General features: G+C 55.4%; 1 protein-coding gene across 1 annotated transcript; it reads right to left on the minus strand.

Annotated features, from left to right (window-relative positions):
• Positions 1 to 3396: 3396 nt before the first annotated feature.
• On the minus strand, positions 3397 to 31678 carry FAM20C (FAM20C golgi associated secretory pathway kinase). The gene is made up of 10 exons (XM_087816132.1): positions 31119 to 31678; positions 29308 to 29486; positions 21996 to 22074; positions 10227 to 10319; positions 9207 to 9322; positions 7002 to 7182; positions 6022 to 6131; positions 5737 to 5818; positions 4910 to 4969; positions 3397 to 4271 (listed from the first exon to the last, which is right to left on the minus strand). Exons 1-10 carry the CDS (start codon positions 31670 to 31672, stop codon positions 4022 to 4024), a joined length of 1704 nt encoding a protein of 567 aa, XP_087672258.1. The 5' UTR covers positions 31673 to 31678; the 3' UTR covers positions 3397 to 4021.
• Between the last annotated feature and the right edge of the window lie 38808 nt (positions 31679 to 70486).

The following is a 70486-nucleotide window of genomic DNA, read 5'->3' on the forward strand; positions in this document are numbered from 1 at the left end:
TTAATGGATATCAGAAATGAAACGGTGACTTGTGTTGTGTACGACCCATATATATGTAGCAAAAATACAAAATTGGTCTTGATAAATGCCAAATTTGTACTTGCATTTGGTGCAGAGGAGGGATGAAGGGTGGGCGAGGAGACCACAGGCGACTTCAGATGACCTCCATAAGGTCCTGATACAGCTTAGCATACACTTTTGTATTTTTAAATTAGAAGTTGTGTTTGTTACAGAGTGTATAAACTAGAGAAAGGTATAAAAATAAAAATCACCTACAGCTACAATTGTATCACTCATAACCAGCCACACTCGCGCTGGTATGTATCCTTCCAGTCTTGGAGTGCAAGCTCCGTTTGCAAAATGACTAACACATAATATTCTTTAAAAACTAGATTCTTTTGCAGTATTATTACAATAGCCAAGATTTAGAAATAGTTCAAGTGCCCATCAGTAGATTAGTGGGTAAAAAAGCTGTGGTACATTGACACAATGGAATACTACTTGGCCATAAAAAAGGGAAATCTTACCCTTTTCAACAGCATGGATGGACCTAGAAAGCACTATGCTAAATGAAATAAGCCAGTCAGAGAAAGACAAATATAATATAACTCCACTCATATGTAGAATCTAATGAACAAAATGAACTAACAAGCAAAACAGAGACAGACTCATAGATACAGCGAGATCCCTGAGGGCCACCTGACACTGGAAAGACAGGCTGGCCCAGCTGGAGCTCGAACGGCGGGCAGGGGCCCGCTGAAGGCCTGCCTGGCTGGGGCCCGTCTTCCCCTCAGCGAAGGGTCTTTGCGTCCCCTGGGCTCTGACACCCTGGCTTCTGACCCTCAGGAGCAAGGGGACCTGAGGCCGGCGGCGGTTATCTCTGCCCTGCGTTTCCCAAGCTGCCCTCTAGGTGGAGCAGTGGGACTGGACATGGCAGTGTCCCCGGCGCAGCGCTCCCCAGGGCAAGGTGACTGCAGGACACCTCTCGCTGGTGCCCAGGGAAGACTATGTTTTCCAGTCAAGGGACCCACCAGGCCTTGACTGAGGCTGACTGGAGCCCCCACAGCAACCTACCTGGGCTGGGCCCTGGTGTCCATGCTGCCAGATCCCACAGCAAACAGGGGATTTGATTCTGGGCAGCTGGCCCCCAGCCGCTTTAGTGGCCTCTCTACTTATCCCATTAAAGCCACGAGGCCAGAAGCTATTCCTCCCACCCCCAGAGGCTGGACACCGTGCCCAGTTCCCAGAAGGCCTGGGCCCCAGGCCAGCAGCCCCGCCATCCGCGAGGTGGCCACTCTCTTCCGGCCACGGTGGGCAACCTTGTTCTTGTCTGGAACTCGGAGGATGAGGGGCTGGGAATAGAGGTGCGTTCCCACAGCCCCCCACACACCCTGTCCCCTCGGCCCACAGGGAGGGGCCCCCATGGCTCCCCATGTACACGGCAGGTTACCGGTTCATTTTCGGACTTAACTCTGGAGGGGCCTCTGCCCCCAGAGCCACCCCCTCTGCTGGCCTCTTGATTCTCCAGAGTGAGATCCCAGGCAGCCCCAGGAACGGGATTGGTTCTTATTTTTTCCATTTTTTTCTTTTTCTTTTAATAGCGTTTGAATTCTTACCCATATGTTTTTCTGGCCCCTCTGGCAAAATGCTGCCCTAGTTGTGGACAAAGCAGGCTGCTCAGCTCCCCTGGGAATCGGACACTCACCGAGAGGGATTCGATTGAAAGGCCTTTTTCTTGGTCTGGTTCGACTCCCTGAGCCCCAGTCCCCCCCGCCCTCCCCCGCCCTCCCCTCTGCCTCCTCTCCACTCGGTTCCACTGGAGCCCCAGGAGGGAGGCTGGGCACTGGGTGGGGCTCTTGGGGCTTCCGCGTGGAGTGGTTGTTGAATTTGAAGATGGAAAGAGGAGGTCAGGTGTGACAGGACTCATGCCATCCAGCTGCCAGGCAGATGTGGGCCCCAAATGTTACTCTGTGAACTCAGGAAAGTCCTTTCACTGGTCAGAGCCTTGGTTTAGACAGCTGTAAAATGGGTACAGTAGGATAGCAATTCTTCCAGCAGAGCAATTCCAGGAGCTCAGAGAACATGGCTGGAGGGTGCCTTGGAAGCCCTGGGCCCCGAGCGTGTTGTGGTCGTGCAGCGTGGCCGTGTGGCTGATCCCGCCTGGAGCCTCACAGCTCACTCTGACCCCCTCTCTCCTCCCAACCAGCAGCTTTAACTTTTGAATTTGACTCAAATGAACACAGTTTAAAAAGTCTTAAATAACATTACAGATCAGATCATGAAAGACAGCAGACTGCTTCTCCTCCCTGTTCCTGTAGCGAAGACGGGCGGGGTGGGGCACGGTGACCCCGCCGACTCTGGGTGCTGCGGAACTGGAGGCAACACGCTCGCAGCTGGTGGCTGGTGAGGAGGAAGCCGAGGCTCGGCGGGGCAGGAAGCGTGTGCGGAGGCAGGAAGACGGGCGGGGACAGGCTTTGGGGGCCACTTTATCCATCACCCTGCCCACTTCCTTTGGACACTCTTTGCAGCCTGGTCAGCACCAGGTTGTGCAAGTGAGGCTGTGGTTACCTGAGCTCAGCCCTGGTGAGTCTCAGATCTGGAGCCTTGCCTCTGCCATTCCAGGAACCTAACCTGACCTTATGCTCCTGAGCCCCGGTTTCCCCATCTACAAAATGAGGAAAATAATATGACCTTCAGCTCCAGAGACCAGAAACAAGACGCAGACCAGGTCACAGTGGGGGTGAGGAAACACCCAATAAAAGGCAAGTGGGGCTGTGATGTCTCTGGGGACCCTTGTGCTTTGAGGACACTGAGGCTCACCTGACCCTTCTTGGACTTGGGTGTCATGGTGCCCTGTGCCTGCACCCAGGAGATGCTCTTGGCGACTGTTGGAAGGAGCCCAGAGCTTCCTAGGCAGGCTCTCCGCAGCTGGTTTTCAGACCCAGGGCCAGCAGGTGAGGGAAGCATTTGGTCGAGGGGCTGGATCTCTTGGGCCACACTGCCTGCAGCCACCACTGTCCCTGCTCCCACTAGGCAGACACTTGGGCCCACCTGAAGCCACCCTCTGGGGCCCACCTGTGCTTGGGAGAATCTCCACCCACCTCTCAGAGCCAGCCCCATCAGGAGTTGGAGAGGTGGCAGCTCCCTCCCCACACCCACCCCTCATTCTTGGAGAGAGCTCAGGTGTTGTTCCAGGCCCCTCCTTTCAGCCCCAGGTGCTTGGCCACTCTGGACACCTTGAAAGCTGGGGTCTCAGCCATGCCCAGCACTAGGACTTTCTTTTCTGAAGGGTAGTCGGGCAGGCATCTGAGTACCAGGGTGTGAGGGACCTGGACCCCATGGAGGCCCCAACACACATTTGCTGTATCTTTATTGCACTTTTATCACATTGCAAACTATTCCACAAAAATGCACCAGAGGTTTGCAGAGGACCCCGTGTGACGCATTTACATCGAATCCCCATCAATGATGAGCTGCACCCTCAGCCACCACCCAGGAAGGTCCTGGGTGCTGGTGGGCGGTGCCGAGAAACAGAATAACTGGTCATTTTCATCACTTTGAAAACACACGTGAATGTTCATCTATCCACGTAAGTCCACGTCGGCATCAGGAGCCCGGAGTCTCGGAGGGGATCCCCCGAATGCAGCAGGGAAGGGAGGGGAAAGTTTTATTTTAAGTTCGGTCCACAGCACGAGAGTCCTCCAGGGGGGCTCTGTGCACCTGGGGTCCGTGTAGGCAGCGCTCTGCACACATACAGTCTGTGTGTAAACACAAAGCAGTACGTAAAGGCTTCCCTTCCACACAAAGGGGGCCGCCCGCCGCCGGACCGCCTCTGTCCGTCAGCAGGGGAGCTCTCTCCCCACCCTCTTCTGTCTTGAAAACAGCGGAAGGTGTCCTGTCCGACCCACTGCTGGAGGACCTCACGCCCCCGAGGTCCCCGGGTCCTGGAGCGGCCCTGTGGCGCCTGAGTCTGGGCTCGGCACACGTGTCTGTTCTGGGCGCCGGCCGGCGGCTGTGGTCACTACCTGTCGGTGGAGACTCTGTGCCCAGGGTCCAGGTCGTCGTCCACCACGCGGCGCAGCCCATCCTTCCCCACGCAGTCCCCCACAGCCTGCAGCACGAGGCGCAGCCGCCGGTCCAGGGCCTCCAGGTGAGGCTGGAACAGCACAGGGGCCACCCGGTCCTGGCGCAGGGACTCAGCCATCAGCAGGCTCAGCTTGTACTCCTCCTTGGCCAGGAGCTGCAGCCGCAGGTAGGTGGACTTCCTGATCCTGCAGGAGAGAGGTGCTGGGCTGATGGACCTCTGTGCGCGGACAAGCTGAGGTCAAGTGCCTCATGGGCCCTCGGGGGTGGCCCTGCCAGGCCCCCACTTCTCAGAGGCACAGTGACGAGGGCCCTGCCTTGCAGGACGGGTGGCCCCTGGGAGGCCCAGTAGGCAGATCCTGGGGAGGGAGGGATGGCCTGCTCACCCAAGACACAGTCCCCCTCTTGGCTCAGCATGTCCATCTGAGCAGGGTGGACACAGAGATACCCCCTTAGCTAAGGGCAGGTGGTTTGCCCACAGCTTGTTCCCCCAACTTATAGGCTGGGGAGCCCTGCAGAGGGTGGCGGAGAGGCAGAGTCTAGGCCTCCGCATCTTCATCTGTAAGATGGGCCCTTAGGGTGACAAGGAGCCGGGTCCTGGAGCCTGAGCTGGACAGGCCTTGGGTGTGGTTGGGGCACAGGTGCTCATGCCGTCATCCGGCGGGAGGGGCTGGGGTCACACTGGGGCTTGGACCTATTTCTCCTTGAGCTGTGGCTGGAGTGGGACCGGGGAGGGGATGGCGACTCCGCCTGATCTTGGCTGGGGCAGCACCTGGCCTCCTGAGGTGACAGGGTGGGGCTCCCTGCAGGGCAGAGGGCAGGGTACCTGCAGCACTGTTGTAAAGGCACCAGAATGGAAAGTTCGTCATGGGAATATTTTCCAAACCTGTGGAAGAAAAGCAGAATCGTTGAGCGGTAGTCAAAGGAGGTCCCCTGTGTGCAGAGGCTGCCACCCCGGCACCTGTGGGGACAGGAGCACCGGGGTGAGCAGCGTCTCCTGTGTGCCTGGGGCAGGGCCTGGGGCGAGGCAGGAGCCAGGTGTTCTGGCCACCGGACTGAGCCGAGGCTCATCACTGCAGGGTCCCGATCGGGCTGAGCAGATGGTGGTGGTGGGGGGTGAGCCAGGTGAGCACAGCAGCACCTTTCACAGCTGGGAACACATGACCCCCACACATGGACCGTCCAGGTGCCCACGGCTGACTTCTCTGAGGTATCAAGCGCTTGCAGCTTTAACCATTTGGAATGGGGGCCCCCTACATGCATACTCCCTTCCCCATGCACCAAGGACCACTCTCCCTCATGGTCCAGGCCAGGAGGGCTGTTTGTTCCCACCTGCTGGTTCCAGATGCCTACTTGTGGGTGGACGCCCTGCGTGCTCCTCACAGACCTGCTCTTCTTGGCCAGCAACCTCTTGGGGGCCTCAGTTTCCCCAGGGCAACAAGGGGATATAACAGGACCCATCTCACAGGGTTACTGAGAGAATCAGGTTAAATAACATCATCAACCCTCTTGCCTATGGGGCCCTGCATCACGGAGTGGACCTTGGGGGCAGCGCTGTCCCTCCCACAGACAGCCACTGCCTCCCATCTGGGCTGGGTTCCAGGAAGGCGGACGGGGCCAGCCCTTCCCTGAGTCTGCAGGAGCAGGGCTCACCCTCTTCCATTGTCCAAGTGGATAATAAAGGTCTTGTTCCCAAACTTCTCAAAAGTCTCATAGTGATGGCGGTCCATGTTCCCTGCGGAGAAAAGCAAACCCGCCCACAGCTGAGCATCTGCGTGCAGCTCCGAGGCAGCTTTCCTCCCTCCCAACGTCCAACCCAGAGCCTTAATCACAAAGTAAAAGCAGGAACTAGGGTCCCTCTTCAAACCCAGTCCCCATGGATGGGCACTGGAGCTCTGGGCTGAGTTGCATCAGGACTGGATAGCCTCCCTGCCGTACCCATGAGGAAGTCGAATATGGTCATGTCCATGATGTCCAGGATGCGGTGGCTGCTGTCATAGGGGGGTGTCTGCTTCACCTCATTGCAGTAGTTGGGGTCCACTTCCCACCTGCAGAGAGTCAGTGTGAGAGGTTGGCCCAGCTCTGGGTTTACACAAAGTACTGGGCTTAGAGAAAAGGTGTCACTATAAAATGAAGTGTCTGAAGATTCACATGCCCACAGCAGGCTGAGGATACATTAACAAGAGTATGGGGCTGGGAGGTGATGAAGCAATCCCACTCTGCCCTAGATTGGCCACACCCAGAGGTGTTTTTGGAGGGTCCCTGTTAAGAAACAGAGCCTGGTGCTGGCCAGTGTGGTTCAGCGATTAGGGCGTCGGCCAGAGCACCCAAGGGTTGTGGGTCTGATTCTGGGTCAAGGGTAAATATCTGGGCTGCTGGTTAGATGCCCAGCCCCTGTGAGAGCACATGCGGATGGCAACCAATCGATGTGTCTCTCTCATATCAATGTGCCCCCCCAGTCTCTCTAAGGATCAATGGAAAAAATATCCTTGAGGGAAGATTAAAAAAAAAAGAAACAGAGTCTGGACACCTCGCTCACAGGCCCTCTTGGTGGCTAAAAGGACGGGACATTTTCCCTGAGTGGGGGACAAGAGGGCAGAAGGGGGCAAAAGCCATATTTGAACACCAAGGGGTTGTGTTTCCAGAGACCCAGTGGTCTGGGCAACAGCCCTTCGGGGGCCACATCTAATTCTTAGAGTGAGGACACCCCTCCGACCACCTGATCAGGCGGTGGCCTCACACACGGCACAGGCCTCTCCTCACACCCATGTGGCGCGAACAAGGCCGAGACCCCTCTGAGCTTGTCTTCTTGCTGCAAATGGATAGGAGTAAGCCCTCCCGACACCCCAGAAAGGTCAGAATAGGAAAGTTGGGGCCTGGCCTGGGGCTGCCCACAGCCACGCTTGGCTCATACTCACTCTGCCTTCTTGCGCTTGTGGTACGAGCGTCGCCAGGGGTTCCGCCAGGTCTTCCTCTTGGCCAGGGACAGGTCTGGCAGGAAGGCCGCCAGTGAGCCCTCGATTTGGTCCGGCTTCCCGCACAGGGCGTGCTCCGTGGAGCAGTAGTAGGAACACTCCCCATAGAAGCAGACGTTGTTGGCTGACAGTAGAGGATGCAGTTGGTCAGTGGGTCTCTCAGAGCCACAACCTCCCAGGCTGGCCCCTCCTTGGAGTGTCTGTCTTGGGCCAGGCCGCTGTCCTCCCAGGGGAGGCAGGCTCATCTGCATTCTCACATTCCATCTCAGCAAACCTCTCAATCCCATTTTACAGAAAAGGGGGGCCCATAGAGGGCAGCTGACCTTCCCGAGGCCACACAGCTGTGGGTGTTAGAGTTAGGATCTGAACCCAGGTTCTTTCTGCTCATCCTCAAAATTAAGGGCCTGGAGTCTATGGAAATCCTAGAGTCAGTGTTCATAGCTTAAAAAAGGCATTTATACTTGTAAGAACGTGAAGAGATGATCCACAGAGTGGGAAAATGATTGCAAATCATATATCTGATAAGGATCTAGCATTTATCAATACAATCAACTTACGATTCAACATTAAAAAGACATAACCCAATTAACCAATGGACAAAGGAGTGCAATGGATATTTCTCCAAAGAAGACACACAAATGGAACACTACGTAACCTTAAATCCACACCACGGAACACCAGGTAACATTAAATCTACACCACGGAACACCAGGTAACATTAAATCTACACCATGGAACACCGTGTAACCTTAAATCCACACAACGGAACACTGTGTAACCTTAAATCCACACAACGGAACACTGTGTAACCTTAAATCCACACAACTGAACACTGTGTAACCTTAAATCCACACAAAAGAGCACCACATAACCTTAAAAAGAGTGACATGACCACACTCACTACACATGAACAAACCATGAAAACGTGGTGCTTGGTAAACAAAGTCAGGTCCTAAAAGGCCATACATTGTGTGATTCTATTCATATGAAATGCCTACAACAGGCAAATCCACACAGAAATATTGATGGATGCCAGGGGACAATTGGGGTGGCTGTTAACAGGGTCAGGGCTTCTTTCTAGGTGAGGGAAATGTTCTAGAATTAGATAGTGGTGATGTTGTACAACACTGTGTAAGTTTTTAAAAACCTCTGAACTGTGTACTTCAAAATGGTGAAGTTTACAATATGTGAATTATGTTTCAATAAAAATGAGTAATTTAGAAAGTGCACGTGGTCTGCTGCCCAGATCAGCTCATTGCCACAGTTCACTGCTTTACTGCAAGTTCCCGGCTGGTTATCACCTGCTGATCAGGCCCATCCGGCACCTACTGGCGTGTGTATTTACTGACGGGGTCCATGTGCTCATGAGTCGTCATTTTATTTGTTTGCTGGAGAAACCCTCAGGAGCTTGGGGTGTGTAGAAACGTGAGAGCTAGAGCCGCCAGCACCCTGAACCCTGACACTGTCTAGCCCGCATGGCCACACCCATGGCACATTGTCAGCAGTAGCAGAGGCCTCTGGCCCCTCTCTGCTGACCCTGAGACTGTCTTTCAGGTGGTTCTGAGGTGAGAGCCCTGGAAAAGAGGCCTATACAGAATGGAAAGATGCTGCCAGTGGCTAAACTGGGTGGTGGGCACATGGGAACCATTGTTATTATCTTAATTTTTGCAACTTTGAAAGATGTCACTAGAAATGTTGCAATAAAAATTGCACAAAGTAGTGGCTAGGAGCAGCCACACAGCCTGGGCAGCCCTGTGCAGGTGGTTCTGGGGTGTGGCCCGGCCTGGACCCTGAGGTGGTCAGCACAATGGACAGCAGAGTCTCCCTGGGGGAGAATTCAGAGAACAGAGGTCTCCCTGGCTGCATCACCTGGAGAACATTCCTGGGAGCCTGGGAGCTTTCCAAAATGAATTCCTTTTGCCTTTGGAAAAAACAGATGGTAGAAATAACCTCTATGTCCATCCGGGGGCAGACTGAACAGGGAAGTGCAACCATTTGGGGCAGCCCCTCGACGTGGGGGGGCACATGATATGTGGTTAGAGAAAACAGCAGACTGGAGACCAGTATTCTACACAATTTCTTAAAGGTAACTGAGCTCCCGGTTACTGTGTGCAGCAAGCCAGGCGGGCTTGTCCAGGTGTAGCTTACCTGGGGAGATGAAGAAGGTTCTCCACAACTTCTTGTCTCGCGTGACGTCCCGGATTTCCTTGGTCATGTTGATCATCCTGCCGGCCACAGGAGGGACCCGGCGGAAGTCCAGGATCCTGGCAGGAAAGAAGTATTGGAGGGAGGCTTTATCTTGCTCCTCTCTGGCTGGCTTCAGGTGGAGCTTAGTGAAATCACCTCTCTCTGCCTCCTGGGGCCTGTGGCTCTGCCTGGTCTGTAGACCAGGGTCAACCCAGGACTCAGCATTCTAACCAGCCTGGGTAACATTGACCCTGTGGGCCCCGGCCACACCCTGAGCATGAGGCTCCAGAGGGCCAAGGAAGGGTTGGCCCAATCCTCTGGGCCCTGGGGCTGACCCAAGCCAGAACCATGAACTGTCCGTGGAGGGTGCAGAGCTCTGAGTGAGCCCAGGGGCTGCTGACCATCAATCCCACATGGTCCTACGTTGGCTGCCTGTCCACTTCTCTAGCAGCAAGGGGCCTTGTAGAGCCCAAAGAGGAATCCATTCTCCTGGGTAGAGCTGCCCGCAAGACAGGTGAGTACAGTGGGGGGACAGTTTGTGCAACTCTTATCCCTCGGTCCCATTGTCACCTCCCAGAAAAATTTAAACCTGCAATTCCCTGTGCAAAATTCACAACCCTTGATGCACCTCCCCTCTTCCCTTTTCCCTCTATTCCCAGTGGTCCACCATCTACCCTGGGTCCTAGCCATTTCTGGGCATGTCCTGTGGGTGCTGTTCTGGGTGTGGGCACAGCAGGGCACGTCATCTGGGTTGTAACACCTGAGAGCAGGTAACTGCTCTCTCATAGGAAAGGAATGGTTATGAGCATGGGCTGTGGGCAAATCAAATGCTCACAGTGCCCCAGTTTTCATCTCTGTCCATGGGGGATCCACGGGCCCCATCAGCAGGGAGTGGTGAGAGCTGAAGAGACCAGTTCGAGCTCAGCGCTCAGACCCCAGCAAACCGGCCTCCATGGGGAGCTGAAGGTGAGTAGAGCTCACCTGTCTAGGTGGAAGGCAGCGATCTCTGCATTGTGCCTCTCGTAGTCAGAGAAATAAAAAAAGTCAGGGGGTGTCTCCTGCTCTCTCGTTTGCCTAGAGAAAACCAGACAAATCAGAAAGGGCTTATTACTGAGAAAACCTTCTGGCCAGGCCTCCCCACACTTATTCCTTCTCACCCCATCTCCCTGGTCCCTCCCCCACTCCAGGACTGTTAGTCAGAAACCTCCTGGCGACCTCTCCAGTCCTGCCCTCCTCTCCTACCCTGCTGCTCTGGCATCACTAAACCTCTTAGCAGCCTTGCCCATCTCTGCATCTTGCCTATGCTGTGCCCTGCACTCCTCCTCAGACCCGCCTCGGCCCCCAGAGGCCTTCTTGGCAGCCTGAGATGGAGGCTTCTCCCCTGAGGAGCTTGGCATCACAACACTAGATCACTGTTTGCAGGGCTTGGGCAGGAGTGCCTAGCCAAGCACCTGCTTTAAAACAGGTGTTTAATAAACAGATGAACAGAGGAGGAATTGATGGAAGAAGCACAGGGAAGGAGCAAAAATCTATCTGCAGCATCAAACTCTTTCCATTGTTATTTCTTCAATTTTCATTGTCACCACCACAACCATCACCACCACCACCATCATCACCACCATTGCTATCGCCATCACTGTCATCACTATCATCATCACCACCATCACCATCATCACCACCATCACCATCATCATCATCACTACCATCACCATCACCACCATCATCATCACCATCACCACCACTGCTATCTCCATCACTGTCATCACTATCCTCACTATCATCATCACCATCATCATTACTACCATCACCATCACCACCATCACCATCATCGTTACCATCATCACCATCACCACCATCACCATCATCACCACCATCACCATCATCACCACCATCATCACCATCACCATCATCACCATCACCATCACCACCACTGCCATCACTATCATCACCATCGTCATCACCACCACCACCACCACCATCACCATCACCATCACCATCATTATTACCACCATCATCATCACCACCATCATGGTCACCACCACCATTACCTCCATGGCCACTGTCCCTAACATCTATTGACCTCTTATTGCCTCATGTGCAGGGGCAATATATGTGATGCTAAAAAGTGAGTGTTCTCTATCTGGCAATGCTTTGGCTTTTGTTCCACTCTCCCTCACCTCTGAGCAGGTCACACACCTGGAATGCAGGTGGCTCTGAGCCCTGTTGCTCTGGGAAGAGTACAATCACTTCTGCAGTCTCTGACCAGGTTTCAGAAAAGTTCCTGGTTCCCTCCCACCTCTCGCCTTTCCTCCATCCCCAGGGTTTTCACAGAAAAAAAACAGCTCTGTCCCCAGCCCGTAGGCCACACAGGCCAGGCTGTTTTGGCTTCTAGATGCTCCTTCCCCAGAATGGCCCTGGAAGTGCAAAGAAATGGTTATGAAATGCTTTTTTGTCTGTGTACACAGAGAGGGGCTGAGATGCTCTTGGGGCTTCCGTGCTCTTTTGGCACAACTCCACCTGAGTGGATGGCATGTGAGTGGTTTTAAGGCTCCTAAAGACTGGGAGCTCCTTGGGGCAGGGACCCAATTTAACCTGATAAGGCCCACGGGGCAGAGCTGGGCACTTGGGAAATCCCCCCAAGGGGAGGAGGGCACATGGGTTGGATGGTGGACCCCTGCATGGGCCTCCACAGTCCTTTGTTTTGGCAGATGCCCATGGGTAGGAGCAGAGGGCCTGGGCCGATGGTGGGCAGACCCAGTTCCAGCAAGGAGGGCTGGGTAAGTACCCTAAACTTCTTCATCCTTGGTCTCCCCAACTGTAAAACAGGGATTTCTGCACACCTCCGTCTTCACGGATGTGGCTGCTGATACGACCCTTCCTGTCCTCCGAGCGAGTCCACCCCCCCCCCCCCACACACACACACAGGGACGAATGACCAGGAAAGACCTGGGACTAATCTGTAAGGCCCCAATGAAGGGGGAGGCTGAAGAGGGTTGTGCAACCTGCGAGCTGTGTACTGCCAGCGAAGGAAGGAGTGGAGCAGGGCCACCCAGCCCATGACCCCCCAGGACAGTCTGGTGAGATGACAGCCTCCATGAACCATCTGCTCAAATCCTGGTTGCTGCCCCTACCAGTCAATCCACACTCGAGGAAAACTCAGGGGTCTCAGCTGCGTGTATGTATGTGCTGCAGGGAGCATGCCGGCTCTTCTCAGGGCCAGGCTGCAGAGCAGGGGACTTGTGTGTGTGGAGGTCTGCCACCTTCCTGCACTTCCTGGACTGCACTGTGGAACAGAAGGTGCTGTCGCTGACTCAGCTGTTTGGGGAAAACACTTTGGAAAAGTACTGAACCCACTGCCCCAGGCAGGAGACTGTGCTCGGCTAAACCCCGGTCACCAGGCAACCTCTCCTTCCGCCAGGTGTTCTGGCTGAAGGTGTGCCCAGGTTTGGGAGGGCAGGTGAAGGGCGTGGCCCACCGGGGTCTGGGCTTCTTTCTGGGGTAGGGGGATGGACACAGGGAAAGGAAATGCTGCAGGGGACACCATGGGTTGGCTAAGCTCTAAGAATTTGTACCTGCTCAAGGAAGTGGGGGAGACTGGAAGGCTGTGGACAAGCACTTCTTGGAACAGAACCCAGGAGCACAGTGCCCAGGAGTCAGGGTCCTCTTTGGATGATAGGGAGGGAGCAGGCCACAGTGCCTTCTCTGGACACACTAAGACCCCCAGGAGACCAGCGACAGGAGGAGCCTCTTGGTCCAGCAACACAACCTTCTTGGCTGCTGCTCCTGTACACAGAGTGGTCAGTGCCTGGAGTGGCCCCTCTGAGGTCAGAGCCAGCTGTACCTGGCCTTGAGCCTGCACCGCAGGAAACTGAGAAGGTTTAGAGGCTAACTTTCCTGTAAATCAGCAGCTGAGGAATCAGGCACCAGCCACAGCTCAGTGACCAGTTCAGGGAAAGGTGGCCTTGGCAGCGGGACAAGGGGGTTGAAGAGGGAAGAAAAGGCAGAACCCAGTGAAATTCAGAAAAGCCAGGGTCCCAAGGAAGGCTCTCTTCCACTCCTGCCCTTTCAGGAAGGCCCCAAAACTTCACGCCTCTGCCTGGGCCAGGTGGTCATGCTGAGCCCCACAGGCCAATGGAAAGCAGCACTGGAGGGTGGCCCCCAGGAGGATGCCAAGCACCCCTAACACCCTCAAGTCTCAGGCCTGCTAAGCCCTGGCGAGAGGCCACTCAGGACCAGTTCTTGGGGAGTCCTGCACTTTCACACCCAGACGCTTTAGAGGGACTTCCCTTAGCTCCAAAGGAAGCACAATAAGAGCTGGCTTTGGTTATTCATACTAAAGTGAAAATGAATACTGTGTTGACCTATCCCAGGAAATCTGTGATCTGGATCCCCAGAACCTGTGAATATGCTGCCTTAAATGACAAAAGAAACTTTGCAGAAGTGATTAAGTGAAGGATCCTGAGATGGGGAGGTGATCCTGCATTATCTGGGTGGGCCCAATATCATCACAGGGGTCCTTAGAAGGGGAAGCAGAGAGATCTGACTGCAGAGAAGGCTGCACGGATGACCTTGAAGGTGGAGGCTCTGAGAGAGTCTTTCCTTGCTTTCTCCAGTTTCGAAAGGCCTCCTGCTATCCCCGCCCAGGAAACAGTCTCTCGAGTCTGCAGGAGGAGCACAGCCTGCAGGCTTCTGGAGATTTCAGACCTCAGAACTGTGCTGCTTTAAGCACTAGTCTTGTGGAAATCCGTCATAGCCCAGGAAACTAGCAGCGAGTCTGAGCACGAACGCCGTGATTAGCAACCTTGGAGAGGGTGTGCAGTTGGTCTGTTCCTCCAGATCTAGTCATGCCACCACTAAGATCTATTCCACTTCTAAGAAATGACAGAATGTTTTGAGAGAAGGTACCTCTGTTTCCACAGAAGCCAGAGAGGCTGATCCAGTAAACGGCATGGCCATCCCCACTGCACCGTTAGTTCTGGGGGTTCCCATGGCTCTGATCCTTGCCTCTATCTTAGTGACAGGAAGTCTGAGGCCGAGAAAGAGGGAGAAGCATTTGTGGAATCCCACAACTAGAAATGGCAGGTCCTGGGTGGGAACCAGGAGTCTCTGACCCAAAAGTCTGTGCTTCTTCCTTAGGGCCCCCCAAAAATCAGACACGGCACAGCTGTTGGTCCTTAAGTCTCCACAGCAGAACCTCTCTGGACAATGGACTCCCATGGCCTGGAGCTGGGCGTGGCAAGGCCTGAAGACGTCCAGGCTCACAGGGGGATGCAGGAAGAGCCAGAGGTCTGGCTGCAGGAACATCCCTGCCTGTCCCTGAGAAAGGCCCTGGCTCCTGCTGAAGGACCCTTTCAATGACTGTGACTCAGTGGGAGGGACATCACCACCAGAGCCCCACATGTCCAAGCTCCACACGACCTCCCTCAACCTTTAACAGTCACCATTCAGCTCCTTCCTTTAGGACAGTCCCCTCGACAGTCCCCACTGTGACTATTAGCATCTCAATGTTCTTTAATCTGGAAAAATAGAGAACTTGTGTTTGGTTAAAAACAGGAAACTGGCAGCCTGTTACCAAGGCTTGTGGAGGAACAAAAGCCAACATTATTCACTCTTCCTACAAGCTGAGTGCCCACTAAGCAGTCACGTGACTTCGCTCCTGAGTCCTCCTGACCCTGTGAAGTGTCTCCATCCCACAGACCAGGGGACAGCCAGTCTTGGAGAAGGTCCGGGCCCTACCTCTGCATTGGACACCTGGCACAATTGGTGGAAAAGGCCCACTCACAAAGGCTGCCTTGACCCCCACCCTCTCCAGGCTGATGTGGCAGGTGTGGCAGGTGTGGCTGTTCAGGGGAGACACCTCCAGGAGGAGCAAAGACCCTCTGATAGTCCCCCACTGATGCTGCCCACCAGGCCTGTGTGGAGAGGGAAGGGGCGTGCAGTCCCACGGGGTGAGCCAAATGCCTGTGGGACAGCCGAGTTGAGGCCAGTTGAATGGGGATGTGAGAGTCACGGCAGAAACAAACAGCAGTCAGGCCTAAGTCTGAGGACGGTGCAGCTGAGCAATTTCTCGGGGTACAGAAAATGTCACATGGCTCTTTTGGGTCCTAGTCAGAGCTCAGGGTCTCCTGAGATCCCTGGGTGCAGATGGGAAACTGAGGCAGAGAGAGGAGGGCCTCAAGTATACCCCCGTGTGTTGTGGGAAAGACCACCATCCCAAGCCCTGCACTACAGAGGCCACGAGGACAGGCTGGGAAAGCGTCTGCAGATGACAGTGTACATGCCCACACAGCCAGACACACGCACACGCTTGAGATGTTCACTCCAGACTGCCAGGGCTCCTGTGTGCTGGGGTCACCCTGCTTACTCTCAACAGGCAGGTGAGCTAACCAACCCAGGGCTCTCCATGCTGCCTGCACCAGCCCGAGGACATGCGATGTGGCTGCTGGATGACCTCCTCTGGGACCTTTGCCTGTGGGGACCCCATCCAGGGCCTGTCCATAAGCACCGTCCATCCGTGTCTCCAGCCCCAATCACCCCACTCTCCACAGACCACAGAATTCCTGCTCCTCTGCCAGTGACTCTCAATGCACTCCTGTGGATCCTGGGGTCCCTGCCATCTCCCACCATCTGCCTGCTGCTGTCACAGGCCTTTGCATGTGTTATCCTTCCAACCCAGAAAGCTCTGGGCCTTGTATCTCAGTACCAACTTCTGGCCTTGAGCCGCTGCTTGGGCTGGTCTGTGGGGCGAGGCTGCAGGGGGCAGTCACTCAGTCCATGGCCGATTTTGGGGCCTGCCTGGGATGAGCACAGACCTGCACATTCCCCAACCGGCCAGAGCTTCAGAATCAACTGTGATTTGCCATCATTCAGGCGACCATGATGAGCTTCAAATCTACCCATGTTTCCACAGGGTCTCCAGGAGACACTGAGACCCTCTTCAGAGTAGGATGCAGAAGGAGAAAAGCCACGCCTTTCTTTGGTCAGGTGGAAAAATTAACCCAGAAGAGACTCTCAAAGCTCTTGCAGTCAATTTAAGGAAAACCAATCCAAAAATGACTCAAAGAAGATTTGTAACTGTAAGGAAAGTCTGAAGTCATTTCCATGTAAAAATAATTGCAATGATTTAGACTTGATTTCAAAGGCAAAGGGGAAAGAAGATTTGCTTCGAGGGTTCAGATCTGCCTCGTTTCAAACACCCTCCTTCGGCTCATCCAGTTTTCATGGAAATGATTCAAGAATGAAGTTAAAGTGGAAATGAGTGCCCTTTCCCCAGAGGCCCCAGGGACACAGGTGCGCAGCTATCTTGCTCTGCCAAAGCCCACGTTTCATCATTTTATTTGAATGTAATAAAAGACAAGGATGTTATGATGCTCTGAACCTTCGCTCCGAGGATGGGACAGTCAGCAGCAGGATCACTCCCGTGACACTTTCCTCCAGAAGGAAAACACACTAATTCTGCAACTGGAGGGCTTGCACGCTGGCTCCTTCTCTGGGCTGTGTGAGGAGCTCATACGTCTGCAAAATTTCCTTCTGGGGCATAAAACACTGCCAGGCCCGATCACGCTGCTCCCGAAAGAAATGCCCCGACTTTCACTTTCTTCCCCGGTGCAAAGAAAACGAAGTCCATATTTTCTTTTCCTGCCTTTAATCTTCTGTCCCTTTCATGACAATTAGAAAGATGGCCCACACACGGGCAGGCGCCCCTGACGGTAATAACCGGAGAGAATACAGAAAGACGATCTCCATACCACTGTTCAGGAGAATGGTTTTGGAAAAAATGACTTGCTTTGATTTTTAAACAAAGGGGATATTCTTTCCCAGAAGCCCCAAGGAATTATTTGCCACAATCAGCAAGGCGGACGAGGGTGGGAACAGGGGGAGGCCCTCCCTACTTCAGGAAGGCTCCACCCATATTGTTCCCCTGGCAACAGCCCCACAGATCAGGTGAGCCCCACTCAGCTCTCAGGATGCTGCACCTGCTCTCGCCTTATCGAGCTCATTCAAATCCAGCTTGTCCTCTCGATGGTGGGACTTGCAGGGTGGATAGCTGTTCTCTGAGGGTCCTGCCAGGCAAGGAGCAGGGATGCGTGGGCCACAGGACAGGCTGAGCTGTGGTCCTGACACTCAGCCTTGGAGCCTCCTATGGGCCCAGAACCATTTTGCTGCTGAAATGCCGTGGGAAGCTCAAGAGAGTCTCTTAAAAGCCGTTATGGGTCGTTTGTTAGTTTTCCAATTAATTAATAAAGTCCATTTTTTTCCTAACTAAAAATAATTCATGAAAGTGGAGATGACCTGTGTCCTGCGACTGGAGCCTTTAAGGATGTGAGCCAGTGGAATGTGCTCTGTTCCGACCCGGGGCTGCCTGCCTGCCTGTCACAGGGGCTGGGCAGTGGCTCCACGCTGGCCACTCAGGCCTTCATTCGCCTCAGGACCGTTGGGCCCCAGGCTGGGCGAAGTCACAGAGGCCTTGCCTGGCCCCAGGGTATCTCAGCTTGAATCCTCTCCATGGATTAACCCTCTGAAATGTTTGTGTTTATCTGTTTACGTGGCTCTCGCCTCCCCGTAGAATTCAAGCTCTGTGCCAGGTGGGACCTTATGGGTCCTGGTCCCTGCTGAATACCAGATGCCAGGACAGGTGAGCACTGATGACTGTGAGGGGTGGGGTACGGGTGAGGGGTGAACCTGAGCGCCAGGATCTATAAGGGGATGGCTTTTCAGATGGGGCCAGGGAGGCCCCGCCTCGGCCTGGGGCCTAGCAGCTCTGACCCAAGCACTGCAGCCGCAGAGGTGGGACGGGGCTCGGGCAGCTTCTCGTGGAGCGAACTGAGACCTGACCAAGGATCCTGGCTGCTGGCCGCACGGGAAGGATGCTGAGCTCCTGAAAGTCAGGAGGAGGGCAGGGGCCGGGTTTGGAGACTGGCCCAAGCTGAGCGTAGACACAAAGGGGTCCTTGTCCACCTCAGGCGAGGCCCAGGCCTCTGCTGGCTCCGCACCCAGGGACTGGCTGTTGGGCAACGTGTTTGCCTCCGGGCGAGCAAAGGCGGCAGTGCAGAGAAAAGGCGAATACTCGTCAGAGGCTCAGAGGCCCAGGCTCCCAGCTGCTCGGTCGCTGGCCCTCAAAGCCCTTTACTTCTCCAGGCTTCGTGTAAGGGGCGTGAGCCTAGAAATCTCCCGCCCCAGGGGAGAACTATTCATTCTGCAGCCCCCAGCTCACAGGTCATCTCCCAAGGTCACTGAGTGGCCCAAGCTCCCTCCTCCCACCCTGCCCCTGGACAGCTGATGGGCTCGTGGCATGGTCAGTCCACCGCTCGCCTGAGGTCCGAGCACCCAGCAGGGTAAAGAAGGGACCGGACTCGATGTCCAGCTTTGCCCGCCGCCCTACGGCCCTGCCCGCACCTCCCCTTCTCCGCGTGCGCTGCTGCCTGGAGGCTAGGCCTGGTGGCCACGCTCATCAGAGCAGGAGCGGCTCGGCCTTCTGCGTTTAGAAGCCCATACACGGTTTCTGCAGCTGCCTCTGTCCACGCATCTTGGCTGTGAGGGTTCCTGGGCCTCGAAACAGCTGTTCACAGATGGTTTCTCTGGGAGACGTGTACACACACAGACACACACACGAAGACACACCCACAGACGCAGACACGCAGACACACACACTTCTATTCTTTGCAAAAGGAAAGAAAGCAGACGGCCCGTGGGGAGGCTCTGGGCACAGGACGCACGGCTGAGTCTCAGCCTCTGCCACTAGGCCAAGGCCTGGGCTGGCAGAGAACAGGTAAATCAAGGCAGATCAGACATGCTGGGCCATAAACACAGCAAACAGGAGACATATCAGAACGTTTAAGTCCTCTGCACTACGTGCAGTGCCCTAGAGCCTGCTGGAAGAGCAGGAGCGACTGCCTTCTCTCGAAGACGCCCCAGCCGGCCTGCCGGAGCCTGATGTCCGAGCCTGGACTCAAGCCCTGGTCTGCGGCCCACTCCTTGTTTACATTTAAACCTTCTGATCTTCCGTGTCTCCTCCTTGAGGGAGTGTTGGTAATAAAACCTACCCCCGATCGGAAAGGTCAAGTGACTTGATGTGTGAAAGAACCGTTACCCCCAGACCCGTTCCTTCCGGAACAGAGGCTGCCAGGTCCTAACAGCATGAAGACGAGGAAATAGCTTTTGGGGACGGGGTGAGGGTGAGGGGGGGCAGTGTCACAGCCCAGCAGAGAGGCCTCAGAGACAGAAAGAAAAGGAAGGAAAGGTGAGTGGGTGTTGGGGAAGCCGCACCCCTCCGCGCCCACAGCCGCCAGCGCGAGTCAGCACTCGGGGAAGGGACAGACTGGAGACTACTGCAACTTCAGCCACACACATCGCCTGCACCGCTACCTACATAGTTTTCAATATAAAAATTTAAATATGACACCAAAATCACAAGCTGCAAAAACAAAATAGATGAACTAGATGTCCTCAAAGTTAAAAAGGGTACCACACATGAAAAGGTTCTGGTGTCTGAAATACATAAAGAACTGTTACAACTTCTTAACAAAAGCAACCCAACTATAGAAATGGCAAAAGACCTCAATAGACATTTCTGCAAAGACAAATGGCCAAAAAGGGCATGAAAAGATGTTCCATGTCATTAGTTAGAGAAACGCAAGTCAGTCCACAAGGAGACACCGCCTTCCGCCCACTGGGACGTCTGTAATCCAGAGGATGGGTAATTACAATGTCAGCGAGGTTGTGAGGTTGGAGTGGGATTACGGAGTCGGGGAACTGCTGCGGGAAGCAGTCTGGTCAGGTAAATCTACTTATTATACGACCCAGCATTTGCATTCCTGGGCATTTACCCAAAAGAAATGAAAACATATGTCCACTCAAAAACCAGTGCATGAATGCTCACAACAGCATTATCTGTACAGCCAAAAAGTGGGAACAGCTCACAGCCAATAACTGAAGGACATATAAATCGTGACCCATCCCCATGATGGAATATTATTCCACCTTAGAAAGCAGTCAGGCACTGGCACCTACCACAGCCAAGAGAAGCTGGTTGCTGAGAGCACGCACTTCAGGATTCATATGAACATCCAAAACACGTAAACCCATGGAGACAGAAGGGGATCGTGGACGTCCCAGCCCAGAGGAAGGGCAAGGAGGACTCGGGAAGGGACAGTGACCTCTACAGAGGTCTCCAAACAATGCTCTGCTCAGTTGTTCCGTCAACATTTGGATGAGATGTCCTAGGAGGAAACTCTCATCTATACCACGGAGCCTGTGGTAAAACGTTTCCTTACACATCATTTCACTCAAAGCTGCAGAACCCACTGAGGCCGTTAAGCGAGGATTTACTGTACGCGGCTTCTCTCTGCAGTAATGAGAGTTCCTAGAGTCGGTCGTGGGGATGGACACACAGTCTGCGCACACACTAGAAACTATGGAGTTGTAGGCTTCCTGAGAGAGCCAAGCCCACCGCAGCACCCTTTCCTGTAAGACTCTCTTAAAGAGAGCCTTCCGTCCATGCACAGGCATGGCAGCTCTCCTGGGACCCCGACCTCAGGCTGGCCTGGCATCCTCAGGCCTTTGCCATCCCCTGGTCTCCTTCACATCTCTGTGGGTAGCGTTCGCACCCCCACCTGCACCAGGCAGCCTCGGCCCACAGGCAGGGAGGCCCGGGCAGGCACCTTCCCTCCGTCCCAAGGAAGGGCAGCAAGAGGCCCAGAGACAGCGGAACACGAAGACAGGCCTCGACCACAGACACAAACTGGTACCTGCACTTGTTCAACCTGTAGCGTATCTGAAATGCTTCTGGATTAGTTGTCACCTTTTTAAAATCTGAAGATTAAGCAGGGAAAAAACCATATTTGTAGCTTATTTTGAAAAAGTCAGGACAGATGGCCAAGAAGCCACAGACAGCTGCCCTTCTGGTGGGAACCACGCCCTGCAGCTACCACAGTCCCCACCAAGCCCCTCAGCCTCCCACGACTCCCATGGCCCTGGGGGCACTTGGGGTGCGACCCTTGCTCTCTCCTGCCAGAGCAAGAACGCCTTGTTTGGGACTCACAGGAGGTGGTGGGACAACCTTGGTCCCGTGGGACACCCAAGCCCCGGGGTCACACACCTTCAAAAGAAACGTCACCAACCACAGATGCTCCTCCTGAGTTTCCTTGGGGTGGTCTGCTATTCAAATGTCCCCTCTCCACCATTTCCACACATTTTCACGTGCATTCAGTGCTTCAGTGTTTGTTTTGGCAGCAGTTTTTATGTTATCTACAGCAGGACAAGTTACAGCCCACCCCGGGTTTATAAGCGAAGCTTCCCCGGTACACGGCCATGCCCATCCACTTCCATGTCACCTGGCTTTGGGGCGAGGGGGGCAGCCAGAGTAGCTGCGACACAGATCACATGCCTGCAGTCCCGAAACACCTATCAGCTGGCCCCTTACAGGAAAACTCTGTGGACCCCTGAGGCTTGTAGAGGGAGCGTCACCTCCGTCAGGGGCGTGTCCACGTTTAGTACCTGCTTTAAAACACTCTCTCGGTGGAGCAGAAATGATCTGTAGTGGGTTTCCAACCATGTAACGGGGATGGGGAGCAGTGGGCAGCGGGGGGCTTCCCTGTGTTGCTTTGTCAGGAGCAGTCACCCAGAGTTCACCTCAGAACACTACGGGGGGATGCACTGCATCTTCCACCAAAACCTAGTGCCTGCAGGCAACCCCAGCTCTGGCGAAGACCCCTCTCCGCACCCCAACCCCCGCCAGCATCCTGCACTTACTTCATGGGCTTGAACAGAGCCTGACCGTAATTCTGGAACGTCATGATAAGCTTGAGCTGAGTGCCCCCCGACTTCATGGCTGCAGGGGAGGAAAAGAGACACAGGGTCACCTGCTGCCCCGGACCCCTCTGTGGACAGCGAGGCCAGCTCACCACTCTGATCCCACGGCCTGGGCCCCCATCCTGCCTGGAGGTTTGGGGTTTCCCACAATGATGCCGACACTCCCTCCTCCCCTTCAGGTGTCAGGCAGAATCTCTATATATTCCAACCCGCAGACAAAGGGACTGGCTTCAGGAATGCTGGGTGCATGTACCTGCCAGCAGTGCCTCCCTCCCCCCAGACACACCTGCTCACACCTAGACACCTGCACAAACGAGCTACACACACACAGAGCTACACACACACACTACTGTGGCCCAGTGTGAGCTTCTGAGCTCTAGAGGAAGCCTGAGCAGGTTAGTCTGAGGGCACCCTGAAGACCCCTTGGCTGGCAGCACCCCACTCATCAGAGGGGCTCCCAGGGCCTCCGTGTGGACACCATGGGGGTGGAGGCCCTGTGCTGGAGCATCAGTGCCTTGAAGGGCTTTGCTGTGGAGCAGCCTTAAGGCTGGAGTCGCTGCTCAGCTTACTTGGGCTGGGTACCCTAGGAGTTCACCTTTCCTGACCTTAGTTTCCCCTTTCGTTAAGTGGGGCTCAGGATTCCACCCAGCCTCCTCCATGGGGTTGTGGGAGGATCAGAACTAGGGACATGTATTATTTGCCTTGTCAGCACCCCAGGGTGCTATTCACATGTGACAGGGGGATGACAGTCACACCCTCCTAGGACACTAGCACCCCAAAGGGGGTGACACTGTGATGCATCTGGAGAAGCACCCGGCTCGGCACATTCAGAATGTCAGACTGTCACAGGGAACGAAGGATGACTGAGAGTTATCTCCCTGTAGGTGGCCAGTGGCTCCCCTGGCCTCCGAGTGTCAAGCTCAGACCCTTCTTCGAGGTTCCGAGCCTGGCCACTGGCCCGATTCTTCCCTATGCAGTGTCAGCTCCGGCCATGGCCTGGCTGTGTCTGAAGGGGCCCTGGTCTGGGCATCCAGAACAGAGAGCTGTTGCGGCTCCACAGATCAGTATGGGACATGGGCCTGTCAGTGGCTCTCCCAGCCTGCGCCCTCCTCAGGGAAACAAAGCCAGCGACAAACACCAATTCCCTCCAAAGCACTGGAAATAACCTTAGGCTGCCCTGCCCTGGGCACGTACGAGAGGCGTCGTAATCCCACGTGTGGGAACGCTACGTGGCCCTCATGGCGGTGCCAGGAAGTGTAATGACGCAGCAGCTGCCTGTGGCGCGATTATTAGCACAGATACTGCAGGGACGGACAGACCGCTTTCTTCTGAAAGGTGTGTGTAAGTGGGGGGAAAACATGGACATACAGGTGGGCAGCTGAAGCCCGATGGTTTCCTCTCAAGAGAACTGCAGGTGAATGTCATTTCCTTTCCCCTCATCTGCACTTTCTAAATTTCTACACCAACTATGACATCTTTAATAAGATGAAAATAGCAGTAGTTATTACAAAAACGAGTAGCCTGATGGAGCCCCACTTGATGTCCGCATTTCCATTTAATAACTGAGGTCACTGGATTTAATTATTCCTTCCTGGGCCAATCAGAGACAGTCCACCTGCTCTTTCCAGGACCTATAACTCTGGTTTCTCTTAATAACAAAATATTATGCAAATCTGGCCAGTTTAATTGATCTCCACTGTGTTCCCAGCTCCTCCCCACAGAGCAATTAGAAATAAAGGGCACTAGGCTCCACCAGTGACTAAGGGCTCCAGAAGCGCCAGCTCTCGCTACCTGTCCTGGGCACCGTCTTCCTCTCCTCTGGGGACTTGTGCCTTCCCACGCTGCCACCACTCACGCGACCACGCTGCAGGCCACGAGGAAAGACACTGAGGATTCTGCTCTGAGATCAGATGCCGTCTCTCTACAAAACCCACACCTCACTGTTCAGTGTCCTGCAAAGGCCAGGGTGGGGAGAGGCAGGCGTGCCCAGGGGCCCGTGCTTCTACCCCGCAGGACGGGCCCGGGGAGGTGGTCAGCTCGAGGGCCACAGCAGCGGAGCCAGGACATAGAGGAGGCCTTGAGGAGGAGGGTGTGAATCTGGGGTTTCTTCTTGCACGCAGACTGAGGGTGGCAACTTAAGGCAATCTTGTCCCAGGGCTGGGAGAGGTGTTGTGGGAGCAGAGGCAAGCTCACAGGAGGAGCCCAGGTGTGCGGGCAAAGGCCCTGCACCAAGAGCTGCTGGGTGGGCCCTCACCTGGTCTGGTCTTCAGGTGTCCCAGTGGACAGAGGTCCATCAAAATCCAGCCAACCTCAGCCCTGGGGAGGGACCCGAGGGGTGAGCCCACCATGGGCAGGAGGCCAGGCACATACCAGTGGCCATGTCCTCAGAAGTCACTCTCACCCTGACTGCATCCCTGTGCCATCTGCCACCTTCTCTCCATCCCTGCAGCCACCACCAAGTCACCAGTGCGCAGTGCACTCCAAGCATGCAGGCTGGCTCCCTCTGCACCCACCCACAGCCACATATCCTTGCGGTGCTGCTGTATGTGCCCCGCCCTCCAGCCCACCTGCCCAATGCACCTCCCACCCGCAGATCCCTCCCATCAGCTCAGTTGTTCCTGGCATCCCTGAAGTCACGTCCCCTTGGGGAACTGTGTGTTAGATATGTTAGTAATTAACACTGATTGGTAGTCATTGACAACATGCATCATTAATCATACATGTTAACATACATGCACACGTCACCGTAATGCTTTACATATACAACTCATAGCTCATCGGCACTGTGACGCCCATGGCCACTAACACACTCGGACCCGGTCAGTGCTGCCCAGACTCAGGCCACCATGTCACCCCTGTGACCTGTGAGCCATAACCGCTGCCAGCCTAGACCACACTTCTCTGTAAGACAGCCGCTGCCCTGGGTAGAAATGCAGTGTCCCTCCCTAGGGTCCCAAGGAGCAACTGGATCACACACCTGTCAGATTCCGGGGCCACAGCTGCCATCTGCTCAAAGTGGAGAGAGCAGATGTGGGGGCGGGGGGACAGGACCCTGGGTAAGGACCAGCACAGGCTTTTGTTCTTGACCTTGGACCAGACGGTGGCAGAGGGAGGAGAGTTGAGGAGGGCTCGGCTATTTGCCGCCTTCTCCACATGTGGCTTAGTCATCCTGGGGGTTGTTTTCATCTTCCCTTCCTCGGGGATGACCTAGGGCCCCTCTAGCACTGGGCCTGGGGTGTCTGGCTCATTGGGCATTTTCAGGCTTCTTTCTTCAGGCCCCAGACACTGGGACCGGCAGCTGCTGCCTGCCACCTGGGATGGGAGGGGCGCCTGTGGCCTTTCGGGTGATGGGACACCCAGGCAGCCATTCAGCCCCAAAGCACCCTGGGCAGCGGCCCAAGGGCTGCCCCACACAATCTTTGTTCCTCAAGCTAATTAGTCCCGGACTCCAGCTGGTTCTTGAGTGCCCAAGACGAGTCCTATGGGACTGTTCTTTCTTGTTCAGGAACCCACTACAGGTTTGTCCAGATCTGTCTGCATTTTAGGCAAGAGGCTGCTCGAATCCTCTCAGGCCAGTGTGGTTTCTCCTTTTTAAGTCAGTCCAAGTAAAGAGCAGGTAATTGCATCATTTATTCTTTGCATCCATGACTGTGCACGGCAGCCACGTGGCCCAGCTGCCAGGAGCCTGGCTACAGACACAGCTCTGCTGGCCAAGTGCTTTGTGAAGTGGACTGGTGGCTCTGAGCTGGAGGACTTCATGGAATCACCCTGAGAGGAAGTTTCTAGAACCTTGCAGAGTTGCGTTCCCAGCTCTGGTGGACAACATGAGCAGCTCAAAGACTGAAGTGATCACCGGGCCGGACAGCTGAGGACAGAATCCTGAGCCGAGCAGGGCCTGCTGACCACAGGTGAGCCTCCCCTCAGAGGCCTCAGGTTGTCTATTTGTAGGGGCGGCTGGAGGGCAGCTGGTTTTCTGGCTCTTTACAGTTGGAGTCATTTTTACACCCACACTGCAGGTCACTGGGGCGTCCATGTCTTGTCTCTTCCATTTCATGCCCAGAAGGGTGGCGATACCAAACCTCGAGTCCTGAGACAGGCCCTGGGCTCTCATAAAGGGGCTGCCATCCAGGGTCCCCCATGGGGCCTCTGAAGGCTGCAGCCCACTCTGGGTCACAGCAATGCCAGGGTCAGAGCCACCAACAGCAGGCAGCTCTCATCTAGGGACCCGTCTCTGCACCTGCCCAGCAGCAACTGCTAAGCTGAGGGCCCAGCCAGGGGTTGTCTCAAGCAGCTGGGTTTCCAACCAAATGTCCAGATGGATGTGGGGGAAGACACCTCTTGGGAAGTGTGCGTTCACCGTACACACCTGCAGCCTGGCCTTAGGTGGGCTCTTCTCCTGCTCTCCGAAGACAGGCGACCTGGATCTGGACACCTGGTCTACTGGACACCTGAGTGCTGCTCCACTCTGCTCACATGTGAGGATTTCCTGCCTCCTCAGAGGAGCCTTTTCACAAATGTGAACTCACCTGGGAGCGTCTCCAGACCCCAGCCAGCGGGAGAGTGAAGCCAAGTTTCTGGCAGAGGCCTTTCTCCACTGGCTGCCTCAGGGGAGGTGCTCTGGCCACCCCACAGAGACCTAGCTAGCTGGACACTGCCCATCCTGTTCTCAGCTTTCTCATTTACTCAGGAGCCTCTTGATAACCCTGTGAAGTACATTTATTGGGTTCATGTCCTTTCTCTGGGGGCAGAAGTGTTCGGGGATTATGACCAAAGTCCAGGTGGTGTCTGTGTAACCACGTTGCGTAACCAACGCCTGAGTGGGCTGGGGTGAGGCCCTGTGATCAAACACACTCTAATTTCACTGCAAGTAAAAACAATAAGGACTCATAAATAGTCCATCTATTTGGCTTTCCCCATGAGTTCGGGGTGAGTCAGGCTTCTGCTGTTGAATGAGTTGTTTGGATCTCAGATTTGCAAGCTGGAGATTACAGGGTCCAGGTTATAACCATCAGATGTTCCCCATAAGCACTAGAGGTTGGTCCATGTGCCCAAAGTCACTTTGGCTCGTGACTGGTAGAACCAGGACCGACCTCAGGCCCCTGTTCCGTCTGGGGGATGGCTCCTGGTCCCATCAGTGAAACTTGCCAGCAACTATAGTGACTGCAAATGACCAGCCTTTGTGCTGACGGGCTCAGCCCCCGAGGAACAGACGGGGTTTGGACCAGCTGAGTCAGTGTGACAGGGTTCAGATCAGGTCCATCAGTGTAGTCGGGGGATGAGTAAGATCAGTTCAGACAGCCTGAAGGACACTGATGGGCAGAGACTCACCCCTGAGGTGGGGGTGCCCCAAGGCCAGGCCCCTGCAGGAATGGGAGGAGGAGGGGGCCCAGGGTGGGCAAAGCTGCCTGTGGGCCCTGGAGGCCTGCTCCCTCCCCCCCCCTCCCGCTGCAGCTGCCCCCTGGACTCCAGAGCCCTGCTGTCTGCACAGAGCAGTGTCAAGTGAGAGCTGAGAGGCTTCTGCTCCCTGAAGGGTGAGCCTGCCCAGACTCTGCACCCTAGCACCCTGACCCTGCATTTGCTCCCCCGGGGCGGGGCTTAGAAGCCCAGGCTGCAGAGCACTAGTCAGTACTTTACAAGCTTGCTCACACTCACTGTCTTATTAGAACAAGGTGTAATCTCCCTGAGAGACACAAGCCCACTTGGCAGATGGGGAAACCGAGGCAGAGAGAAGAGCACACCAGCAGCAGCAGAGCAGGCCCTTTTAACGTGAACATTGCACTTCCCTAAAACCCTCTAAAATGTCCTTCTCATTTCCTGGAAGGCCCCGCCCTCCCTGCCCCTTCCGCCAGGAAAGCCTACACTCAGGTAAAGGCCCAGGTGAGGTCTCTATAGAAGGTCCTCCTCACCCGCCTTCCAGATGAGGGTCTTCTCCTTTCTAAATGCTCCTAGACTGTCTGTACGGCATTTAAAGCACTTATTCCTGGTCACTGAGAGTGCCCCCCTGGAACTCCCAGGTCAGCTGGATTCATCTTCAACTCTCCACCACCCAGACAGGGGCCCGGAACACAGGAGGTACCCACAGAAGTCTGCTGAATGGATGAGTTCGTCAAGGCCCTGGATGCTTCTGTAACAGGCACAGCTGCTATCAGTGAAAGGGACACCCAGCTGTGGTCCTCCGAGACAATCCCCGCCTTTCACAGGGACTGCTTCCCAGCACAGCCCGGAGCCCTGGATCCAGGGAGGGTCAGCAGGGGGGGCTGGGGTAGGGCTGGGCTCGGAAGGGGTTCTTAGATTCCTCCTGGGCAGCAAGCAAGGAGAGAGGACCAGAGCCTGCTCTGGCCAGCTCTTTCTCCAGGGTGAACATCGCATGCTGGGAGAGGCCATACGTTCTGTCTTCCACAGCAAGGTGACCCCCAGCAAGCAGCTCAGGGTTAGCAGAGCCAGCCCAAAACCACCTCTAAAGTACTTTAGAAAACTCACCTGCCAGTCTCATAGGTAACACCTGACTGCCCTTTGTCAGAACCAAACAGAACCCCAGCTGGTGGGAACCCTTCCAGCACCAGGATTGCTTACCAGACACCAAGAGCTAGTGCCCAGAACTGCCTGCTCCCCGCAGAGCACAGTGTGGAGACCTGCACTCACTTGTCTCACCAGGCTGGGTGCACCCGCCTGGGAACTGTGCTCCCCACCCCAGGGCCCAGCCTGTCCCCCATGCTTCTCCACCAAGCCACTGTGGACTGCCAGGGACCTTCACAGAGAATCACCTGCAGGCCAAGAACAATGGCTTACACTCCATGCTCAGAAACTGCTGCTGACGCCTTTTCCTGGAATTAGTAACTAGAGCCCTTTTTTGTCTCATTCAGCAGGTCCCAAAGCCCTCAGAGATGTTGCCTCCCAACTAAACGCATGGGCCTCCACCCTGGACAGTGGAGTCCCGGTCACTTCCGGTCCACATGGAATGGCTTGAGCACCTGGCTGAGCTCGGATGCTGGCCCAGCCACAGGAAGCCTCCGGCTGCTCCACTGTGCCTCCCTCACCGCTGAGGGAGGGGCCGCAGCCCCAGCGGTGCCTCTTCTTTGCTGGTGGGGGGACCTGAGGTCTAGAAGTGCTGTGCCCTCAGCTAGGGAAGGACTGAGTGCAGCATCCCCTCAAGTGCTGATGGCAGTGAAGTCACCTGTCCCCTCCCTCGAGGCCTGCTCCAGCAGGGGCAACGGCTCCCAGGCCCCATCGCAGGCGTAGTGAGGGAACCTACCCACACTGGTTATCTTCTGCGTGCTGAGGTCCCGCAGCAGGGCATCGACCGCTGGGTTGTCCCTTGAGTACAGCTCATACCGGTTAATGCCGATGTGGAATTTGAGCCAGTTGGGGTAGCTGTCCACTGCTGCCTCCCCCGTGGGTGAGAATTCTTTGTCTTCAGGACCTTCGTGTGGCCTACAGAAATGACCGGAATCAGCAGGGAAAGGACAGGGACAAGGGGGGGTCAGGCTCAGCTGCCAAGGCTTTAACTTTGGACCCAAACAAATGTACTTTATTCAAAGGTGCCTCTGCACAGTCAGGACCCTGCCGTGTCCGCATTTTTCCTGTGGCTGTTGTTCTACCAGCTAATGATATATCTAAAGGCCTGTAATTCTTACCTAGCCTCGGAGCCGCCACAGACAGCTATAACTAAAGCAGGAGCAAACCCAGGACGTAGGCGCTGGGTCCCACCGCGTCCGTCCCAGGGTCACCCAAATAGCCTGACAAGCGTGATGTCAGCTTGGGGTAGGAGGGGCCTTAGCTCTTCCCTGGGGCAGGAGACCGAACTCATCTTTGACCACAGACCGTGTGCAAGTCTCAGACACGCCCAGTCTGTCAGAAACTTTCCCTGGGAACTCTGCTCTGGTTCCAACAACCTGGGGTAGGAATGATGCAACAGACTAAATTTAATTTTAACAAGAGCAGTCTTGGGTGGGGAGAAAGGAAGGAGGCAGGACCTGCCACCCACGAGGCCGTCCTTACACGCGTCTGGATCAAGGCCAGTCTTGGGGGAGCAGACCCTGCTTCCTGCTGGGCTGGAGGGAGAGGTGGGCTAGTCTCAGCTCTAATTCACCTGCACATGAGGCCCTTTGAGCCCCAAGTCCCCTCCCACAGTGGACACGATGGGGGGCTACCTCATTGACCGTTGGCCCTGGGCTCTGTCTCCTCCGAAGGACCACAGGCCAGGCCACTGCTCTGATTCCCAAGTTTCTGAGCATTTCCTTGAACCTGGCTGGCAGACAAAGCCCAGAGGCCCTCAAATACACACCTTGGAGTGTTTAGATACAAAACACTGGGCCCGGTCAAATTTCAGGGAAAAAGGATCTTTCTAAGAGATTTTGGACACCTGCCTGCTCCCCTCCATGGCCTGGGCGACCTGCAGATAGTTATTTACCCGCTGCTGGTTAATATTTCACTACTCTGGGTTCCAGCATCTGCTCATCTTGATCTTTGCCTGAGGAGGGCCTGGGGGAGGGTTTAAATCAGGACAGTTTGCAGAGGAGCTTCTGGCGGAGGCTCCTCGCCTTTATGAAGCTGTCACCAGTCTCACTGGCTGGGAGAGCACCTTCCTTATGCCTTTTGGAGCCTTCACACCCCTCTGCTAGCTGTTCTCAGTGACTGGCTTACACAGACCGTGCCAAGTACTGACAGCCTGGCAGCCGCAGCTTCCCGGGGCCGGGGCCGGGGCCGGGGCCGAGGCAGGGGCAGGGGCAGGGGCAGGTAGGCTGGCTGCACTTGCTCACCAGCTCACTCGTTCAGAGCCTGCCTCCACTGCCCAAGCCCGGGACCAGGGCCTGGCGGGCGCAGACCCTCCGGCGGCCCTGCCCGCGGGCCTCCCACGGGAGCAGCTGCCCGGCTCCTGAGACAAAGGCAGCGCCCTGGGCAGAGGCAGCGGGCGGCCCGCAGAGCCCCCCCCCCCCCCCCCCCCGGGACCGTGCCCGAGGCGAAGGGCCGGCCCGGAAGGCGCAGGGGCGTCCTCATCCTCCCAGGGCGCCGGGCGCCTCAGGCGGGGCCCGCGGGCCCACCCCGCGCCCTGGCCCCACTCACCAGTCGGGGTCCGCCGCCGCCGCCTTGGGGCTGAGCCTGATGTCCCCGTTCACAGCGAAGAGGGCGTCGTCCTCCGTTAGCGGCGGGACCGCGACCCGGTACAGCGGGTGCTCGAACAGCCTGGCCAGGAGGGAGCCGCCCCCGCCGGGGCCAGGCGGCGGCCGGCGGGCGCCCGGGTCGCGGAGCAGCGGCCGGTGCGCGGGGCCGCGGGGCCGCGGGGCGCCCTCGGCCGGCTCGGCGGCGGGCGGCAGCCTCTCCAGCGAGTGGGACGAGAGGTTGGAGGCGGGGTCGGAGCTGAAGTCCTGCAGGATGCGCAGCGTGTGCTTGTTGGGCCAGCCGGCGTCCGCCTCCCCCGCGCGGCCCCGCGCCTGGGCCCAGCCCGGCGCCCCCGCCGCGGCCGCGGGCTGCGCGCACGAGCAGCCGGACCCCGCCGAGGGCCGCGCGCGGCGCCGCTCCAGCCGCGGCAGCAGGTCCAGCGCGACGTGCAGCGCGCAGGCCACCAGGAAGACCACCAGGACGAGCACGCGGAACCTGCGCACCAGGACCATCTTCATGGCCGCGCGGCGGGCGCCGCCGGGGCCCGGGCGCCCTCCCGGAGCGCCCGCCGCCCGCGCCCTCTAGTCTCGCCGGGGCACGAGCGAGGCGCCGCGGCGCGGGCCGAGGTCCATCGGCGTCCGACAGCTACCAGCGCCGGCGCTGCCCCCGGGCGCGCACCACGTGTGAGGCTCCCGCGGCCGAGCCGCCCGCTCGCCGGGCCATCTCGCGCCGGTGCCTGTCCCCCCGAGCGGCCGGCCCGGCCCGGCGGTGCCCGTTCGCGGAGCTGCGGGCGCAGGCGGGCGAGGCCCCCGCGCTCAGTGGCCGGCTCCGGGCTCGGGCGGCGCTCACCCGGCGCGGGGGGCCCCGGAGCGGCGCCCCATTCCGGCCAGGGCGCGGCGGCCTGGGGACGGTGGCGGCGACCGCGCGGCGCAACCCGATCCGGGCTCTGGGCCGCGCGGGCGGCGGGCCGAGCGCGGCGGCTCTTTCGGGCAGGGCTCGGCGCCCTCGCAGGGCGGCGCGGGCGCGGGGCGCGGGGCTGGGGCACCGAGAGGCGGGCGAGTCCCGGCAGGTGCAGCGGCGCCCCCGGAGCGCGAAGCCCGCACGGCCGAGCTCTCGGCGCCCCGCGCCCGGGCGGGCAGATATCCGAGCGCCGCGGAGCCGCCCCCCGCGTCAGCGCCCGCAGATTGGCGGAGCCGAAGCCCCGCGAGTCCCGCCGGCCGCCGACTCCGTCCCTTCCCTTCTCCCCTCCCCTCGGCCGCGCCCCGCGCCGCCCCTGCAGCTGCGGCGGGGAGAGGCCCTGCGCGCGCGGAGGCGGAGGCGGAGGCGCCGGGGGCGCGGCCCCGAGAGCTCTCCGGCCGGTCCGCCTCCCCGGGCCGGCGCCCACCCGCCGCGGCCGCCGAGCTGCAGCCTCGGCCCCTCCCCGGCCCAGCCGCGGCCCGAGCCGGCCAAGTCCCTCCCCGCAGCCTCCGGCGTCTGCGCCGCCAGACGGCGACCTCGCGCCCCGCGGCGGGCGGGCGGGCGGGCGGGCGGGGCGAGGGGCCGCGCGGGACCCGGGGGCGGGCGGCGCGGGTGGGACTCGCGGCCCCGGCGCTTCTGGACCCGCCGCGAGGCCCGGCCCGCCCCGCCCTGCCCTGCCCTGCCCTGCCCTGCCCGCGGGGACCGCGCCCGGCGCCCGGACCCTGGGCTCCCAGAGGGGCTGGTGCGCGGCTCAGGAGGCAGCGCGCCCGTTCGCCTCCGCACCCGGCGCTGCGTCCACGGCCAGGCCTTCTGGGCCCCAGCCCGAGCGGGGAGCAGGGACGCGAATGTCACCCCGAAGTCGCGGAAGGTAAGTGAGCCTGGGGCACGGTGGTTCCTGCCCTGCCCTGCCCTGCCCCAGGCACTGAAGTTTCTAAAGCAGGTAGGTGGCGAGCGCCCCAGCCACAGCCTCCCGGCGGGCACGGGGCGGCCTCCGTGGGCGGCCCTTCCCCAGCTCGCTCTGCTGTCCTGGGCATCCCGCCGCCCTCCGAAGGCCTCAGCTTCCTCTTAGGCGGGTTCAGGGGACCGTATCCCTGTGACTCACCCTTGAATCTCAGTGCTGGCCCAGTGCCTGCCGGTCAGCAGGGTCCCGCTAGGTACTTGCTGAGTGAAGGAGGGAGGCCCTCCCTGCTCGCCTGGTTTGAGATGAGTGAAAAAGCCGGACTGGCGCCGATGGATTTGATGGGGAGATGGACACTTGGGACAGTTTCATCCTTGGAGCTGGAGCTCCCTCCCTCCCGTTCACACTGACAGCACTGTTTGTGTGCAGAAGAGGTAACTTTGGACTGGGTTGCCCAGACAGCCAAGGAAATGATGTAGAACTGAGATGCAGGTGGACAAGCAAGGCCCCCCACTCCTCTGGGGGAAGGGACCAAGGACAAGCCTCATGGCACATAGCAGCTTAGACCTGTGGTCACCCTGCCCAGCAAGTGTCTCCTTGGCCTTGGGGTCCTGTACCCTCCACACCTCCACCAGCCCTCTCATGGTCAGCGTCCTCAGGGTGGGCTGATCCCATAAATCACAGACAGGTGGTTTCCCACTGAGGCTCCCTGAGAAAGTGACATTGGAACAGAAGCACGAACGTGAGGGAGTAGGAACTTGGAGGTCTGTGGGATGGTGTTCTGAGCGCAGGAACCAAAAATGTGAGGCCCTGGGATGGGCCCAGAGGAACATCAGGGCCTTGAGGTTGGAGTTGAGGGGGAGGAAAGGGGACTGGGACATTTCAGAGGGATGGGGGAAGGGGAGCTGCACAGCCCACGTGCTGGCATGCCTCCTTCCTCTGGAACACCCAGCCTGCCTCTCCCCACTGCACCCGCCCCTCCCCGGCCCAGCCCAGCGTAGAGGAGGGAGACCCAAGGGACCTGCCCACCAGCTCAGGTCCTGGTGCCTACACCTCTCGGGTTCTGCAGTGTTTTCCTAAGGATTACTCATATGAGACTCTTGAGGCTGTTGACCACAGGCCCCATGGCCACAGGCTATTCTGGGAGCCAAGAGTGTGTTGTTGGGCTGCCAGGAGGGCTTGTGCTCTGGGCAGCAGGGAGGAGGGGGTCGTGGCCTTCCCTGGGGTGTGTGGTTTAACCCTTGTCTGGTGGCACAGAGAACACGGCAAGATTGATGCCCTTCCACACTCTCCTGGGACTTGGCCAACATGGGGCTGATGGTAATGGGCCTGGGTGGGCGGATTTACATGAGATGGGGACATAAAAACCAGTGTCCTCTGTGCTGGGTTCGAGGAACTGTGGGGACTGTGGGGAGAGGGGAACTGTTCTGTGCACAAAGGTGACCTCATCCCTAAGCTGCCAGCACTGACTCTCTAGCATGTCCATCTCCTTGCTGGTCCCCTGGCCCTTTCATTCCACAGCCACAGCCACAGCCACAGCCACAGCCACAGCCACAGCCTGGGGGTGGGGGTGGGGCCTCTGGAAAATAGAGCCTCTTTGTTCTAATTTTTTATTTTTTATTACTTCTAAATATATCTTTATTGATTTCAGAGAGAGGAAAGGAGAGGGAGAGAGAGAGAAACATCAGTGCTTAGAGTCATTGATCGGCTGCCTCCTGCACGCCCCCCACGGGGGACCAGCCTGCAACCTGGGCATGTGCCCTGACTGGGAATTGAACCTCGATCTCCTAGATCCCAGGTCAGTGCTCAACCGCTGAGCCACACTGTCCGGGCCCTTTGTTCTAATTTAAAACAACACGTCAAGAAACCCCCAAACCATCGAATAAGGCAACAAAAAGCTTGATGTCACTTTCCTACGTATTGTGTCATTTGAACACATACTTTATATTCTTTCTATCTGCATGAAATAACCACAAAGACGACTTCTGACCACAAGGAAAATGTCAAGGATTCTAAAGACAGATATCTGTCTGCTCACTGAGGTGTATAGACACACACACGCACATACACGTGCACACACACACACATACATGAACATGCACACACATGGACATATATGCACACATACACATATACACAGAGACACACATGTGCATCTAATCTGCAGTCTGCTCACTGAACACAATGCAGTTTAATAAAACATAGACTATGATTTGAAAATATTTCTACCTGGGAACTAATAACACAAATAAAAACACTCACGTATAATTTGGGGGTTTCGAAGGAAACCGAAAGGGAAATTACAGACTATTAAAAAATGAATGAAAATGAGAACAGCACCTATTAAAACCTACAGGATGCCACCAAAGAGGTGCTCAGAGGAAACTTGGAGTGATAACAGCATTTATTAGGAAATGAGAACGACTCAAATTAAGTGAACTCAGTTTCTGAGGAACTAGAGAAAGAGAAACCAACCCAGGTAAAAAAGAAAGGCATTGGTACTGAACAAACCGAAACAAGTGCAATAGAAAACGGACAGTGGTGAGCGGGCTCCTAAAACGAGGGCATTTCTCTGAAAAGACCAGCAGAGGTGTCCTCGTGCGACACCCGATGAGGGAGAGGAGAGAGAAGACAAAGCAGGTGCCCTTAGGACTGAGCGGCGATGTGCCTCCATACGAGGGAGGTTTAAAGTCCCGGGAAAGCGGCACCATCCTGTCTGATGCAAACAAAAAATGTGTTTTTAAAGAAAAACTGAAATGACTAAAACTGACTCAAGAAGGACTAGAACATGAAGCTAGACCACCCACCACAGAGGAAATAAAAAAGGGTCAAATATTTACGCCTAAAAGCAGAGGTTGGCCCGTTGTTCCAGAAGCTCCCTTGGGCATTCAAGGAAAAGACACTTTGCCCGTTCCTGACCTTGCTCCAAAGTAGAGTGACCTGGAGATTTCTGCAGATGACATCTACCCCAGGCGAGGCCCCCTCAGCTGAGACCCTGGCACCTGGAAGCAGAGGTTACTTCACTTTCTCCACTTCAAAGAGAAAATCATGTGATTAATCAATAGGTGTTGAAAACCACCTTGTAAAATTCAATGCATTCCTGTTAAAAAGTTGAGCCACCAGGAGCAGTAGGGAACTATCTCTGAGGAGGGCACCCTGGGGAGCTGTTGGTGACATGTTCTGTGTTTCCCTCGGTCGAGGGGAATACTTTTAGAAGGAATTTTGTAAGATTAAACGCACTCACCAAGCATTACTTGAAGCATGAATGAAATCTATAGGTTTGTGATTAGAGTTGAAAATGTGAATATTAAACAAATAAGATTTGATACTTAGAGGCTAATGCAAACTTCAAGTGAATAAATTACAGCTAAACATCTTATCCAGAACCCTCAAGTTTCTGCGTCTGGGACAAAAAAATCATACTGATAAACCACATGATGTGGGCGACGTGGGGTTACCCCTGAGGTCACAGCTGTGCTGGGGGGCATGGGGCCCCTGCTGCCTTGGGTGGTGCAGCCACCTGCTCCTCAGGTGCAAGCCCCAGGTGAGCCCTGCTCAACTTCCCTCGGACTCCTCCTCCTGCAGGTCTGTGCTCTGCAGGCTCCAGGCTCTGCCCTGTGGGACGTGGCCAGAGGGTTCCCCACAGCTCTTGCCAGGGAGAGTGTCTGACTTCATTGTCCATGTTACTACAGAACCAAGCAGACAGGACAGGGCTGAGCTCTCCTCCCTGCAGACCTGGAGGTCGTGCAGGGCCTGGGGCGTGAGCACAGCACTGCCACTGATCACCCAGAGGGACAGGGTCCTGTGCCCCCACCACTGCCCAGCACATTCTCGACACTTCAGTGCTGCTGATGGGAGGAGCTGCTGAAAAGGCCAGCAGACACCGAGCTCAGTAACAGTGTGGGAGGAAAATGACTGCATACAGATAACCCTGCAAACAGCTGCCTAGATTATAATTTAGATCGAAAGTAAGCTTTGAGGTCATTATTCAGACTTTTATAGGCCATTTCTTGGCTGAGCCCCAGGATGGCTTATGGCTTTGCAGAATGGCGACGTTGTGTTTTATGGATGACAGATGGCTTTTATCACACCTCTGCATTATCGTGATGGCCCTGGGACTATGGGGGTGCCCGCCTGGCAGACGTGCCCCTGAGCAGTGCTTGCGGGCAGAGCGGCAGGTCGGGCATGGTGTGGATCCCAGCATGATGCGTAATGAGGTGGGTCCCTCTCTCACTGTAGCCCAAACAACCTGCGGTGCTCCCAGGAATGGGGTGCTGACCCGGTGGATCTGAAGGGTGTGTGAGCTCCAGGCCAGCGAGGAGGCTCTGGTCCCTCCTCAGCCACCTGCATGAACTTTCTTATCCAAATCCCATTCTCTTTTTCAGGAAATGAACACACTCAGTCTTCCCTTTTGTCCGAGCTCCCCCAGCACAGGCCCCCTGTGAACAGTGAAGGCTGAGCCCCATTGTCTCTGCTCACCCTCTGGATGCTGCTGGACAACATCTGCCCCAGATCTGCTCCAAGCCTCCCCAGTACTGAAACGGGATTTGAAAAGATGGATTGATTTCTCAGTCCAAGGAAACCACTGCATTTGGCTTAGAGAGATATGGTGTAAATATCCTTGAAACCAACTGTGGTTCCTTGTCTGCTCTGCTTCAAAAGCGGAAAGAAACGCCAGGTCCCACCAGAGAGGCCAGCTCCCAGGGCCCAGCTGAGCTGCCCAGTAGTCAAGATGGGTGGGTGGGCCCAGGCAGAGAATGACCCAGAAGCCAGGAGGCAGAGGGACCCCGAGGGGTGTGGGACACAGGCTGCCTCTGACCCCTCGGTGAGAAGTGTAGCCTTCTTTGATGGTCTGTCTCCCTTCATCGAGGCTCAGCCCTTCTGTCATGTGAGAATTCAGGTGCAAAGGTTTGAATAATGTTTTCAGAGGCCTCGGCAGCTTGGAAGACAAGTATGTCGGAGTGAGAAGTGGAGAGGCAGGAGCCAGAGGATGGACGTTCCTGGGTGCCCACAATGATTACCAAGCACTAGGTGACACCAGGAAACCCCACACCTGCATTTCAGGCCCTTCTGCCCAGTGCTGGGTTCCCTGACCTGCCCAAATGCCTTTGCTCTGCAGGTGGACTGGGGGGAGCCCAGGATTGTGGTACCCCAGCAGCCTGGCAAAGACCCCATGTTGCTGACAGTGGATGTGGTCATCCCAGGACAGGCTGCACCAGGGATCAGGACTTGCTCAGCCCTGACTATGGCTCAGGCTGCATAACACCGTAGGATGCCAGTGGGCTGGGTGCTTCCTGTGGGGACGATGCTTATTCCTGAGTTCCCGGGGATGTTCCCTCCAACCACACAGCTGACGAAGCCACAGTGCATCCATGGGTTCTGGTGTTTGGAGCCGATGTTGCCCCATGATTGTGGAGACCCCAGAGAGGGACACTGGGCTGCAGACCAGGGTGTGGAGTCCCGCCTGCACCAGGAGGTGGGTCCAGGGCTGTTTCTGCTGTGGCTGATGCTATTTTAATGCCTACGGAGCCCCCTGATCTGAAAACAAAACCACTTCTAACACCACTGACCAGAAAGCAGGAGTGCTCATCTCCTTTTGCCCCTGTGGGCCCGTTGCTGCACCTTACCTTCCTGGTCCCTGCTCACACCCCAGGGGAATCACCTCCACTGTCTGCACCTCCCTTTGACTGCTGTGGGTCTCATGAGTCCAGCATGGTGGTCTTAGGCTGGTACCACTCAGGCAGGATGCATAAGACATGGTCTCGGTCAGCTAGGCCTGTGTAACAAAAATACTACAGACCAGGAGACTTAAACAGACATTTCTTCCTCAGTTTTGAGGTTCTGAGTCCCAGGTGAAGGCACCGGTGTCTTTGGTGTCTGGGGAGGACCCTTTCCTGGTCACTAGAAGGCTGTCTTCTCACTGTCCTCATATTGCCACAGGGACAGAAGGGCTCTTGGGAGTCTCTTCTTAGGCCATCATGGGGGCTCCACCCTTTAGACCTGACCACCCCCCAAAGGCCTCGCATCCTCACACCACCTCACTGGACATCAGGCTGCAGTATGTTAACTTGGGCGATGAATATTCAACCCACAGCGCAAGTGGTGCAGGCAGTGCCCGGGGTCTGGATTTCTGCTTACCTGAGACTGCGAGAGCTGCCCTCCCTTGTCCTGGCAGCAGGTGTGCAGCAAGGACTGGGCCTCAGCAAGGCTCACTAGCCAACGTCACCATGGAGCCTGGTGAGGGAGTCAGGGCACAGGGAGCAGCTGAGTACCTGGGAGGTACACGCACACCCCCTACACACGCCTTTATAGATACACGTGTGTATGCCTGTGTGTGCACACAATACACGTGTATAAATGCCCATGTGACACACAAAGGTGCATACACACATGCACTCAAAGGCAAATATGTTGTAACATGCCTACACACTTACCCACAGACACACACACATGTTCATGTGTGCATGCACCACATATACTCAGAGCTACACACCCCTCTTCACTCCAGCAGGAGACACACTGAAAATCTTGCATGTACACAAAAACTTGGCAGAAAGGGCAGCAACTTCAATGTTCATGCCTGAGTGGCCTGGGGCCACAGTGGATGGATAGAAATGCACCATCTCAGGAAGCTCTGGGGACTGACCAGAACCTGCCTCAGAGTAACTCATAAAGATGAAAAGTTAAACATGCCCACCGCCATCTCTAGAACAGGCCCATGCATCCCGGGAGCCAGGTTTCCTGCGCCTCCAGCATGGCCCAGCAGCACCTTCCCGTCTCCACACATTGTAACTCACAGAAAGTCCTCTAGTCTGTTTCCTCCTGAATCTTTCCCTGAAACGAGAAAAAACGTGCTGTTTCAGCACTCAGCACAGCGCGGTGTGGCTGTGAGCCTCAAGCTGCACCCTGGATTTTAAAACACTGAGGTCTAAATCCACGGAGACAGAGGCAGTGCCATAGCTCAGTTCTGGTGCTGTGGGTGGTGGTGACAGCCCCCCTGAGCACCCTCTCGCTATGGGTCCTGCGGAGCTCAGGGGCTCCTCTTGGCCAGGAGAGGTGACAGCACCGAGCAGGGAGTACGGGGGCGGGGGAGGCATGGAAAGAGATCTTCCTGGGCTGGAGAAGTGACTGTGGGAGAGATGCCAAAGGCACTTTCCAAATGCAAACTCCTCTTCGTCTTCAACAGATGCTGGGACTCCTGGCAGCCAGGTGCTGGGGTCTGGCCAGCTCCATGGTCTTGCCCTAAACCACCTTCCTGTGGGACATCGGGGAGCACGGCCTGTGTTCCACTGACACTCAGCCTCCTAAGGGTGCTGGAGGATCCCCGCCTTCCCTGTCCCTTTGCAGGGAGGCGGGCACAGCTCAGGGGAGCAGGGAGGCGGGAGGTCCTGCCTGGGCACATGCTGGCTCCCAGCCAGCACAGTGGTGTGAGCCCAGAGCACCCGGACAAGCCCCCACAGCAGCACCAGGCAAAGGACACCCAAAAGGACCAGGCAGGGCTGTTAGGTCTGAAGCACCTTTCCAGCTTTCCAAAAAAAAAAAGAATAAGGCAGAAACCCAGAAACTCTCTGTGGCCGAGGGTAAATTAGCTGAGGACAAAGGCAGCTCGACGGTCATTTATCATCACCAGCCGAGAGGACACAGGGAGCCCGTTCTGTCCTCGTGACTCAAGGTCAGAATCTGCTTTCCCTCATTATTTCTATTTTTAACAATTGCGTTCAGGCCTTTTGCAAAAATAGCAAGAGGTGAGAACATTTCAGGCACTAACATGCCCCCTTTTGTCAGAAAACCACAGGGATGCAGGAAAACCAGCCAGCACATGGGCAGTGTGGCAGTGAGCTCTCTCCCTCCACAGAGCTGCAGTGGTCCCTGGCAGCGCTCTGATCCATCCATTCATTGCACAAGTGGGTAAACTGAGGACAGCCAGGGTGTGCACATGCCCGAAGTCCTGGAGGGGGTGAGGCCCCAGAGCCTTGAGAACTGGCCCCTCTAAGCACAGGTCGCCGCAGAGAGCCCAGTCCTGGGAGCAGGGCTGCCCACTTACAGGACCCCAGCCTCCCCGAGAGCTGAGACGCTGGACACTGTGTATGGTTCCATCACAGGAAATCAGGACAAACTCCTTTGGGGGTAGCTGAGAGACGAAGAATGCACCTGGGACAGATGTGTGTGTGGGTACACATGTGTGTGCAATATACGTGCGCACGTGTGTATGTGGGCACGCATGTGCACATGCATGTAATGAATTCAAATCCGTGTGTGCACAGGTACATGTCAGTACCGGCATGCAGGCTGGAGGAACAAGGCTTCTCTGCAGGGCTGGGAAGCCCCAGACGGCCCTGCTCTTCCCCACCCAGGAGCCTGGGCATCAGCCCCCACCCAGCAGCAGCAGGGTTGGGATGAGTAAACCTCCCAGGCAGCTGGACTCTGCAGGAGTCTGGAAGGAAGGGTTAACCCTCCCCTGAGGCTCCCTGTGTCCACACTGTACCTCTCTTTTCCCATCTGCACCCAAAATGCATCCTCCTGACCCAGGCTGAGCCAGATTGGTGGCTCCTGGGCAGAGAGTGAAGGATGGGCATCTGCTCCTTTCTCAGAAAACCAGTGACAGACCCACAACGACCAGCCATCCTCGGCCCCTGGGAAGTCACCCTCTGGGGCCGCAGTGGCCTTGCCCTCACACAGGCCCCTGACTTACCTCTGGCCCACTTTCCCCACTGTCAGGTGAACAGACATCCTGGCCCTGGGACTCGGGGAAACGGGATGGCTGTGTCCATGACGAGAACTCACGGGCTAGTGAAAGAGGGGCGTGCGAAGTCCTCAGGCCACAGACTGTAACAGGCGTGATGGGTACGTGGGGGAGGCCAGGGCCTAGCCTGCGTGTGTGCTGGCTCTGAGACTTACTCATCTCTCCCGCCGGCCTGACAAGGAGGTGCCGCCCACTCAGGCCCCTCCTTGCAGACCAAGACCCACAGAGTGAAGCCAGGGCTGAGTGACCAAGAGAAAGTGACGGCAAAATTCACTCCTGTGTGTCAGACCCAAAGTGCCTCAGTCAAGTGAGCAGTGAGGGGTTGTCACGGTGTCTTGGAGCGGGATGGAGGGGCCCCTTCGGAACCCACTTGCAGGCCTCCTGCCAAGCAGGGCGAGCCAGCACCTGCCCCCGTCTTGGCCTCTTGAGGCTTCTACCTCGTGCTGGACGGTCAGCCTCCATCAGAGTCCCAGGGCTCTGGATGTGCTGCTGCCTCCTAGAGATGGGGCTACAGAGAGGCCATCTCCACTCAGGCCCCCAAACCTGCATCCACAGGCAGCCTGAGCAACCTGTCCCAATTGCCCGTTTTGGAATCTTGATACCCAGGTTTAACTCCTGAACTCCTCCATGGGGCCCATCAGCCCTTTCTCCCACCGGCAGACCTGCGGTTTCTGCTCAGTTTTCATTGACTCCCTTGCTTGCAGCTCCCCAGGTGGGTTTGCCCGCAGGCCGGAGAGAAGGTCCCTCCAAAACGGGCAGTGAGATCCTGGAGTCTAGAGATGTGCCAGCTTTAATGAAATGTTTCATGTGCTTTGGTTGCCACATAGCTTACAGTCAAAGAGTAAGGTTCCAGGAAAAATGTTTAAAAATACACTTTGCTTGATGATAGAAAATGTAGCTAGTTAAGCTCAAAACAATGATAGCTTAAACAATGAAATAGTCACAAGACATTTAGTTTCTGCCTCTTGCTCTAAAGATAGCGTCACTGGTGCACAATATGGGATATTTTGCAGAATCATGGCTCCTCAGCCTGGTTAGATCACCCGACCACAGTGACGAAGACACCAGACGTCAGGGACTAAATTAATCAGAGTAGGAATCCACGGGCGTTTGCACAAGACCAAAGCAATCTGCTTGGCCCAGGACCCCTAGCCCCTAACACTCAATCTTTGCCTTTAAAGCCCCTGATTAGAAATCATCAGGAGGTCTGGGTTTTGAGAGCTAGCTCACAGGTTTCCCAGCTTGGCACCAATAAACTGCTTTGATTTCTCCTCTGCTAAATGCAGTGTTCAGTGTGTGGTCCTGCTATGGCCAGTGGGTGAAACACTTTAGGTTCTGTATTGCTGTCCCTCAGGGGGACCCCACCCTGAGAGTGGGGCTCGCCAGGCCAGACCTGTCTCCCCACAAGTGTCTCACCTGCTCTCGTCAATAGATTTTTTTTCAGTCATTCCTAATTCTCTAATTGCCCACATCCCGTCTCCTAACTCTCCTCAGGAGGCCGCCTGCAATGGGGCTGTCCAGAGAGAATCAGTGTTGCTCCTGCATCTGCTATGGGAGATCAGAGGTGGGGAGAGAGGTGGAGGTGAGGAGACAGGTGGAGGTGAGGAGACAGGTGGAGGTGAGGAGGGCACCAGGCTCAGGGAACGTCCTCTAGGATCTAATGTGATTAAAGAAACAAAGATCAAAGATGTTACCATTCTTCTTAAATGATGATGGAGAAACTAATTAGTGAGAAAACAAACTCGTTTCTAGGTAACAGAGGGTGAGTTGTGTACGTGTAAATATTTTTACCTTTTAGTCCATTGTGATTAGAAAGCCAATGCCTGAGCTCTGCTCTGGAGATGAGAGGCTTGTCTTCCCCCGTCTGGCCCTTACTCAGCCAGGGGCTGGCCGGCCAGAAACCCATCATCCTGTTCACTTTACGGCCCATGAGGGAGGCGCAGAAGGCACCCATCACTGCCTCTAGCATGGAGGTGGTTTTGAAACCTATGCAGTGCTAATGACGCTGGAATTAGCTAAGGTCAGAGCGAGCATCGCATCGGTGGAATTCTTAGAGCATTAGTGGAATTCTTATCCGCAGAGCAAGCGGCCCATTTCCTGCTCCGGGTAGTGGTGTGGGTGCTGCTAAAAGCAAGGCTGGAACCGGCAGCGAGGAGATGGCAGCCCAGGCGGCGGCCGCGAGGCTGCCTGACACTGGTCTCCAGCCGCAGGTCCCTCGGGGAGAGCACAGGGACACCTATGTGCTTGGGCTTTGGGTCACAGGCAGAACCGACTAAACGATGTTTTTTTCAGTTGTTTTCTCTTTTTTAACAAAGTTGCCATTTGAAGATTTCACAAGCAGGGCTTCCCTTGAGGCAGGGGCAGCTTAAGGCCACCCACCCTTTGAAATAATCCTCTTGATTTTTAACATCAAATTGTTTTAGATTCAATGACTTTATACTCCATCTAAAAATTATTTTAAAATATGTTTTTATTGATTTTAGAGAGAGAGGAAGGGAGATGGAGAGAAAGAAACATCGATCGGCTGCCTCCTGCACCCTCTACTGGGGATCAAGCCCAAAACCCGGGCATGTGCCCTGACTGGGAATTAAACTGACCACCGCTGGGTGCCTGGCAGGACGCCCAACCACTGGCCAGGGTAATACTGTATTTTTTTTTTTAAATACAAGGACTTGTAAATATAGTGAATAAAACAAAGACAGCTGCTGTGGGGGTTGTAAGGAGTGGGGGACCTGGAATCCCCCCAGGCTTTTCTTCACCCTCAGTCTTGGTGGCACCAAGGACACCCTACAGCAAGCAGGATCTGAGGGCCCGTTAGAGACCCTGGAGCTTTAGATTGGGAACACCCAGCCCTTCTAAGTAGACTGATTTGAGAGGCAGGCGAGTCTCGCATTACAGAGGAGTGTGCTGCCTGGGAGACTGAAGGTAACACAGCATTTCTAAGAAGGGCTTTACTGTTCCGGTTCCCTCTGAGCCCTCCCGGCCCCTGGTGAACGTGTCCTGGGTCCCATTCACAGATCTGCATGGCACTGGCTACGTCTAGGACACAGAGACCTGAGCAGGTGGTGCCAGAGCAAAAGCAGGAATAGGCCCTTGGACTGCCCCCAGGGTGTGCTTGCCCTTCCCCAGACGCCGACTGCCCCCAGGGTGTGCTGGTAGCTGCTGGAGGAGGAGCCACTGAGCAGCCCCGTAGTCTGCCAAATAAACGTAAAAAGTACTGGACCTTGTTTGCTGGAAGATAAAGAAATCATAGTTATCAAAGGAAACAAAGTGTTCATTAAGGTCGATATAAAGTATATATTTAAAGTGCCTGAATGTCTCTTGATGGAAGCATTTTCAAGGGCATTTCTCTCAGCTACTGTTTTTGTTGGCTAGCTGCACAGAAGCTAACATTTACCTTGAAAAAAGGTCAAGAGGGACACGTCCACAGGAGTGTCGTGGGAAAGCCCTGCTGCGTAGAACCCGCTCTGTGGGAGCGACAAGGTGATCGCAGTCTGCAGCTGCTCTTGCCCCTCACCTGGCCATCCTGTGGGCCACCTCAGGGCCACCCCAGTACCTGGTTCATTGTCATCCATCTCAGCTTCTAAGGCCAATATCTCTGGGGCTCAGAGAATGAATCTCACTGTCACTGTCACTGGTCTGGTATTCTTATTTAGACTGTCATCTCCTGTGAAGGTCTGAGTCCCTTTGCAAGGACCTTTCCCTGTATGCTCTGAGCGGACACTTTGTAAACAGAAATTTGAGAGTTTCTGGCAAATGTATCTTTCTTTTTATGTTGTTCGTGACTCATGGTGAAAACCTGGGGGCCTCCAGAATAAAGCTGGGTGAGCCAACAGTTCTCTATCAGTAAATTGAGTGATCAGTTCTCAGTTTAACCACCTGATTAAGATCATGGGTTTTGAATAGTAGATTTGCTTGCAGGAAACTGCCCTCCTATCCTGGTAAGATGTGTTTCTGAGCTGTGGGGTCATGTTGCAAGGAACTCTCAGCTCTAGGACCTGGCAGATGATGTCTCCTGGTGTTTCATCCTATGACAGGACAGCCTCTCTTGTGCCCGAGACAGAATCTGCTTCTCTAAGGAGCCGGAGGGGATGAGGGCTAGATATTGCCCCTTATGACCCCTCCATCTCCTTACCTCCTGCGCCACCCTCTTACAGGAGAGAACATGCCAGCCAGGAAGGCCAAGCTTCTGGGCTCCTCTCTGGCCACTGCTGCACCCTTCACCCCAGACAGGCTGACTGTCTCCACCCCCAGGTTGGTTTGGTGAGTACCCCGGGCCACAGCAGGTGCAGTTAGCCAGTGCCTTTCAAACCACGGTGCTCAGAACAACGTTTACATACCAGAAAGGGTTAAGGCAGCCCCATGGCTCTCACTCCGGCCTTGGCCCTGCGAGCTCTGAGCTGTTCAGCAGGGACCTCTTCACAGCCAAGCTCCCAGCCTGCAGACAAGTGGCTTTGGTGGCCTGTTCTCCAGTCTTTCTTCTTGAAATCAGAGCAGGTGTACTCTCTTCACATGCCACCTGCCACCAGCTTCACAGTCTTTGTCAGCGCTGTATTGCAGACCAGACAGGGTCCCCACCATGCCAGATAGTGGGGGACTGTGACAGGAGGAACTGTGTTTCCAGCGGTGCTGTAAACATCCACTGGGTTGACCAGCTCCCTGGTGATGATGGTCAGTATGGTGTCTCCATGACTAGAACCGGTGGGAAGGTGGAGGCGTCCTGGCCTCACCGAGGCTCAGGCACCCGGAAGGGTTAAGCTCTTCAGGGGCACAGAGCCAGGACTGCGCCTCCTGGTGGCCTTGGGGACCAGGAAGCCTGTGCCTGAGGATGGCTCCTCTGCTCCTCCCAACTGCTCTCCAGGGGCTGGGATGCAGCATGGCCCTCCAGAGCTCCTGGCCAGGGAAGCAGATGTTGGGTGACACGGGTCAGGAGACAAGCAGGGGCTGAGGAAGGGACCTGCCTTGGCTCGGCAGGCAGGGAATGCTGGCCTGAGGTGGTCACATTTAAACTGAGGCTCTGGGATTAATGGTTGGGGGCAAGGGGGAGGCAAGGGAGGAGTGCCCTGCCTCTTATTGAACTTGGACCAGAGGGTTTCACCTCAGTAGATGGCATGCACAGTAATGTCACTGAGTAAATCGCCCAAATTCAGTGGCTCTTGTGAATGGCATGCCTTCTCCCTCCCAGGTCCGTGGGTCAGTAGGGGTGTGTGGGTCCTTTTTCCATTACCCCAAAATAATCCTGCTTGACCTGCAGCACTCACCACAGTGGGTCCCGTTCCTTCCCTCAGGCTCCACAAGTTTTCTTGTTTTTGTCTGATTTTATCAGGCCTGCTGGCCTTCCTTCCCAGGCTCCTGTAGGTTGTTTTCACGCACCTCCCAGCATGCAGGTCCCTGGGCGCTCCGTGTACTTCCTTCCTCAGTGTCACCCTCTGCTCCAAATGCTGACTTCCAGGCGACGCATGCAGAGGGGGCTCTTCCTGACTCCAGGTCCACGTGCCTGGCTGCCTGTGTGACCCTGTGTCGATTAGGTGACGTGCCAGCTGAGGCCTCTTGCACTTTCCCTGAGCCCTCTCCCTGCAGTCCCGCCCGTGCAGTAGACAGCAGCCGTCCCGGTGCTGCTGCACCTCACATCTGTCCCATCTGAAGATGATGTACCCCGTGTTCCCCACTCATCCACCTGGGCCCTTCTCCTTGGCCTCCACCTTCCACCAGGTCAGAGCTGCTGTCACCTCCTGATGGCATGACTGTGGCTGTCCTTCCCCCACCCTGCTTTGACCAGCACCCACTAATTGGGAAGGTCACCTCCTCTCAGGGCCCTTCCACTTCCTCAGAGAAAAAGCCAAAAAATGTGAACAGATGAGATACTGTGGCAGACTGTTAGTTGCTAAGCCCAGGAAAACCCATGGCTTTCTCTACTTCACACTCCTCTCCTGGCTCCAAATGTGTGGGCTTTCTGCACGCGACCCACCTTCCAACACCAGCGGCGTCCAGTAGTTCAGTTCAGTTCCGACACAGCCTGCCTGGAGTCAGCATCCACTCTCAGTCCCACAGCACTGCCTGCCTCAGACACCAGCCATCCTCCCAGGTTGTCACCCATACTGCTGACTGACCAGCTATAGAACAGTGGTCCATGACCCCTCACTTCACTTATGTTTACTGGTTTAATAATAAGTGAGATGATAAAGATGAAGATGCACACAGGACGAAGTACTGAAGGGCCCAGGGCATGGCAGCTTCTGTCCCCGTGGAGCTGAGGGCCACCACCCTCCCCTCCCAGCAGATGCATGTGCTTACCCGCTTGGAGGCTCTCCGAACCCTGCATTACTGGGATTATCATGGAGGCTTCATTGTGCAAGCACGAGCAGGTACTGATTCCATTTCCACCCCTCTTCCCTCTGGAGAGTGAGCAGTAGAGATGAAATTTCTTAGCTTCTAATCAGGCTCTGGTCTTTGGGTGACCAGTCCCTGTCCTGAACTATCCAGGACCCACCAAGAGTTGCCCCAGTAGAACGAGAGACACTCCTATCACTGGGGATATTACAAGGAGCTCTGTGTCAGGAACTGGGGCCAAAGTCTGAGAATTAAAACAAAAGATGCTCTTGTCACCTTTAACACTTAGGAAATTACAAAGGTTGTAGGAGCACTAGGCAGGAGCTCGGGACAAAGACCAAAAAATATATTTACTGTACCACAGAATCACACCAACATCAGCACCTTTCCTCTTTAGTGACAGTTCTCCCAACTTTGACACATGGCCACCTAAACGATTGATAATTTTCCAGACTCCCATGCAGTTGGTACAGGTGGGCAACTAAGCTGGGGATGAAGATACAGAAGCAGGAATGGTGTCTGAGCTTCTGGAAGCCTCCTGGTAAGCTAGGGAGCAGCCAGATGTGAAGGCTGGAGCTCCAGCAGCTGCTTTGGGAGGGAGAACAGAAGCCACGAGTAGCTGGAGAGAAGCATCCCTGGTTGCCAGTGACCCCATTTCCAATTTCCTGAGCCAGGAATGCCAACCTCCGTGCTTCCTTTACTGACAAAAAATACACTTGTGTCTTGTTTTAGCGGCTGTTATTTTGGGTTTCTGTTTATACAGCTGGACCTGATCATGGGGAATAAAAACAGCGCTGCCCACATCTGCGATGATCACAAGGCAATTTCTCTTGCAGTAAGCAACACGCACGGTCTTCATCTGCACCCTGTCATGCCCCAGTCCTCTTTGGCCCTTAGTCCCCAGGCTGCTAAGAGGAACCACTGATTCCTCTGGTTCTGCTGGCTGGACGTCCAGGAGGCAGCTCTCACATGTGCTGGGAGATCGATAGGGCCCGTCTTTGGTTCTGACTCAACATCTCCTGACTTTGTCCACCTCCTACTCACAAGTGTCCCTCCTCTAGATGACTTCAAGCCCCACTTTTCTGATCTTGTCAGTTGTAGAAAAATCAATTGAGTAACCTGGTTCAACACCTGGCTGCTCACCTGTTCGAGTCTGGTAAACCATGGGCTGCGCTCGCCAGGTAAGAGCTCCTGGACCAGGGTTTCCTGTGCTGCAGACCATGCTGCCGTCACAGCACCGTGGGGCTGCCTGTCACCCTGAGATGGAAACAGGAACAGAACTAGGCAGGCAGAGGTCTTCAGAGAAGTCTGGAAGACAGACATGTGTAGCTGCCACCTGCACAGGGAATTGGCTTGTGGAGACTCTTCCCGTGTGGCATCTCCTTAGGTTGTGTCTCCAGGTGGCCCCCTGAGGTGGGTGTCATCATCCCAGCTTTGGAGATAAAAGGTCAGGCAACAGGTGCACAGCTGGTCTGTCCAATCCTACAACCTGTTCTCTTAACCACTGCTCTGTGTAAACTATTGTACAGCCCATGCCCAGGTGTTGCTGTTAATTTACAGGTGCCTATAACTTCTGTGCCCTCTGAGGGAGATGCCACTGCACACGAGACCCTGAGCTCAATGTGGTGGTAGAGGGTGAGCCAGGAGTGTAGGTGTGAGGGAGCCCTGGGCACAGACTAGGAGCTCTCACCTGCACTTGGTTCCCAAGCATGTGGCCACATGGCCACTGCACAAGACAAACATGTCCTGTATAGAAGGCAGGTCCAGAATGTTCCATAGGACCAACAGTGGGACATGAAGGAAAAAGAAACAAAAGACTACTAAGAAAATCCATGTTCTCAGACCAACATTTTCTGGAAAAAGGCCAGGCAACCTTTTTAGACCTTTTGTGTCTCAACAATTAAGCATCTGGTTTATGAACCATTAAGCTGATTGTGCTTATTGATAATATTTTAGGTTTTGTTGAAATTCATAAACTGGTCCATCTTTCATCAACAAGGGATCATCTATCACATTTACAGCTTTAGAAAGAGAAGGCTGCAAGTGTCACCTCCTGTAATGTCTCCAGTAGTGTTTTTGTTTTGTTTTTTAATTACACCCTGAAAGAAACATGGCCTACCACTGAAGGGCCAGTCCAAAAGACTGGAGGAGATTGGAGAAGTCCTGGAGGGGGTTTTCCAGAAAAAGTAACAATGAAACAATCCTCTATAGTTGCTACTATGACACAGAAGCTGGATACACTTGAGCGAATGGGAGGACTTGTTATACATGTATCCAAAAGATCAGCAATGATAAGTTTTAAGAAACAAAGAGGTATTAGTTTAAATATAAGACAGTAAATGTGGCATGACTTTTAAGTAAAAATGGCATAGTATAAGAAAACGAGTATTTGGCCTTCATGCCGAAACATTCCCTTTTCAATGGCTCGGGTGTGCTCCTGCAGGGAGGGAAATGCTATCCTGGCCCCTCAGCACACTATTCACACAGACGCCAGAGAAGAAGGGAGATTTAATTATGGTTACAGAACAAAAGGCTTATCAGCTTCACAATATAAAATAACCGTCTGATAGGAGATGGAAGGGGCAGGGAGAGGCAGCGGGACCAGTAGGGCACTAACCTCATGTTGCAGAGTATAAGAAATGGACAGAGAAACAGGCCTATGCAAATTAAAGTTACAATGTTGTAGCTTAAAGTAGCAAAGGCAACCAGCTACTCAGTTGCTACCCTGTGGGGAGCAGCTACCACACCAGCAATGCCTTTTGTTGATGAGGTTTCAGTTCCTCCTAGCCCTGGGCGGTCATTTGTCTGTCTCCTCTCTACTTCTTATTGGCCAAAGCCTCCCTTGTAACGCAGGACTCTAAAGCAGCTTTTCTTGATAAAATCCAGTTATTCCAAAGCTCTTCGGCAGTGTTGGTTTAAAACATTAGCTAAAGGATTACTGATAAAATAGAAACTATTTCTTAAAGAAATTCCATCTGAGAGTATACAAGTTTCCACTCTCACCTTACTTTAGTGGAGCTGTCAGAGGGCATTTCTTTCTCCACTTTACATCATTCCCAGGAATTACTCAAGAATAGATGGGGAAAATTCTGTGACAACAGAAGGGGGTTGTCTATAAAGACATGTGGATATAACAGGACCTCACAGGGAGGGAAAACGTTTTCTATATAAATAATTCAGATAAACTAGGACAAAAGGTATGCTGAGGAGTGTCCTGATGATGAGGGGACTTAGGACACTCAGGTGGACATTACTGATGATGGGTCTTGAGAAGATTGCAGTGAAGGAGTCTGTGAGCTGTTTCATTTATGTCTGTCTCGAGTCCCTTGATCTCTGAAAGCCTTTCAGCTCCTCAGGGTTGAGCTGGAAGTTTCTGGAAGAAACTGTAGAGGCAGTTTATTGGCTGTGTCTTTTTGCCCAGGGCTACCTCACTTAACTCCATGAAAGTTACCAATGAGAAATAGGCACTCAATTTAAATCTCCATTTGCAACAGTTAAAACTACATAATGTCATTGTTATATATTCCAGAATTATAATTAATTGTAATTAGCCAATAAAATCTCAGTACAGTAAAAACTTGATTAACCAGAACTGAAACAGCCAGAATTGCTCTGCTGTAATCTTTTTTTTTTTAAGAGAGAGAGATCAAGCAAAAATGTAATCTAAAACCAAATTATAATACAAAATGCCAGGCAACATTCTGGGATTGGCATACATTTAACTTGGCCTAACATTTTCCTTACCTGTAATGCAGGGCACATTCAAACTTACCCATGGAGACACTGCTTTGGCTGGCTGGTCCCCTCTGTCCTGCCAGGCCCACCTTCCCTTCACCCTCCCCACTTTGGGGGTGCCAGGTCCCCCCTCCCCCAGCTTACATTTCAGTCTGGACCGACTGCTCATTCTCAATTCAAACATTGGGCTGTAGGCCTCGCCATGAATTGTGCACCTTTATTTTTATTGTCTTTCATGAACACATCACTCCTGCCTCTGAGAGGCTGGGACAGGCTTCCCACCTGCCACACCCCAAAACCACAGCCCCACGAATCTCAGGAGACACAACTGGTGACAGGTGTCTCAGGGGTGTGGGGAGAGGTGAGTGTGTGGGAGCTCAGGGGCACCTACAACATGGGCAAAGCCTGTAACCCCACCCAGCGCGCCTGCCACCCAAAGGGGAAAGGAGAGCACTCCGACCTGAGCCCCGACAGCATGGAGCCCCTCTGGTGCGGTGATGGGGTTCCTCTCGCCCCGTCGGTGTACAGGCGACCGTGCAGCCCGAGGTGACACCGCGCCTCTCCCCCAGCTCACTCTGCGGGCAGCAGCCCCCCCCCCAAGCTGTCGCCCTGGCCGCTGTCCCAAGCCCACCAGCAACTGTCCCAGCCGGGGCCACCACTGCTGGCCGAAGGGGCCCCACGCGCCCCTCTCTCTGACCCCCACCCTCCGCGCAGAGCCCCAGGCTTCACGAGTGGCCGGGCGCTCGGACTCCGGTCGGAGAAGTGACCGCGTCCCGGAAGCAGAACGAAGTCCCCAACCAGGCGGGGAGGGCCGCCGTCGCCCGATGACCGAGGCCACTAGGGGACATTACGATGACGATCGTCCCTGAGTACGTACAGGAAAGATCACTAGTGTTTCCTTAGAAAGACGCAATTCTTATGCCGTCCTCAGGACGCAGAAACCTGACGCTGAAGCTGAGAAACGACGAGCGCCTGGCGTCCGCGCTCAGGGGCGGCAACGCCGACGCGGAGCCGGGCCCGCGCAGCGCAGAGCGGGGCTCCGCAGGCGGGGGGGGGACGGGGGGGGGGGCGCCCCGCGCGGCTGCGGGAGGTTCGAGGAGCGGGACGCGAGGAGAGGTGGCGCGTGCCCCGGAGCTCGGGAGGGGCGGGTCCCGACCGTGGTCAGGCGGGCTGCGGGAAGGGCCCGTGACCGGCGGAGACGCCCGGCGCAGCGCGGGCTCTGACCCGGGCGGCCCCAGGCCTCGAGGCGACCGGACTCGCACGTGCCGCGGTGAGGGGCGGGGACGGCGCTGCGCAGGCGCGGTGCGCGGCGGCCCCTGCGCAGGCTCGGTGCGCGGCGGCCCCTGCGCAGGCGCGGGTGCGGAGGCGCGGGGTCGCACGCCCGACGGGGAAGGGGCTCCTCACCCCCGGGACGTGTGGCGTGTCCCCTGCACGGGCACCCCCTCCGCATGCGTTCAGCGGTGCCTGACGTGTGCCCCGCCCCAAGCTGGGGCCTGCTCGTCGTCCACGCGGCGCGCTGCGGGGTGACGTCATCAGGAGGCGACAGGAGCCCGCCCCGCCCTCCCCGCGCGCTCGCCGTCTCCGCCCGGCGCTGCCTGGGCGCCTCGGCGGCAGGGCGCTTCCCCTCGAGGCTCCGCCCGGCCACCCCCGTTCCGTCCCCTTCCGGCCCAGGCTCCTCCCCTCCCGCGGCGAACGTGGCGTCCCCGGGGACCGCTAGGGCTCGGGCGGGGCGCTGGGCGGTGTTTTGCGGGCGCTGCTCGCTCCAGCCCCGCAGGCGGTGGCCGCCCGTGCGCCCGCCTGTGGGTGCGGCTCGTGCAGAGGAAGCGCCCGCCCCGCGCCCCTGCAGCACCTTCCTGCCGGGAAACGGCCCCGCGCCCCGCCCCGCGCCGCAGGAGGCCGTCGGGAGCCCGCGCGCCCCGGCCCGCGGCCCGGCTGGTCGAGGCCGTCGGCCCTCAGACAGCGCCCCCTCCGGCCGCGCGGGGTCGTGCCGGAAGCCTCTCGGGGACGCCCGAAGGTTGCAGGCTTGAGCCCGGCTGGGGCGCCTGCGAGAGGCGATCGATGCGTGTTTCTGTCCCTCAGTCTCCCTCTGTCTGCTGAGGACAGAAAACACCGAAGGCAGGCTGCGCCCGTGGGACTCTGTTCCCCCGCCCCCTGCCCCCGACTGGTCCCGCGTCTCCGTGGACTCGGCGTCGGGCTGTCTTTCTGTGCAGGCGGCGCCTCCTGGCTGCTTCGGGCCTGGAGCCCGCGCAGACCCGGTTCATGGGACGAGGGGACCTGCGTCCCGCTCCCCCGCCGAGCTGCGGGCCATGAGTCTGCGGGCGAGGCTGCGGCGGGCCGGCAAAACGAACGCTCTGCACCCCTGCACCCCGGCTTCAGGCCCGTGGTTTGGTAGCTCTTTCTCCACGTGCGCTGTAGCCAGTCCCCGGGGTCGCCAGGGAAGCCAGGCGCAGGGAGGCTGGGGGGGGGCGCAGGGCAGGGAGGAGGCGCCCTCGCCGCCTCGCCGGGCGGTCGCCGGGCCCTTGGGGGAGGCTCGGGCTCCAGTACCCGCGCCCTGACTCCCGCCCCGGGCGGAAACGGGCCCACGCGGCTGTCTGCCGAATGGCTACGTTGTTTCCCTCGTTCCTTCTACGTTTACTGTTAAGGCTTCTGTAGGAAGGCACTTCCTTCCCCCACATTATCTATCTATTGGAATATGTGTTTGCGTCCGTGTGGACCCGGAGACTTCTCGCTCTGTGGCTGATCGTCCAATACAGCCAGTGTTTGCTTTTCCCTCGGGTCATTCCAACTTGGCCCGTGCTCCTCGACGTTTGTCCCGTGACACCCTCAACGCCACCCTCCTCTGGGGAGAGCTCCACCACCCCGTTTGCACGCGGGAACCCCGCCTGGGAGCTGCAGGCCCCCGGCTGGGCTCGCGCGGGGCAGAGGGGGACCGGGGAGCGCTCACCCCAGCGGAGCTCTGCTCATAGGTGCCCTGAGGATGATGCCCGGTCCTGAGAATGATGCCCCATCCTCAGAATGATGCCCCATCCTGAGGATGATGCCCCATCCTGAGAATGATGCCCCGTCCCGAGAATGATGCCCCGTCCTGAGGATGATGCGCCGTCCTGAGGATGATGCGCCGTGCCCAGAATGATGCCCCGTCCCCGGAATGATGCCCCATCCTGACAATGATGCCCCATCCTGAGGATGATGCCCCATCCTGAGGATGATGCCCCGTCCTGAGAATGATGCCCCATCCTCAGAATGATGCCCCGTCCCCGGAATGATGCCCCGTCCTCAGAATGATGCCCTGTCCTGAGATTGATGCCCCATCCTGAGGATGATGCCCCGTCCTCAGAATGATGCCTCGTCCTTGGGGTCTCACACAGCTCATAGAAAAGGGCCTTTCTGTGCCATGGCACATGCCACCACCCTTCCCAGTGGAGCTAAAAATAACCAGTGTTTTCTGTTTTATACAGAAAAGAGGAAATGTGCAGTTTATTTTGTAACATTTACTATTTTTGAAAACCTGAATTTTTTCCACATGTATTCTTAAAATGTCTTTGGAGGTGTCCTTGGAAAAAAAGTGCCGTTTTCACCATGGGTCCCTCCATTTCATAGTCCAGATCTTCAGGAAACAACCGGAGACAAGATGGGATACAGGGAGAAGGGAAACCTGTTCCCAGCACACACAGCCAAGGGGTGGGCTCAGTGCAGATCCCTGGGCTCCCTGGACGAAAACCAGCTCCCAAGGGGCCCGAGACTTCGCAGCCCAGACAGAGGGGAGAGAGACTTGACCAGGGTCTCAGCATGGCCTGTTCCGGGGAGAGGCATGTTGTCCTGCAGCCGGAGGCTGAGTGTAAGAGGCCGGGGCTCTGTGGTCTTGAGAGGCTGCCGGAGACCGCAGCCCGGCCCAGCATCCAGTCTTCCCAGGAGGGAGGGAACGACGTGTGTGAGGCTTTCCTTTAATGCTCACTTGCTCCTTGTGTGAAAATGCCAGTGAGACGCGGTGTGGGGAGGGTCTCAGTTGTTTTTAGGGGTCCCCTGTGAGAGGCAACCAGGGCTAGTGGGCGTCACTGTTCCCTGCCCTTTCTTCTCACTGAAATAGTAGAAAGTTAAAAAAACATAAAGAACAAACAAGTAAAAAGAAAGAGACTCAAATTGCCCACAGCACACAGGAAGCTGGGATTGAGGGTGAGTAATCACTGAGACCACAGGGATATTTCCTGTGAGGCAGGAGCAGAAGGGCTCTGCGTGGGAGTGGGCGAGACCGCGGAAGAGGATTCTTGCCCACTCCAGGTAATCTCAGAGGGCAGGGCTGTTGGACAGTGTCTGGGGAGCACTCTCCCAAGGCCCCCATGGTGGGCACCCCCATCAGGACCTCTCCCGCCGGATCCAGCCAGGACTTGCAGCAAAGCCAGCATTTGCAGACATGAGCAGAGTTGCCTGGGACAGAGCCCGGGGCAGGGTACACGGGACATAAATGGTAGAAATATGTGGTAAGAACATGACAACCAAGCGTATAAAATGAATGCATTTTCTATAGAAAGTCTTTAGTGATGTGAAAACGTAACAGGACGATCCCAGCAGTAACAACCCAAATAAACACCTTGGAAAGGCAGAGGCTTGATGTGGACGGTCACAGCCTCACGGAGGTTACACAGCAGCCTGAGGGAAGGAGAGACACACGTTGCCCTTGAGTAGAGACTGAACAGCACGTTCATTCTCCCAGTTTACTCACGAGTCAGCAAAATCACATCTGGAGTTTTCAAAACCTGCTCATGTGATCCAAAAGCTTACCTGGGAGAATAAGCTCGAGAACTACGGGCAGGTTAAGAGAGCGACGTCAAGAGCAGAGGTTTCTCATCAGAAGTAAGCCTGTCATGGAGCTACAATCACTGGGAAACCTGGGCAGCTGCAGGAAACACCCAGACACTGACCAGGAAACACTCCAAGTGTCAGCTGGTGGCAAGACCTGCCTTTTGCTTGGATGACAGAAGCAGGCACCAGGCCTGGCCCCTCAATGGCCTTAGGCCGCCCGGTGCAAGGCAAGCCACAGACTCTAGCTGGACTTGTGTCACTGTTCATCGATGACATGGCCACTTGGTGATTGCTGCCTACAGGACAGGCAGTGATCAGAGTCCAGGGTCAGCCTCCGTGGATGCGGTTGGCATGGCCATCTGGTGCTCCCAGGGACCCCTGTTATTGGATCTGATCAACCCTGTCCCTGGGATGTAAGGGAGCTGAGTGGCTGCCTGCCTTTCCTTGGCCAAGGGTGGACTGATGGACACATGCAGGGAGGACTGATAGTTGAGGAGCAGAGCTGGAGCCCAATGCCTCAGCAGCTCACCTCTGTGGCATCCCAGTCTGGGAGCAAGGACTGGGTTGACCTGTGGGCCTTGCAACAAGATTATTTCCCCTTCCTTGGATTCATGAGCCAAGCAGTGGAGTTAGGATGTTCCCTTCCTTCAATGCTGGCAGACTGAGGGTGTCTCTGGGCTCCCAGGAGAGAGCAAGGCCGGGGAGCCTCTGCTTCCCCAACAGGAGTTTCACTGGAAGGACACCTGTGTCTCTGACAGTGTTCAGTGGGACCCAGCGATGGACCCAGACTCCCCTGGACAGGGGTCCTCCCCACCCTCAGCAGCTGTCCCAGGCAGAGCCTGTCACTCAGGGATACAGGGAAGGCTGTGACTAGAGGGAAACTTGTAATCCTCAGCACACATGTTAGAACATGAGAAAACCTGCTCATTGGTAAGCTCAGCACTTGTTGTGCATCAGGGAAATGAAAATTAAAACTATAATGTAATACCAATGTACAATGAACAGAATGACTAAAATTAAAATGTCGACAATTCCAAGCAATTTTAAGGGTGTGGGCAACTGGAACTGTCCAGTGCTGTGGGTGAGAGTGGACATTGGGAAGCTGTTTAACCATTTCTGTTAATGCTGAATGTACACCTACCTGTGACCAGCAATTACGCTCCCAGGTATGCAACCCAGAGAAATCCACACGTTTGCTCATCAAAAGACCCATGCAGAAATGCTCAGAGGGACACAGTTCATGACGCGGCCCAAATGTCCAACAGCAGAATGGATGAACAAACTGTGACCTGGTCCTGTGGTCTAAACAGCAGGGGGACCATCATTATGAATGCACCTCATAGTCATAATACCCAGTGAAAGAAGCCGGACAGGACTCAGACAACACGAGTCTATCAGAAAGAGGCAAACGCGGCCCATGATGTCGGAGGTGAGGACGGTGATAGTCTGCTGTCAGTTTCTGGAGGAAGCGCCACAGTTTTCCACAGCAGCTGCACAATTTTACATCCCCACCAGCAGCGTGCGAGGGTCTGATTTCTCCACATTCTCCACAACACTCGTTATTTTCTGTGTTTTTGTTTTGTTTTGTTTTGTTTTGTGGCCATCCTAGTGAGTGAGGGGTGGTGAGGCCCCGATTCCCTCCACCCTCCCCTCCCTCCCAGCTCCCTCCATCCCTCCTTTTTCTTAGGTGTGCCTTTCCTTCAACTTCAAACGCAGTCTCTACCCAGGGCAGAAACATTAGAATATAAAGTTATGAGCATCCGTATTAAATTACCCAAAGAGCCACGACTATTTGGCATCTGTCTTTCTGGTTCTAAGGGAACTGGTACAAAACAGTGGTGGTGCTGACTGGGTTGTGAAGGTTAACATCTGAAGTTCAGGACGGTGGACGGCACACCCGCTCCCAGAGCCTCCACACTCAACCAAGATGCGGTTACTGAAGTCTGTGAAGGAAGGAGCCCACAGAAGCAAAGAAGACAGTTGCAGGAGAGGCAATACTTACGAGTAGACTGGAGACTTCAGAAAGAAAGATGTAGAGGATGCGCTGGTGTGAAAGACAGTGGAGCCCCCCCCCCGCCCCCCCCCCCCCCCCCCCCCCCCGCCAGTGTGTCAGAGACTTGGTCCCCTTCAAGAGGAGCCACCCAGGTCTTCACGGTGGCGCCCTCCTCAGGAAGGAGAGCACAGCCCATTCCACAGGACGGTGGAGACCAGAGAAGTGCAGAGCTACGGCATCGCTGGTTTTCACAATTCCTAAATTGTTATCAACAATCTGCTTACACCCTTGCCCAGGTCCACGGAGGCCAAACACTCAACTTCAAGGTGAACACCTGTCTCGTGACTGCGGCCTCTGCGCTGTCAGGGTTTCTTGCTGAAGTAATTGTGTCCAGCTGGTTTCCCTCCAAGGGTCACAGACACCAGCTCTGACCTCTGGACAGTCCTGCCCAGTGGCCAGAGACTGCCCTGATCTGGGGTCTGTCCGTGAGAGGGACCTAAAGGCAGCTAAATCCTCTTTGTATAAACTGATCCCTGCCCAGCATTTTCTGTCCACATCAATGAAAGATGGGCCTTAAGATGTTCATTTTTAATAACTTGCCATTTTGCACCCATTCTGGTCACAGCTCTATTGAGTTTTTCCATCAGTGAGAACACCCACCTCTGGCCTGTGCAGATAACCACAGGAAACGGCACGTGTCCCCCGGCCCTGCCATGAGCCCAGGCAGCTGAGGGAATTAAATGCACAACTTAACTGAGTCTCCACAATGTCCTTGTCATTGCATTCGAATGCAGATTTAACTCCAAGACTGAGGCCCTGGAGGGTGAGGCTTCGCAGTGAGTCGTTCCTGGAGAGGGGCTGTCTGTGGCAGGGGGGTCCAGCTGAATCAGGAACCAAGTGGTTAGGCTCAGACAGTTCTCTCTGCCTCACTCACTTTGGGGTTTTGCCCAGGACATAAGGATTTGTCTGAGCATCCCCTCCCCGGAGACCTGCCCCAAGGCTGGTGTCCATGGCGGCATTTAGCTGATTGTGAGAACTGCTCAGCACTGGAGAAAGGGCTCCTTGTGTTTGTTCTTCAGATTAGTGTGGACTGGACTCAACCCCACAATGAATTTGTTCTGGAGAATCTCACATCTCCGAAGTCGCAGGGGCCCGCACAGGATGGACATCTGGGCGGGAGACCATTCCTCCTTCTCCAAGGATGTGTTTGAATCCGACTGCCCTTTTCTCCTGTGGGGGTTTCCTTCCTGCAAGAACAGAGGCATCTGCCGGTGTGGGTGATGGTTGACGCAGGGGACAAGAAGCGGGGTCCTGACGTTATGATATACACAGAGCCAACTACAGGACCAAGGGCTGAAATGCAGGTGCTTCTCTTAGAAACTCAGCCTGGAAAGTACAGGTGAAGTCCTGTGGTGCTGGAGTAGGGATTCCTAAAATGCACTAAAGAAGCTCTGGCTATAAAATAAGAGACTGATGAATTTGAGTATTTAAAATTTAAAAAAACCTGGTAATCAAAATCACCTTAAATAAAATGAGAGAGAAGTTAAAAATTAGAAGATATTCACTAAGGACATACTAACAAAAGGTCAGCATCAGGAATATGTAAAATCTATAAGTCAATGTGAATGAGTGAAAGATCTGATAGAAACTGGGCAGAAGGTGTGAAGAGGTATTTCAGACAAGGAGAAACAGACACTAAGTGACCTCTCCTGTGACCTGTGTCGGGGCTGCGGCTAAGACCAACGTGAAATGCAAGGTTCCAGCCCTTCCTCCAGGCCCCCACCCCCGGTGGTCTGAGCATCAGGCAGGGGCTCTGGACATGGCCTTCCAGTGCAGGCCAGAGGGGAAGTGCTCGGGGCCCAGAGACCCTGGGATCCGCCTCCTTGTGGGCTCCTTACTGTGTCCTCGACTGCCCTTCCCAGGAAACGGTCCAGCCAGAGCTGGCAAGTGGGTGAGTCAGGCTGTGGGTCTGAGCTGTGGGCGCCTGTGCTCCCCAATGGTGAGGGTGGGGAGAGGAGGAAGTGGCTCTGAGTCAGCAGTCCCGTGGGCTCCTTTTTCCAGGACCCTGACCTCCCCAAGGCCCTGACAGAAAGCCAGACAGAGAAGGGCATGGGCTGTGGCTCCTGCCTCTCCTGTGAGCCAGGAGACACAGACACATACATTCTCCCCTGGACGGATCCTAGAACCAAGGCCAGAGCTGGGCCCTGGTGGCTATGGAGCATGGGGCAGGGGGTAGTTCCCTGAGCAGTCCCAGAGCTCGCTGCCTTCCCTCCAGGTCCTTCTGTTCCACAAACGCCACAGTCAGGCTCCTGCTGTGGATTCTCTCAGCAATGGGGAGGGGAGGGGTCCACGGGCTAATTTTCAAGAGTGGGGCTCTGAGCAGCAGTGACGTGGGGGGTGACAAGGGATTTGGGATTCTGCGTGAACCCAATGGGGAGTCTTTGGGTGGAGACAAGCAGAGAGCCGCCTCCTGCTGCCTGCCTGTTGCTCCACAAACTGCGGCCCATCTCTCAGCTCAGGGACTTCACTTTCTGTGTGTTTGAGGGAAATAATTGGTTGCATTTTCATTTTTTATTCCCCAAGACATCAAGTGCTAGCTGATCCCCGAGGGTTTTAATGAGTCTAATTACTCTGTCAGGCTGAGGTGGAGAGCCCAGTGGACCCAGGGACTGCCTTCTCAGTCCTCTCCCATTGCTGTGGCTTTGAGGGTCAGGGGTACAGGGCGGTGGTTACTTTGGCAGGGCCTGGCTGGCCTTCTTTGTGTTATCAAGCCTTGTTTGCCTGAAGAAAGTGCTGGAGAGGCCCTGGGCTCAGGGCTGGGCCATCACCCCCAGACCTGAGGATTCAGAGGGCAGGTGGAGGGCCCCTCCTGAGCTGAGCCAGGCTGCAGGCTCCAGCGCCCACAGCTCTGTGTTTGCAGGGTCAGGCAGCTGGGTGGCTCACAAGCTAGGAAGACAAGCAGCTGATGAGCTTACAAGCCAGGTGTCCAATCTGAGGCTGATGGAGTCAGGAGGAGCCCAGACGAGCCTTCCCCATGTAGGACAAGTGCTTACCCTGGGACACTTGTTGGAGCTACAAGCCTTAGGCTGAGGGCCAAGCCTCTGGACCATGCAGCATGGCCAAGCAGGACCCAAGAGAAGCTGTGGCTCTGCCGTGTGAGTTCAGGGCCGCAGTGACACAGACCTGCTCCCTCTGGCCCACTCCCAGCCACAGGCAAGTGTGGGGGTGCTGCTCAGACCCACAGCCAACCCCAGTGCAGACCTTCAGGGGTCGAGAGCCACCAGCTCCTCCCATCAGGGACAGGGTGGGGATACCCAAGTTCCATCCAGGGACATGCCACAAAGCAAATGCGAGAGTAAGATAAAAATATTGGAAAAGTAGCTAGCAACAGTTTGTTGATTTGTTTCGGATACAGTGCAAGCTCCGGGGAAGGGGCAGGACACATGCTCAGGTTCTAATCTGAGTCTCCACCACCCCGCCAGTCAGGCCCACCCTCTGCCCTCCAGCCTTCCGCCAGGTAGGCCTTGGGAAATGAGCCTGTCAGCAGAAAGCACGGAATAGAGGAATAGCTTCCTGGATTTTGATGTAAAAGCTCAGGCCCTCAGTAGAATAAAATCAGAGAGAAAGATTTGGGAGAAAGTGTGCTAAGTGAGAGCCAGGACTGGTCTGGAGGCCCTGTGTGGTCTGCACAAGGGCTCTTGGCTGGGCTGTCCCTCCTGCAAGTCAGGGGGTTGCCAGGGTGGGGAGGACACATGTGTTCACCCAGACGCGGCCAGATTCCTCTGACCAGCTGAGCCCACAGGAGCCCCTGCTCCACATACACATTTTCTCCAGGATGGGCCCTGACTGCTCAGCCCAGGTGGATCCTCTGCCTCTGTACTTGGGTGGTGCTGAACACAGCCAGATCATGAGATGAAAAGGGTACATGGGCCCTGCACAGGTTTGCTCAGGACCAGAATTGGGGAATTTGACACGTGGCTGAAGATCCCTCCACAGGTATATTCACCACACAGGCTCTCTCCATCCTATCTAAGTGCTGACCTGCCACAGGCCTTTGGTTTGTGGACTGATGTGGACAGTTGAGGTTACCCCCTCAGGAAGTAACTCTCCTGAGCCCCCTGCGGGAGCTGAGCCACTTTCCTTACAATGGTCACTTCCAGGGGCCTGTAGGTGCCACTGCCAAAGCTTGAGGTTTCAAGTCCAGACTTGGGGTTAGATGGACCTAGATGTAGTTGGCCTTTCACTGGCTGTGGGGCAGTGGGCAGTGTCTCCCCCGATGCCCATGTCTGACATAGTCTCCCCATTGTGGCTCCTGGTGACATGCTCTTACCAACAAAAAAGGCGTCTGTAGCCCAGGATCTGGACTCTGGAGGGTTCAGGGGCTCTCCCCATGGACTCTGGGGTCTTTTCTTGACCAGGGCTTCTCCTGACCCCCATGAACTTCAAGTCCAGTCAGCGAATGGTGAATTAGTGAATGCTTGAGTCTGCCAATTTCTACGGGAAACCAAGGCTGGGCGGGTGCTTGCTGTTCCATTTTCCCAGTGTCCCTGACAGACTCCATCCTTTGGGTCCCCATCTGTGAGCACCTGGGGAGGCCATCCTTGTTCAGGCCACTCCTGACCCAGCTCACCTGGCTCTGGAGGGTCCCAGCTGCTCCTGTGGAGCAGGTTCACCTGCAGGGTCTGCTGGGGGCACCCTCAGCCGGCACAGGGATGAGTGGCAGGAGCCGCCCTCATGCTTGGCAGCCCGTGGTGAATATGGGTGCCCCTCACCCCAGGGTCCTGCAGTCAGAGGGTAGAGGACAGGGCCCTTGTAATAGCAGCAGATGAAGGAAGGAGTCCTGTCCTCACTGCCACACACGGTGAGCCCATTCGTCCCAGTTTCTCCTTCCTCTGTGCCGATGCGCTTGGCCCTGTGCCCCAACCATGTGTGGTGGGAAGAGATGGCCACATGTGGCCTCAGGAACTGGTGGGGGACAGCTTGACAGGAGCCCCCTCCATGGACCTGGAGCCCAAACCTTGGGGAAGATACTCTCTCCGTCACTCTGTCCCTCTTGAGCTGGGAATGAGAATGATGAATGAAGAGTAAAGTAGACATTTATCTATCACTTGCTGCACATTAGATTCCAAACATGCAGAGTACCCTTTAATTTCCACAAAAGTTCTGGAGATTGGTCAGGGCATTGCCACCCCGAGAGGTTGGCCCTGTGGGGAGACCCACCTGGCCTTGCCTGGCTCCTACAACCTCACAGGGACCTGGGCCTTGCTCCAGACTTAGAGGCCAGCTCCATCTGGACAGAGTCATCTGCCCACAGCTGTGCTGTGAGGACTGAGGAATGACCACCCACTGATGAGGGCCCTGAAATCCTCCCTGTCCAACGCCAGATGCATGCTTGGCTATGACAGGCACTGCCAGCCCTTGTTGTTCTGAGGGCATCCGACACCTGGGCCCTCCTGCCCCTTCACCCTGGACCATGTGGCTGAGTTGCTGAATCAAAGCCCAGGAATGCAGGGGCAGGTTGGGAGGGGGCTCCCTGCTAGAAGGCTCTCCCCAGACCTGGCCTGGCTAACACCTGCCTTCTTCTCAGGGGGATGCCCTGCCTCTTGGCACAGTTGAAGTTATAGTCTCATTCTTTTCCTGCAAAGGACTCATTACAGTTTCTCACCAAGCATTTCCCATGTTTCCCATGAATCCTGAGAAGCACAGCTTCCGCATGTCAAAGATCAGGGTATTGCTTGTGAGAGTGAGTGTGTGTGAGTGTGTATAAGTGAGTGTGAGTGAGTGATAGTGTGTGATAGAGTGTGAGAGTGTGAGTGTGTATGTGTGTGTGTGAGACTGTGAGAGTTAGTGAGAGTGAGTATGAGAGTGTGAGAGTGTGTGAGTGAGTATGGGTGAGAGTGAGTGTGTGTGAGTATACACACAGGGAGAAAGGAGGGACTGGAGGGAACTCCATAACTCTAACAGTGCAGAGGGGGACCCTAACCTTTTCTCCACTTTGTGTCTCTTGGGGAGAGAGAGGTCATGTCCTGATGTCGGCAAGAACCTAACCACGTGGACTTAGTGCACTGGAGCAGCCGCTCAGTGGTCACTAAACCATCCAGGGGAACAGCCCACTGGGTGCTGGCAAAGAGATTCCCATTTGGACTCAGCCGCTGCTGTCAGAGAAACAGGAACAGCTGCTGGTTCAGGGGCCTCTCTCTGCAGGGAGGAGGTGCAGCTAAGAGTCAGCTCCAATGTTCTCAATCACAGAACTTTCACAGAAGCACAAAAAAACAACAAGGTCAATAAAAAACACTAGTGTCTTAGGGATCACAGGTGTATGAGGCTGGAGAGTGGGGCACCTTCAAGGCTCTCAGCTGCCTCTGACTCAGGATGGCCAGCCCGCCACCAGCACTGAGCTTCCTGCTCTCCGTGTGCACAAAGTCGGGGCCCCTGTTCAGGCCTGGATGTCCTCAGTTTCTAGTGAGTCCCCTGAGCCCTCCCCAGCACAGCCCTTCGGACACTCTGGGGTAACAGAAAGCGATAGCTGAGAGAGTAGCAGGAACATTGCCCACTGCTCCCCTCCTGGCCTTGTCAGTACAGCCTATTTGCCCTTGGGCAGTGCCCAGCTCCAGGCCTGGGTGGTCAGGGACATGAAATAGTGGTGGAAAAACAAGTTAATGAGCTCCTGCTGGGAACAGGTGGGTCGTTTGGGCAGAGCCGGGGGCCCTCCTAGGAGGCAGGCCTGGGCAGTGTTAGGACATACCCAGTGGCAGACTGCCAGCCCAGCACCTCTCACCCCCAGAAGATTCCAAGGGAGCCATGAGCTGGCCCAGGCTGTGCCCAGTACACACAGAGGGCAGATCCACATGTGTATCCCTGGGTTTGTGTACATGGGTGAGGGAGGGTGTGTCTGAGATTGTGAGTGGTGGCATGTTTCTGTGTGTGTGACTGTGTGTGTGAGTGTGTGTGACTGTGCTGCAGGAAACCATAGTGTCAGCTTGGGGTTTCCAAGCTGACCATCCACCCTCAGTTTCCCATCTGTGCAGGGGGAGGGGGTGTTGGGTGGGGGTGAGGCCTGGCCAAGTGCAAAGCTCAGGACAGATGTCACCCAAGCAAACAAGCAGCCTCTTCAATGCCACTTCTAAAGGGGGCCCAGGGCTGTAATTGCCCCCTGCACTTCCTTCAGTCAGCTGTCTAGCACTCCCCATCTAGCAGCCTTGTCTCTGGACAGCACACCCCAGGGATTGAGAAATGGCTGGACGGATGTACCCACACTCACACCCACACCCACTTCTAGCAGCCACCTCTTGCTTCCTGGCCTTATGCCCCAGCCCCCAGCTCCCTCACATCCTCGTGGTTTACGCCCTTCTGAGCCTGGCCTCGCTCTGGTCCTGTCCTTAGGGCCCTTCTCATTTGCCGGCATAGTCTCTTTCTCCTGTCACGCTCTGCTACATCCTCATGCAATATTAAATCCTAAATGATTTCAGTTACTCCCAACCCCAGACAAGTTTTAAAATAGTGACAGGATTAACATTCCATTTCCCAACTGAGGGGTGTAAGGGACTCTGGTGGTTCCTAATGCATTTACCATTTGCAAACTTCTAACCCAATTCCCACAGGGCAAAGGAAATTGCTGATCTATTTCATCTTGCGAGTGCTTCCTCTGATGGCTTGCGAATACTTCCTTTAGAAGGGTGCAAATGAAGCTCACACAGACTCCTGCTTGCTTCTGCCCCTTTGTTGAAATTAAACGTGTAAATCTGCTGTTGCCTATATTGATCATGACCAGAATTACAAATATAAATTACCCCAGTGGGAAGATGCTCCTGTAAAGATTGAGAGGGAGGGCCCATCATCAATAGTGCCTCGGATTGAGAAGGAAATGTCAGGAGAAGTTGGGCTCCTCCTGTTCCCATGGAAACCTCGCTTCCTGCCAAGTTCCCTTCTTGCCCTGATGGGAGGTGCAGGCGGCAGGCAGGGCTCCACATCAGGCTTGCCACTCATTGCGCTTAACTTTCCATTACAGCTGGTGTTTGTCTCTTCACCTGTGACTCGAGTCTTGCCCAGGCTTCTTGAATCCCTTGTCTCATCCCCGTGATCGTCTCCATCTGGTACAGGCCAGTGCTGTTAGAGCCTCAGAGGGAGGAGGTCTGAAAGAAGACAGAGAGGAGCTGGAGCCCAACTCTTTCCTGCAGCCTGTTTGAGTGGAGCTATCCTCCGGTTCTGCACAACGTCCATGGGAGAGGTGACTGATGTTCTTGAGCAGCTGCAGGCATGTGCTCAGGGCCAGGTCTTGCCCAGGGGCCACCTCAGGGACCGAGCAGGGCTTTGGAAAGCTGTCTGTGCATGTGCTCAGACGAGGGGTAACAGGAAGGCCTCCTGGGCAGCTGGTTGAGGATGGGAACTGAGGAAATGAGATGTACAGTATTATTAACTGCAGTGGTCATGCTGTGCATTAGATGACTGCACTTATTTATGCTACAGGACTGCAACTTTGTGCCTTGATGCAACTTCATCCCATTTCCCTACCCCCAGTCCTGGAAACCACCATTCTAATCTCTGCTGCTGTGAATTCAACTTTTCAAAGTTTCCACATATAAATGATACCATACAGCATTTGTCTTTCTCTGACTTATTTCATAACATAATATTCTCTAGGTCCATCCACGTTGTGGCAAATGGCAGAATTTCTGTCGTTATGGCTGAGTAATACTCCATGGTGCACGATGTTGCATTAGGCCCAGTGCAAAGGTTATTTTGCCCAGTTTTAAATTAATATTGTAAAGGCTTGAGGCATAAGATGCACAGGCAGTCCCTCTGGCTTGACAGCTCTGGCTCCATTTGAAAACGGCTCCATTTATTTTTTTGAATGGTGAGTATCCGCACGTCTGGTTCAGAGTCCCGAGGAGCCCTGGGCCAGGCCTGCCCCTCAGAGACTTCTAGGAGGGGACCTGCAGGGCAGACTGCCAGCTAGGGGCTGGCTCGGCCTCCATATGAGCTCAGAAATACACATGCATGCACGTGGTGTACACACATGCATAAACTTACCCTCTTTCAAACATGAGGAATCTAAGGTCCAAGGTCCCTTGTTATTAGAACTCTGGGAATCTGCATGTTTCTGGTCCCGGCAGTGATCACCCCACTGGCCCTTCTGCTCAGCACTCACTTCCCCAGGAGACAGGGTCCAGCCAGGCCTCAGACCCTCTGTCCAGGGCAGGGGGTTGGCAGAGAACAGAGATACAAGGAAGAGACTGGGCTGCTCTGCTCTGGCTTCATCACATTATCATTGGGGGACAAACACACTCACTATTCCCTTCTCCTCCCATGCTAATCAGCTCCCAGGACCTGCCCCTGAACATGGGCCCCCTCCCCTCACTGTACTAGCTGATTTAAAAGCCAGAAAGTGTTTCCAGCTCCCAGAGGTGAAAGCAGCAGTAACCCTGCCCCCTTGTGGAGAGTTGGTGGTTTATGCATTTGGGATGGATGGAGAGAACTCTCTAGGTCACTTTTACAGAGCAGCTAGCTTTCTGGAGGCTCTGAAAACACAATTTATTGCCATAAACCACTTTTTTTGTGTGTGTTTTTTGCCAAAACTTAGTAGGCAGCTGTCCCCAGCAGCTTTGACTAGAGAAAACCCCATGTCAGCACCCCTCCAGAAAAGGAGTGAGACACATGGGAAAAGAAAGAAAACATCTAAAAGCCCCTTTCAGAGGGGTTTGGAGACCCTGCTGACCTCCACTGCCATGGAGGCTCTGACCTCTGGGGGCTGGCTGGTGCCCACAGTCTCAGGGCCTCTCAGCCTCACACACAGGGTGCGTCCCTTCTGCTATCCCTTTGGCTTGGTTTTGGGTTGTTCTCAGTGACAGAGACCTGTCTAAATGATGACAGTTATGAGTGTGGACAAATACCCTGGTGAATAAGGGGCATTCAGAGCAGAGGGGATCACAATAGGAAGGGTGGCAGGGTCCTGGGGTTCTCGCATGCTGCCTTCCCAACCCTTGTCTTCCCCACACTCTTGGCCCTCATCTGTGCTCCTGGGAATGGACCTGTACGTGTCCACATGTGTGTCAGTAAGAGGACAAGTGAGCATCCTCATGCCCCCTTCCCACCCTACAGCCTCCACCAAAGAGTCAGCCTAGGCCTCTCTGCAGCCCCAGGGATTTTATGTGACATGCTTCTGTGCTAACAAGCGCTCAGATGGCTTTCCAGGTCCCAGAGGGTGCACAGGACAGGTCCTGCCAAGAGTGAGACCAACAGCCTGTTCTCGCCCAGCTCAGACTCATGGCTCACAGGCTCTGATGGGCACAGCTGGGCCTGGTCTCATCAGCTGTGACCAGAAAGGGTCATGTGGCACCGTGAAGCCACCACCTTTTACTGTCTCCCCCCCCTGCTTAGAGGGCTGCCCTTCGTCTCTGGGTACCTCCGTCCCTATGCAGGGAGTGTGACCAAGTGCTGGGAACTATGGCCAGAGCAGGGAGCAGCGAGAGCCTTACTGCTTAATGTTCAGCGACCAACAGCCTGATTTGGCGGACAAGCACCCATGGCCCTGATGGGACAGGGATCTGCCAGGTCTCAGTACCGTGTGCTTGGCAGCCATTCCTCACCTGGTACCCTTTGCACCTTCCAAGGAGCAAGGTCCCTGCCAACTACCTATCAAGTCTTCACAGTTTGTGAGGGGTGACAGTAGAGGCAAGGCCTCTCAATGCAGCCCTGTCCAACCTCAAGGTGCCTGTTCATTGACAACACTTGTGCATTTTGGAAATGGGGTCTGATGTTTGCTAATTCAGCCTCACCAAAGTTAACAAGATCAAGTTACATCCTATCATATTGAGTTAGATGACATCAAATAAAATTAGACATTGTTGAAAATCTGAGTTGACAGAGAAGGCTGCTCCCACAAGTAAATTTTTCAGAAAACGAGCCACAGCTATGTAGCAGCCACTCAAAGCTCCATGCCTGGGCCTGTAGCTGAGACCCTCCTGTGAACTCCCCTCCGGTGGTTCATGTCATACCTCCTGCTGCCGCCAAGTGGTGATCAACCGCAGGGCTGGCCTCTCATCCGCGACCTGCACTTGCCTCAGCACAAGCAGACGGGCCACTGACACAGGGGCTGGAACACAGGACGAAACACCTGAACCCAGAAGTGATTTCTGAAGGGATCCAGGGTGCAGAGCAAAGCCCTTCTGGTGTGGAGTGGATGCAGGAGCTGTCCGCGGTGCTGAAACGACCCCCAGGCCTCACCTACCCCCTCCTCCAGCCACAAACAGACCGCTAGAAATTCCACCACCGGCACGCCTGATTTATTGAGCTGCACAGATATTACACTTTTTACAAAATGAACGTTTGTGGCAATCCTGTGTTGAGCGAGCCTATCAGCATTTTCGCGACAAGCTCAGATGATGGTTAGCATTTTTTAGCAATAAAGTACTCTTTAATTAAGATTGTACATTTTTTGACATAATGTTATTGGACACTAACAGGCTACAGAATAGTGTAAACATGATTTATACATGCACTGGGAAACTGAAAAATTCAAGTGACTCACTTTATTGAGAAATTTCCTTTATTGTGTTGGTCTGGACCCGATTCCGCAGTATCTCTGAGGTCTGCCTGCACTAGGTGACTGAGGGGGCATTAGCTCAGGGAGGCCGAGGGCAGCAAACTGTCCCCAGCTCCGACTGCTTCTCTCTCTGGACCCCACCGATGGCCGCATCAAGACACCTCTGGCACTAACCTCCTGTTTGAGGACCAGAAGGCAGGACACTACTTGAAAAAAGACCCCGAAGAAAATCAGCATTTCCTTCCAAGACTCTAAGCCATGTCCAGAGAAGGGAAAGATCAACAAACCAACATTTCAACAAGCAAAACTGAGCAACACCCCAAAATTGTCCAAG

Source organism: Miniopterus natalensis, chromosome 4 (assembly GCF_054644295.1).
Source record: "Miniopterus natalensis isolate mMinNat1 chromosome 4, mMinNat1.hap1, whole genome shotgun sequence".
In the NCBI taxonomy this organism is placed as follows: domain Eukaryota; kingdom Metazoa; phylum Chordata; class Mammalia; order Chiroptera; family Miniopteridae; genus Miniopterus; species Miniopterus natalensis.

What these genes read in the sequence shown, in the direction of transcription:
- FAM20C (XM_087816132.1), bottom strand. Translation starts at nt 31,672, where the DNA reads ATGAAGATGGTCCTGGTGCGCAGGTTCCGCGTGCTCGTCCTGGTGGTC. An exon ending in GCTGCCTTCCACCTAGACAG is followed by an intron (nt 9,323 to 10,226) that starts GTGAGCTCTACT and finishes CTTTCCTGCCAG; the next exon opens with GATCCTGGACTTCCGCCGGG. An exon ending in CATATTCGACTTCCTCATGG is followed by an intron (nt 5,819 to 6,021) that starts GTACGGCAGGGA and finishes TTTTCTCCGCAG; the next exon opens with GGAACATGGACCGCCATCAC.